The sequence below is a fragment of the Triticum aestivum genome, chromosome 6A (assembly GCF_018294505.1).
Source record: "Triticum aestivum cultivar Chinese Spring chromosome 6A, IWGSC CS RefSeq v2.1, whole genome shotgun sequence".
Classification (NCBI taxonomy): domain Eukaryota; kingdom Viridiplantae; phylum Streptophyta; class Magnoliopsida; order Poales; family Poaceae; genus Triticum; species Triticum aestivum.
This window is the reverse complement of record NC_057809.1, coordinates 449,591,204-449,663,292: the sequence shown is the minus strand read 5'-3', so window position 1 is coordinate 449,663,292 and position 72,089 is coordinate 449,591,204. Positions and strand designations below refer to the sequence as shown.

Below are 72,089 nucleotides of genomic sequence, written 5' to 3'. Positions count from 1 at the left end.
ACGGTAAGCATATTGAACAAAATCAACGCCCACAACTACTTTGTGTTCTACTCGTGCAAAGAATCTACGCAATAGACCTAGCTCTGATACCACTGTTGGGGAACGTAGCAGAAATTCAAAATTTTCCTACGTGTCACCAAGATCTATCTATGGAGAAACTAGCAACGAGGGGAAAAGAGTGCATCTACATACCCTTGTAGATCGCTAAGCGGAAGCGTTCAAGAGAACGGGGTTGAAGGAGTCGTACTCGTCGTGATCCAAATCACCGATGACCAAGTGCTGAACGGATAGCACCTCCGCGTTCAACACACGTACAGCCCGGTGACGTCTCCCATGCCTTGATCCAGCAAGGAGAGAGGGAGAGGTTGAGGAAGACTCCATCCAGCAGTAGCACAACGGCGTGGTGGTGATGGAGGAGCGTGGCAATCCTGCAGGGCTTCGCCAAGCACCGCGGGAGAGGAGGAGTAGGGAGAGAGGTAGGGCTGCACCAAGAGGGAGAGGTTCTCATGTGTATGACAGCCCAAAACCTCAAGTATATATAGGGGGAAAGGGGGGGCTGCGCCCCCTTTAGGGTTTCCCACCCCAAGGGGTGCGGCCAGCCCTAGATGGGACTTGGGGGGCGGCCAAGAGGGGGAGAGAGGGGAGGCGCGCCTGGGGTGGGCCTTAGGGCCCATCTGCCCTAGGGGTTGCCCTCTCCCCTCCTAGTTGCGCCTTGGGCAAGGGTGGGAGGCGCACCAGCCCACTCTGGGGCTGGTCCCTTTCCAATCTAGGCCCATGCAAGCCTCCGGGGCCGGTGGCCCCACTTGGTGGACCCCCGGGACCCTCCCGGTGGTCCCGGTACGTTACCGATAAAACCCGAAACTTTTTCCGGTGACCAAAACAGGACTTCCCATATATAAATCTTTACCTCCGGACCATTCCGGAACTCCTCGTGACGTCCGGGATCTCATTCGGGACTCCGAACAACATTCGGTAACCACATACAAGCTTCCTTTATAACCCTAGCGTCATCGAACCTTAAGTGTGTAGACCCTACGGGTTCGGGAACCATGCAGACATGACCGAGACGTTCTCCGGTCAATAACCAACAGCGGGATCTGGATACCCATGTTGGCTCCCACATGTTCCACGATGATCTCATCGGATGAACCACGATGTCAAGGACTCAATCGATCTCGTATACAATTCCCTTTGTCTAACGGTATTGTACTTGCCCGAGATTCGATCGTCGATATACCGATACCTTGTTCAATCTCGTTACCGGCAAGTCTCTTTACTCGTTCCGTAACACATCATCCCGTGATCAACTCCTTGATCACATTGTGCACATTATGATGATGTCCTACCGAGTGGGCCCAGAGATACCTCTCCGTTTACACAGAGTGACAAATCCCAGTCTCGATTCGTGCCAACCCAACAGACACTTTCGGAGATACCTGTAATGCACCTTTATAGCCACCCAGTTACGTTGTGACATTTGGTACACCCAAAGCATTCCTACGGTATCCGGGAGTTGCACAATCTCATGGTCTAAGGAAAAGATACTTGACATTAGAAAAGCTTTAGCATACGAACTACACGATCTTTGTGCTAGGCTTAGGATTGGGTCTTGTCCATCACATCATTCTCCTAATGACGTGATCCCGTTATCAACGACATCCAATGTCCATGGTCAGGAAACCGTAACCATCTATTGATCAACGAGCTAGTCAACTAGAGGCTTACTAGGGACATGGTGTTGTCTATATATCCACACATGTATCTGAGTTTCCTATCAATACAATTATAGCATGGACAATAAACAATCATCATGAACAAAGAAATATAATAATAACCAATTTATTATTGCCTCTAGGGCATATTTCCAACACGTTGGAGACGTATCAAGCATCCCCAAGTTTAATTCCTACTCGTCCTCAAGTAGGTAAATGATAAAAAAGGTAATTTTGATGCGGAGTGCTACTTGGCATAATTTTAATGTATTTCTTCTTAATTGTGGTATGAATATTCAGATCCGAAAGATTCAAGATAAAAGTTCATATTGACATAAAAATAATAATACTTCAAGCATACTAACTAAGCAATTATGTCTTATCAAAATAACATGGTCAAAGAAAGTTCATCCCTACAAAATCATATAGTTTAGTCATGCTCCATTTTCGTCACACAAGAATGCTCTCATCATGCACAACCCCGATGACAAGCCAAGCAATTGTTTCATACTTTAGTAATCTCAAACCTATAAACTTTCACGCAATATATGAGCGCGAGCCATGGACATAGCACTATGGGTGAAATAGAATATGATGATGGGGTTTATGTGGAGAAGACAAAAAAGGAGAAAATCTCACATCAACGAGGCTAATCAATGGGCTATGGAGATGCCCATCGATTGATGTTAATGCAAGGAGTAGGTATTGCCATGCAACGGATGCACTAGAGCTATAAATGTATGAAAGCTCAAGAAAAAAAACTAAGTGGGTGTGCATCCAACTTGCTTGCTCACGAAGACCTAGGGCACTTGAGGGGGCCCATTGTTGGAATATACAAGCCAAGTTCTATAATGGAAAATTCCCACTAGTATATGAAAGTGACAAAACAAAAGACTCTCTATCATGAAGATTATGGTGCTACTTTGAAGCACAAGTGTGGCAAAGGATAGTAGCATTGTCCCTTCTCTCTTTTTCTCTCCCTTTTTGGGCCTCCTCTTCTTTTTTATGGCCTTTCTCTCCCCCTTTTTTAATTCCTCACTTGGGATAATGCTCTAGAAAATGATGATCATCACACTTCTATTTATTTACAACTCAATGATTACAACTCGATGCTAGAACAAAAGATGACTATATGAATGCCTCCGGCGGTGTATCGAGATATGCAATGAACCAAGAGTGACATGTATGAAAGAATTATGAACGGTGGCTTTGCCACAAATACTATGTAAACTACATGATCATGCTAAGCAATATGACAATGATGAATGTGTCATGATAAACGGAATGGTGGAAAGTTGCATGGCAATATATCTCGGAATGGCTATGGAAATGCCATAATAGGTAGGTATGGTGGCTGTTTTGAGGAAGATATAAGGAGGTTTATGTGTGAAAGAGCGTATCGTATCATGGGGTTTGGATGCACCGGCGAAGTTTGCACCAACTCTCAATGTGAGAAAGGGCAATGCACGGTACCGAAGAGGCTAGCAATGATGGAAGGGTGAGAGTGCGTATAATCCATGGACTCAACATTAGTCATAAAGAACTCACATACTTATTGCAAAAATCTACAAGTCATCAAAAACCAAGCACTATGTGCATGCTCCTAGGGGGATAGATTGGTAGGAAAAGACCGTCGCTTGTCCCCGACCGCCAGTCATAAGGAGGACAATCAAAGAACACCTCATGTTTCAAATTTGTTACATAACGTTTACCATACGTGCATGCTACGGGACTTGCAAACTTCAACACAAGCATTTCTCAAATTCACAACTACTCAACTAGCACGACTTTGATATTATTACTTCCATATCTCAAAACAATCATCAAGCATCAAACTTCTCTTAGTATTCAAAACACTTATAAGAAATTTTTTACTAATCTTGAATACCTAGAATATTAGGATTATTTAAGCAAATTACCATGGTATTTAAGACTCTCAAAATAATCTAAGTGAAGAATGAGAGATCAATAGTTTCTATAAAACAAATCCACCACCGTGCTCTAAAAGATATAAGTGAAGTACTAGAGCAAAACTATATAACTCAAAAGATATAAGTGAAGCACATAGAGTATTCTAACAAATTCCAAATCATGTATGGCTCTCTCAAAAGGTGTGTAGATCAAGGATGATTGTGGTAAACTAAAAAGCAAAGACTCAAATCATACAAGACGCTCCAAGCAAAACACATATCATGTGGTGAATAAAAATATAGCTCCAAGTAAAGTTACTGATGGAAGTAGACGAAAAAGGGGATGCCTTCCGCGGCATCCCCAAGCTTTGGCTTTTAGGTGTCCTTAGATTATATTGGGGGTGCCATGGGCATCCCCAAGCTTATTCTCCTGCCACTCCTTGTTCCATAACCCATCAAATCTTTACCCAAAACTTGAAAACTTCACAACACAAAACTTAAAGTAGAAAATCTCGTGAGCTCTGTTAGCGAAAGAAAACAAAAGACCACTTCAAGGTACTGTAATGAACTCATTCTTTATTTATATTGGTGTTGAACCTACTGTATTACAACTTCTCTATGGTTTATAAACTATTTTACTAGCCATAGATTCATCAAAATAAGCAAACAACTAACGAAAAACAGAATCTGTCAAAAACAGAACAGTCTGTAGTAATCTGTAGCTAGCGCAAGATCTGGAACCCCAAAAATTCTAAAATAAATTGCTGGACGTGAGGAATTTATCTATTAATCATCTGAAAAAATAATTAACTAAATAGTACTTTCCAAATAAAAATGGCAGCAGTTCTCGTGAGCGCTAAAGTTTCTGTTTTTTACAGCAAGATAACAAGACTTTCTCCAAGTCTTCCCAACGGTTCTACTTGGCACACACACTAATTAAACACAAAAAACACAACTAAAACAGAGGCTAGGTAAATTATTTATTACTAAACAGGAGCAAAAAGCAAGGAATAAAAATAAAATTGGGTTGCCTCCTAACAAGCGCTATCGTTTAACGCCCCTAGCTAGGCATAAAAAGCTTGGTAGGCAATCCATAAGTGGCTCTCATAATAGTTTCATAAGGTAATTTAATTTTATTTCTAGGAAAGTGTTCCATGCCTTTCCTTAACGGAAATTGGAATCTAATATTTCCTTCCTTCATATCAATAATTGCACCAATCGTTCTAAGGAAAGGTCTACCAAGGATAATAGGGCATGAAGGATTGCAATCTATGTCAAGAACAATAAAATCCATGGGCACATAATTCCTATTTTCTACAATAAGAACATCATTGATCCTTCCCATTGGTTTCTTAATAGTGGAATCCGCAAGGTGCAAGTTTAAAGAGCAATCATCAAAATCACGGAAACCTAACAAATCACACAAAGTATTTGGAATCGTGGAAACACTAGCACCCAAATCACATAAAGCATAGAACTCATGATATTTAATATTAATTTTAATAGTTGGTTCCCACTCATCATAAAGTTTTCTAGGGATAGAAACTTCCAACTCAAGTTTTTCTTCATAAGATTGCATCAAGGCATCAATGATATGTTTAGTAAATGCTTTATTTTGACTATAAGCATGAGGAGAATTTAGCACGGATTGCAACAAGGAAATACAATCATTCAAAGAGCAATTTTCATAATTAAATTCCTTGAAATCCAAAATAGTGGGTTTAGCAACATCTAGGGTTTTAATTTCTTCAATCCCACTTTCATCAAATTTAGCATCAAGATCTAAAAACTCCAAACTTTTGGAATGCCTTCTAGGTAAAGGTGGATCATATTCAGTCCCATCATTATCAACATTCATATTGCAAAACAAAGATTTAATAGGGGACACATCAATAACTTTTAGATATTCATCTTTATTTTCATAGGAACTAGAAGAACACGCTCTTATAAAGGCATCTTTTAAGTTTTCTCCTTGTCTTTGTTTGAAGTGAAAGACTTCAGACTTAGGGGACAACGGAGTGGATAAGGGACTAGCCATAGCGACAAGCAAGCAATCCAACACACAAGCAAACAAAAAGTAAGCGGGCAAAAAGAGGCAAATAGAGAAAGAGAGGGAGGATAGAGAGAGAGGGCGAATAAAATGGTAAGGGTGAAGTGGGGGAGAGGAAAACGAGAGGCAAATGGCAAATAATGTAATGCGAGAGATAAGGGTTGTGATGGGTACTTGGTATGTTGACTTTTGCGTAGACTCCCCAGCAACGGCGCTAGAAATCGCTCATTGTTGGGAGTCAAATCTTGACTTGCGCGAACCTCCCCGGCAACGGCGCCAGAAATCTTCTTGCTACCTCTTGAGCACTGCATTGGATTTCCTTGAAGAGGAAAGGATGATGCAGCAAAGTAGCGTAAGTATTTTCCTCAGTTTTTGAGAACCAAGTTATCAATCCAGTAGGAGGCTACGCGCGGGTCCCTCGTACCTGCACAAAACAAATTACTCCTCGCAACCAACGCGATAAGGGGTTGTCAATCCCTTCACGGTCACTTACGAGAGTGAGATCTGATAGATATGATAGGATAATATTTTTGGTATTTTTGTGATAAAGATGCAAAGTAAAATAAAAGCAAAGTAAAAAGCAAAGGAAATAACTAAGTATTGGAAGATTAATATGATGAAGATAGACCCGGGGGGCATAGGTTTCACTAGTGGCTTCTCTCAAGAGCATAAGTATTTTACGGTGTGTAAACGAATTACTGTTGAGCAATTGACATAATTGAGCATATATATGAGAATATCTAGGTATGATCATGTATATAGGCATCACGTCCGAGACAAGTACACCGGCTCCTGCCTGCATCTACTACTATTACTGCACTCATCGACCGCTATCCAGCATGCATCTAGAGTATTAAGTTCATGAAAACAGAGTAACGCCTTAAGCAAGATGACATGATGTAGAGGGATAAATTCATGCAATATGATAGAAACCCCATCTTGTTATCCTCGATGGCAACAATACAATATTTGCCTTGTTGCCCCTACTGTCACTAGAAAGGACACCGCAAGATTGAACCCAAAGCTAAGCACTTCTCCCCTTGCAAGAAAGATCAATCTAGTAGGCCAAACTAAACTGATAATTCGAAGAGACTTGCAAAGATAACCAATCATACATCAAAGAATTCAGAGAAGATTCAAATATTTTTCATAGATAATCTTGATCATAAACCCACAATTCATCGGTCTCAACAAACACACCGCAAAAAGAAGATTACATCGAATAGATCTCCACAAGAGAGGCGGAGATCATTGTATTGACATCCAAAAAGAGAGAAGAAGCCATCTAGCTAATAACTATGGACCCGAAGGTCTGAGGTAAACTACTCACACTTCATCGGAGAGGCTATGGTGTTGATGTAGAAGCCCTCCGTGATGGATGCCCCCTCCGGCAGAGCTTCGGAAAAGGCACCAAGATGGTATCTCATGGATACAGAAGGTTGCGGCGGTGGAATTAGGTTTTTGGCTCCGTATCTGATCGTTTGGGAGTATGTAGGTATATATAGGAGGAAGGAGTACGTCGATGGAGCAACAGGGGGCCCATGAGTGTGGAGGGCGCGCCTGGGGGTAGGCGCGCCCCCTACCTCGTGGCTTCCTCGTTTATTTCTTGACGTATGGTCCAAGTCTCCTGGATCATGTTCGTAATCACGTTCCCGAAGGTTTCATTCCGTTTGGACTCCGTTTGATATTCCTTTTCTGCGAAACTCTAAAATAGGCAAAAAAAATAGCAATTCTGGGCTGGGCCTCCGGTTAATAGGTTAGTCCCAAAAATACTATAAAAGGGGATAATAAAGCCCAATAATGTCCAAAACAGTGGATAATATAGCATGGAGCAATCAAAAATTATAGATACGTTGGAGACGTCTCACGCCCCCCTCCCCCTTGATCACCAGATACCGCCTATTCTTCTCTACTGCTTGCATTAGAGTAGTGTAGCATGTTACTGCTTTCTGGTAATCATATTCTGTTGCATAGCCTGTCATTGTTGCTACAGTTGTTGATACCTTACCTGCAATCCTAAATGCTTAGCATAGGATGCTAGTTTATCACCAGTGGCCCTACATTCTTGTTCGTCTGCCATGCTATACGATCGGGTCGTGATCACTTGGGAGGTGATCATGGGTATATACTAGACATATTACACATGATACATGTGGTGACTAAAGTCGGGTCGGCTCGTAGAGTACCCGCAAGTGATTCCGATGTGGGGGGCTGAAAGGACAGGTGGCTCCATCCAGGTAGTGGTGGGCCTGAGTTCCCGATGGCCCCCGACTGTTACTTGAGGCGGAGCGATAGGGCAGGCGGAGACCAGCTAGGTGAGAGGTGGGCCTGGCTCTGGTCGGCATTCGCGGTTACTTCAAAATAACACGCTTAACGAGATCTGGGTATTTGATCTGAGTCTGGCTATCGGCCTATACACACTAACCAACTACGCGGGAACAATTATGGGCACTCGACGTCATGGTATCATCTGAAGCCTTCGTGATGTTAGCGACTGAGCAACGCGCGCCGGGTTGGACAGCGTAACGCAACTTCCTTTGTAATGGAGGTTGCTAGGTCTACTCTCCGGCCGCCCTCGCAACGTGCAGGAGTGCAATGGGCGATGGGCCTAGACCCCTGCGCCATAGGATTTAAACTGGCGTGCTGACCTCTCTGTTGTGCCTAGGTAGGGCTGCGGTGTGTTGATCTTCCGAGGCCGGGCATGACCCAGACAAGTGTGTCCGGACAAAGGGGATCGAGCATGTTGGGAAATGTGGTGCACCCCTGCAGGGAAGTTTATCTATTCGAATAGCCGTGTCCCTCGGTAAAAGGACGACCCGGAGTTGTACCTTGACCTTATGACAACTAGAATTGGATACTTAATAAAACACACCCTTTCAAGTGCCAGATACACCCGGTGATCTCTCTCTCATAGGGCGACGAGGAGAGGATCGTCGGGTAGGATTATGTTATACGATGCTACTTGGTGACCTTACCATCTACCCTCTTCTACATGCTGCAAGATGGAGGCTACCAGAAGCGTAGTCTTCGACAGGACTAGCTATCCCCCTCTTATTCTGGCATTCTGCAGTTCAGTCCACAGATACTACCCATTTCATTGATACCAATGCATATGTAGTGTAGATCCTTGCTTGCGAGTACTTTGGATGAGTACTCACGGTTGCTTTCCTACTTCCTTTTCCCCTTTTCCCGGTTATTGCGATCATATGATGGAATCCAGGAGCCAGAGGATCCCGAGGATGATTCTACGTGGAGTTCGACTTCGAGGAGTAGTTAGGAGGTCCCAAGCAGGAGGCCTTGCCTTTTCGATCGTTGCTACTTTTGTGCTAGCCTTCTTAAGGCAAACTTGTTTAACTTATGTCTGTACTCAGATATTGTTGCTTCCGCTGACTCTTGTGTTTTCGAGCTTATGTATTCGAGCCCTCGAGGCCCCTGGCTTGTAATATAAAGCTTGTATTATTTTAATTTGTGTCTAGAGTTGTGTTGTGATATCTTCCCGTGAGTCCTTGATCTTGATCGTACACATTTGTGTGTATGATTAGTGTATGGTCGAATCAGGGGCATCACAAGTTGGTATCAGAGCCGACTGCCTATAGGAATCCCCCTTCCACACTCTTTGGCCGAAGTTGAGTCTAGTCGACGAAAACTATTTACTAACATGGTTGTGCGCCCATGGGCCCGCGTCGCCATTGGGTGGTATTTGGATCTTTTATTCCTCGTCTATACTCTGGGACTCTGATCTCTCTTCTATTCGGGTTAAATGATTTTGCTAACTCTAACTCTAGGTTCTCGTAAATACTTTCTCCCAGAGAGCCCCTTCATTCCAGATGATGTCCTGCTTCACCAGAAGATTCTGATGATACTCTCAGTTATTCTCTCGAGACCTGGTGCCCACCACTTTGGCTATTCCCGCCCACCGATAAACCCTTATGGATAATTGCTTACACTTGTCGTTCTTACCTTTGTTCCCAGTTGCCCCTGTTATTACTTCATACCCTAAAAATTTCTTCGATAATTCAAGAATCCTTTGTGCTCACCGCTTTGTAGATATTTGCCACAGAAATACCCCTACGGATAATCCCTCACACATATCAAGGATTCGTTCATCCCAAGCTGATCATGTGTTTCACAAAATTCTTTGAATGTTATTCGGTCTTTCGAAAATCCTCAGCAGACTTTTGCTCTTGAAATTCTTACCTGCTTGCATTATGTTTAATTCCATATGCCTAGTAGCCTTCGTTGACATCCCTTGTCCTTGACATTTTGAGCCTAATGAATTATTGTCTGTGAATGCACGAAATCATTAGTTGACCCTTATAAATTATCCTTCCGGCTCAGACATCATTTTAAACATGAGCTGGATCTCATCCAATCAAATTGCCATCGATTGTACCCCTAAGCCTATTCTACTTATCCTTCCCTAATCAGAGGTTTGCTTCTGAACCCTTGTCTTGGAATTCATAATTCCTTTGCATTTGAGCTTTGAGTTAGTCAATTGTTTCTATATTATGATCTCCTTGCATTCTTTCTTCCTTTGGTTGAGTACCGATGCTCACATCAGATCCTTTGTGGCCACCAGACCCTTTGTCGGAAATTTATCTGAAAATGTCCTTCATATTCAATAAGCTTGTGAGCCTTTCCTCGGATACATAATGCCTTTGGTAAATTGTATCCTCTGCTTTTGTCAACCATGCTCTACTTTCGAGCTTGTATAATTTACTATTGAAGCTTGTAGTATATGTTTCCACGATACCCTGACGGGTTGAACCTATGTCTTCTCTTATCTGTGTGAACCCGAAGGTTTTCACGAGTCATATTCTTCTGGTGCTTCGCCAGATAAAATTTCAACACTACAACTTCTTCATAAACAAGAAGTGGATGAAAGGTTATGCGTTGCAGAAGTGGGAGTCGACCTTGAACTTTGTGTTCATGCCCATGGACCCGATGTGGAACTTATCATGGAAGTTTCTTGTAATAATAATAATCCCCCTATTATAAGTTCATCTTGTATCTATGCTTGGTCCTTTGCAACCGTGGTTCCAACCATATTTTCTCCTTAATACCATTTCTCGGACAAATTGGAGTACTTGTCTTCTGCAGATCAATATACCTATCCAACCTCTATTATGTCCTACCTTCGAGTATACCCTCTGGTATCTCGAGAATATCATGGAACTACATAACTTATGAGTTCTTCATCAACTATTATTCTCGCCAAATCCAATGCCGCCCCCAGGGTTATGTGTTAATAGTCACTCGAGAACACCGATAAGTGAATCAATTACGCACTCCTATTCAATAACTCTAAGTAATCTTCGTTGCTTATGAGTTCAATAACCCTTCAAGTCATTCCTAGCCTGATTGGCTATATCATTATCGTGCTAAATCTTAACTTTGCCACCCGTTCCTTATTACCAGAGCACATCTTTCGACAATAAGCTAAGCTTACGTCGACTTTCCTCGTCATATCATTTCGCCTTGGACAACAAGCTTGATTCCGAGTTTGTGTCATACCCGTGGTTCCAATAAACTTGCGCTTCATCATTCCTTTGACTTGATGCCATCGCTGATCAATTACATCTTCATGAAATCTCTCGACAAATGTGTCGTGATCATCATCAATATTTTGACTCCTTCTAGGATATCAATTGAATTCATGATGAGAAGTACCATCCCGACCCTCGATGATTTGTGTTATCATCGACCACTTTATTACCTTCCATTAAACACAAACTTGTTCGTGTTTCGTGTTATACCTTGAGATCCTTGCTATCCAGCATTTGTTCTTTACCTTGGAGTATTACCATCTTTTATGACAAGAATGTCATGAGAATTTCACCACCTCTTAAGAATTCTTGATACAGGTGATACTCCTTGCCATATCCGTTCACTCCTTAGTCCCCTGTTGTTTCTAACCGGAAAACCGACAATTGAACTATGATGTGCGACTTCAAAACTTCTAGCAACCCTATTGCTTTCAAGTTAATGGTCGATATTTCATTCTTAGACCATTGGTTATCGAATCACCATTCTAACATTGATCATGCTACCTAAGCCCATATTTCGGGTGCACCTTTCAATCAATGTTTAATTGTGTATGTTTTCCTCAAGCATACATCATTGTATCATTGATCCGACAAAAGTTATCTCCTTGTTCACATAATTGTGGAAATCCATCTTGTCAGAAATCTTGATGAATTGTCCCTGAGTCCCTCAGTCACCTCCTCGTCCTCTCCTTGGTTTAATGATGAACTCTTGATTCGAAACTCGCTTCCATAGTTCATTTCCCGAGAATCTTACAATGTCATCTCGTCAATTTGTGTTGCACCTTTTCTTCTCAGGCATCCTGAGTCTGAGGTAATTTGACACCAATCGGATCTGAATCTCGGTCAGATATGATGGTTGGGACATATTTCCAAGAGTTATAACATTGGTCTTCATGTGACCCGGTAAGATGATGTCATGCCTAGCACACCTAGCCGGAGGACCTGCTGTTATAGTTTCCTTTTTAGCAAGGTTAACCATTCTTCCATGAGGAAATTGAATGACTTGTTTAATAAGTTTTTCCTGATGGATCCTTTGTGTATCAAGGTCTGACCTTTGCTTGAAGACCTTGTCAATGCGATCTCAAAGCATGTCGGTGGTACTATGATTTTCAATAAGAGCATTTGAAGAACAATGCTAAATCTTCTTTGTCCATTATCCAAACACCGTTGTTTGGGTTATGTCATGAAATTCCTCTCCCCTTACCTAAATGGTTTTATACTTTCTATCCTGTCATGGATATCATGCTCTGCTTGTCCTTGGGAAGGATATATCCCTGAAACATGTGTTTAAACATATTTTCCTTTCCATTTTGTTTAATCTGATGATCACCTTTTCCTTTCCATTGTTTTGTTTAACCTTACTGGTGATCAGTATGATCTAAGTAGTAATATTCTCCTGCTTAGGTAAGCACCTCGTTGAACCACTCTGTCAGTAAGACCATGTTAATATTGTTGATAACATTCCGGTAACCACCGATGGACGAGAACTTTACCTATTGGTCCGCCTCGTTCAACAAGCAGGAAGATGGTTCTCTTCGTCCCTCGCCCTTGGTACCGACGTTGCCGACATAATTGATAGACTATCCTCTGACATGCCTTGTTATCATGGTTGTGCAAAATATCACCGCCCTTTCTACTTTTACCGCATGGTGGGCCCATAACCCACAGTTCCAGAGGATCGAAACCTAACTCTCATGTACACCCCTGTTGCCAAATTGACTCCTCGCGTTTGAATCCGTATGTAATTCACGGGTCACCTTCCCAGAGATGGTCTAATCTGGTATCGAACACAACACTTATTCCCATTGGTCTGAACTACTCTCCCATTCTGTTTCAGGCAACTAACGATTGCCTATCTGCTTGAAACTTCCTATTGCACCTTCTTACTTTACTCTCGATGACTTTCTTGAATGTCAACTCGAGAGATGCCTCTATACCTCGTACACTGAGATAGCCCCTAGGTACCTAACATGTGTTAAACTCCGTCCTTCCTGAGTTTTTCCACTTAACTTTTCCGTAAGTACGATGGAGATCCTGAAGAAAGGATGCCGGCTTCATCATGATGACCTGAAGCAGACAAATAAAAAAATCAACGTAATAGATCTACCTCTTCGAGAAGGGCAACTAAGACCGAGAACACTCGCTAGAATTTCGTAACCAGAACCCTCCCCCTTTACTCCGCCTCTTAAATCTCGGGACGAGATTTCTTGTAGTGGAGGAGAATTGTGATGCCCGGATATTTAAGCTACAGTGACCTCACACTAATGGTGCCGTGTCATCACGTTTAACTAAGACAATTTCCACTTGATAAAAATCAAAGCCAATTTCAAATTTAAAATAAAGTTAAATACATTATTTCTTCAAACAGTAAAACTAAATTGTTCCCAATGTTGAAAATAAACCATAGTTAATTATGGTGGAGAAAAATTGTGTCACTTGTTTGCTTAATTAAAAGTTGTCACCCAAAAACAATACCTAAAGAGCCCTTTTAATCCAATTTCTTTTGAACAAAAATCAGATGAAATTATCTTGCCTCAAAACCTTTTTATGGCAGTGCTAAATATTGAAAAGTATTTATGTGGCACCATTAGATATTTTACAAAACTATTTTTGTGGCCTAACAATTTGCAAAACAGTCAAGAATATACGAAACATAAAAAGAAAGGAAAGGAATAAAAGGAAAACCCTCCCTGTGCACTTAGCCCATCCCTTCTACTGTACCAGGCCCAGCACACCACCAGGGCCTTTCCTCAACCCATGTACCGAGAGAGGCGGAGCCATGGCGTGGAGCTGGCGCGCCCGTCCACGTCGCCGATGGGCGCGTGTCAACCATCCGCCGTCACCCTTGACCTAGTTAAGCTGGAGCCCGACCCAGTGGACGAACCCTAGCCCTTGCTATCCCCTCGCTCCCTCTCTCTCCCTCAAAATTTATTCGTGCCCGAGCTGCTCGCCATGGTGGCCGTCGTCGTCATGGCCACTGGCCTCCCCGACGCTTGATAATACATCCAGGGTGTCCTCCATCGTCGTCTCCTTCGCCCTCGACTAAGGTCTCAAGCTAGGAGAGCCCCGTGCGCCGCCATCGACTATCTTCTCCGCGCACGGCCGCCCGTCATTCGCCGTCGATCTCCATCACCGGCGCCTCCCGGCCTCAGCGAGCTCATCCACGGCCTCCCCGGGGTGAGCCTCCGCCCGTTCCCCCTTTTTTCCCTCTCCCCAACGCCGTTTGCCGCCGCCCCGCGCCGCCCAAGCTCCGTCCGTTGGCCACGGTCCGCGCCCGCGCCTCGTGCCGCGGTGCCCTGTACGCGCCCTGCTGCGCCCCCTGGCCGCGTTCGGCCGCGCGTTGGACATCCCCTGGCCGGACCCCGTCGCTTCCGTCGTCGTGCGTTGCGCCCGCAGCCGCCCTTGCATGTGCGCTCCCGCTGCCTGCTACCTTTACTGCTGTTGCCGCTGAAACTCTGCTGCTGTTGCTTGCTTCCTACTGCTGCTTCTTGTTACTACTACGGATGCATGCTGCTTCTTGTTACTACTACGGGTGCATAGCTGCTGCCGCCGCTGCTATTCCTTAACTCCTGCCGCTGCGTTTCGCTGCTCTGCTGCCGCTGCTATAGTAACTGAACGTTACTGTAGCACTGGCTAGCTTTTGCTATTTCTACCTTCTTAGCTCTCTGGATGGCAACAAAACTATGGTCAAAAAAAATCTAACTCCGTTGAAATTAATTTGTGTTGGGAGTACACATGACAACCTCCAAATTATTTCATCGGACTAAATTCAAATATGGCATAAATTAAATCCTATAAAAATCGCAAAATGCTTTGTTCTGTTAACAGGGAACAGAAGTAACCCCTAGTTATGTGTTGCGTGTGTGTGCGTGTGTGTACACAGCCACGGCTGGCTATGCCACCGGCCGGCCCATGGTTTAATTAGGCTAGGATTAATTAGCGCTAGTTTAGGTAGGATGTAATGTAGTGCTAATTAATCTATATAAACAATGCCATGTGGCCCCCTAGTTTAAATTAATTTAGCCTAGGTAATCTACACCTATGACCATGACATGTGGGCCATGCTATCCCTTTTGACTAGTCAAAAGTTGACTGGGTTGACTGCACTTTAGAAATTAACTTTCAAATTTAAAACAATTTCAAAAATTCTAGAATATTATTAAAGCTTTAGAAATTCATATAAAATAATCTGTAAGTCAAATGAAAAAGTTTTATACATGAAAGTTGTTCAGAACGACGAGACGAATCAGGATACGCAGCCTGTTCGTCCGCCACACATCCCTAGCATAGCGAACACGCAACTTTCCCCTTCCGGTCCGGCTGTCCGAAAACGTGAAACACTGGGAGTACTTTCCCGGATGTTTCCCCCCTTCGCCGGTATCACCTCCTACCGCGTTAGGGCACGCCTAGCACCGCTCGTTGTCATGTCATACATCGTTATGCATTTGTTTGCATTATATTCATTGTTTCTTCCCCCTCTTCTCTCCGGTAGACTACGAGACTGACGCCGTTGCTGGTGCACCGATCGACTACTGTGTTGACGACCCCTCCTTCTTGCCAGAGCAACCAGGCAAGCCCCCCCTGATCACCAAATATCGCCTAATCTTTTCTACTGCTTGCATTAGAGTAGTGTAGCATGTTACTGCTTTCCATTAATCTTATTCTGTTGCATAGCCTGTCATTGTTGCTACAGTTGTTGATACCTTACCTGTAGTCCTAAATGCATAGTATAGGATGCTAGTTTATCATCAGTGGCCCTACATTCTTGTCCGTCTGCCATGCTATACTATCCGGCCGTGATCACTTGGGAGGTGATCACGGGTATATACTAGACATATTACACATGATACATGTGGTGACTAAAGTCGGGTCGGCTCGTAAAGTACCCGCAAGTGATTCCGATGTGGGGGGCTGAAAGGATAGGTGGCTCCATCCAGGTAGTGGTGGGCCTGAGTTCCCGACGGCCTTCGACTGTTACTTGAGGCGGAGCGACAGGGCAGGCGGAGACCACCTAGGTGAGAGGTGGGCCTGGCCCTGGTCAGCGTTCACGGTTACATCAAAATAACACGCTTAACGAGATCTGGGTATTTGATCTGAGTCTGGCTACCGGCCTATACGCACTAACCAACTACGTGGGAACAGTTATGGGCACTCGACGTCATGGTATCAGCCGAAGCCTTCGTTACGTCAGCGACTGAGCGGCGCGCGCCGGGTTGGACCGCGCAACGCAACTTCCTTTGTAATGGAGATTGCTAGGTCTGCTCTCCGGCCGCCCTCGCAACATGCAGGTGTGTAATGGGCAATGGGCCCAGACCCCTGCGCCATAGGATTTAGACCGGCGTGCTGACCTCTCTGTTGTGCCTAGGTAGGGCTGCGACGTGTTGATCTTCCAAGGCCGGACATGACCCAGACAACTGTGTCCGGACAAAGGGGATCGAGCGTGCTGGGAAATGTGGTGCACCCCTGCAGGGAAGTTTATCTATTCGAATAGCCGTGTCCCTCGGTAAAAGGACAACCCGGAGTTGTATCTTGACCTTATGACAACTAGAACTGAATACTTAATAAACACACCCTTTCAAGTGCCAAATACACCCGGTGATCTCTCTCTTACAGGGCGACGAGGAAAGGATCGTCGGGTGGGATTATGCTATACGATGCTACTTAGTGACCTTACCTCTACCCTCTTCTACATGCTGCAAGATGGAGACTACCAGAAGCGTAGTCTTCGACATGACTAGCTATCTCCCTCTTATTCTGGCATTCTGCAGTTCAGTCCACATATACTACCCATTTCATTGATTCCAATGCATATGTAGTGTAGATCCTTGCTTGCGAGTACTTTGGATGAGTACTCACGGTTACTTTCCTGCTTCCTTTTCCCCTTTTCCTAGTTATTGCAATCATATGATGGAATCCAGGAGCCAGACGATCCCGAGAATGATTCTACGTGGAGTTCGACTTCGAGGAGTAGTTAGGAGGTCCCAGGCAGGAGGCCTTGCCTTTTCGATCGTTGCTACTTTTGTGCTAGCCTTCTTAAGGCAAACTTGTTTAACTTATGTCTGTACTCAGATATTGTTGCTTCCGCTAACTCTTGTGATTTCGAGCTTATGTATTCGAGCCCTCGAGGCTCCTGACTTGTAATATAAAGCTTGTATTATTTTAATTTGTGTCTAGAGTTGTGTTGTGATATCTTCCCGTGAGTTCTTGATCTTGAATGTACACATTTGCGTGTATGATTAGTGTACGGTCGAATCGGGGGTGTCACACCCGCCTCCTGATAGATTGACCCATTTGCACCGAAACAAAGGGACCTTAAAATCATGTCCATAGTCAAGTTCCCATATGTCCACTATGTAACCATAATATGTGTCCTTTCCCATGTTGGTTACTGCATCAAAGCGGACACCACTGTTTTGGTTGCTGCTCTTTTGATCTTAGGCGATCGTCTAATATGTATTCCCATTTATCTCATACCCTTTGTAAGTCAATACAGTCGAAGATGGTCCCCTGGCCAATGAGTATAGCTCATCTGCAACAATGTTGTCACCCATGAGATGTGTTTGCAACCAACTGCGGAAAGTCCTGATGTGTTCACATGTAATCCCGTCATCACACTACTCCGGGTGTTTGGAGCGCAGAATATTCTTGTGTTCATTGACATACGGGGTCACCAAGGTAGAATTCTGTAAAACTGTGTAGTGTGCTTGAGACCAAGAATGTCCGTCCCTACATATTATTGAGTCCGCTCCTAGCATGCCTTTTCCAGTCAGTCTCCCCTCATACCGCAATTGAGGAAGACCAATCGGCTTAAGGTCAGGAATGAAGTCAACACAAAACCCAATGACCTCCTCTGTTTGCCGGCCCATGGAGATGCTTCCTTCTAACCTAGAACGGTTAGGAACATATTTTTTGAAGACTCTCATGAACTTCTCAAAGGGGAACATATTGTGTAGAAATGCAGGGCCCAAAATGGCAATCTCATCGACTAGATGAACTAGGACGTGTGTCATGATATTGAAGAAGGATGGAGGAACACCAGCTCGAAACTAACAATACATTGCACCAAGTCACTCCTTAACACTGGTAGGATTTCTGGATCTATTACCTTCTGAGAGATTGCATTGAGAAATGCACATAGCTTCACAATGGCTAATCGAACGTTTTCTAGTAGAACCCCCCTCAATGCAACCGGAAGAAGTTGTGTCATAATCATGTGACAGTCATGAGACTTTAGGTTCTGGAAATTTTTCTCTGACATATTTATTATTCTCTTTATATTCGACGAAAAGCCAGATGGGACCTTCATACTGAGCAGGCATTCAAAGAAGATTTTCTTCTCTTCTTTGGTAAGAGCATAGATGGCAGGACCTTCATACTGCTTTGGATGCATGCCGTCATTTTCGTGCACACGTTGCTGGTCCTCCTGTGCCTCCGGTGTATATTTTTTCCTCCCATACATGCCCAAGAAGCCTAGCAGGTTCATGCAAAGATTCTTCGTCACGTGCATCACATCGATTGCAGAGCGGATATCTAGGTCTTTCCAATAGGGTAGGTCCCAAAATATAGATTTATTCTTCCACGTGGGTGCGCGTCCCTTAGTGTCATTCGGAACAGATAGTCCGCCAGGACCCTTTCAAGAGATTACTTGTAAATCATTGACCATATCAAGTATGTGATCAGCAGTACGGAGGGCAGGCTTCTTCCAGTGGTCTGCCTCACCTTTGAAATGTTTGCCTTTCTTTCGACATTGATGGTTGGTTGGAAAAAATCGACGATGTCCCAGGTACACATTCTTTATGCATTTGTCCAAATATATACTTTTGTTGTCATATAAACATTGCGTGCATGCGTGGTATCCCTTGTTTGTCTGTCCTGAAAGGTTACTGAGAGTAGGCCAACCATTGATGGTTACAAACAGCAATACATGTAGGTCAAATTCCTCCTGGTTGTGCTTATCCCACATACGTACACCTTTTACATTCCACAACTGTAAAAGTTCTTCAACTAATGGCCTTAGGTACACATCAATGCCATTGCCGGGTTGCTTAGGGCCTTGGATGAGCACTCACATCATAATGAACTTTGCTTCATGCACAACCAAGGAGGAAGGTTATAGATACATAGAGTCACGGGCCAGGTGCTATGATTGCTGCTCTGCTCCCCAAAAGGATTAATGTCATCTGCGCTTAAATCAAACCATATGTTCCTTGCGTCACCTGCAAAGTCCCCCCAAATTCTCTCGATTTTTATCCACTACGACCCGCCAGCGGGTGATCTCAACTTCCCGTCTTTCTTATGGTCCTCTTTGTGCCATCGCATCAACTTGGCTTGCTCTTTGTTTCTGAACAGACGTTTCAACCGTGGTATTATAGGAGCATACAACATCACCTTGGCAGGAACCCTCTTCCTACGACGCTCGCCCTCAACATCACCAGGGTCATCTCGTCTGATCTTATGTCGCAATGCACCGCATACTGGGCATGTGTTTAAATCCTCGTATGCACCACGGTAGAGGATGCAGTCATTAGGGCATGCATGTATCTTCTGCACCTCCAATCCTAGAGGGCATAAAACATTCTTTGCTTCATACGTACTTTCGGGCAATTCGTTAACCTTTGGAAGCTTCTTCTTCAATATTTTCAGTAGCTTTTCAAATCCGTTGTCAGATACACCATTGTCTGCCTTCCATTGCAGCAATTTCAGTGTGGTACTGAGCTTTATGTTGTCACCTTCGCAATTTGGGTACAACCCTTTTTTGTGATCCTCTAACATGTGATCGAACTTCAACTTCTCCCTTTCACTTTGGCATTGTTTCTTTGCATCAACAATGACCCGATGAAGATCATCATCGGGCACATCGTCTGGTTCGTCTTGATCTTCAGCTTCACCCGTTGCAGCATCACCGTATTCAGGGGGGATAGTTGTCATCATCCTCTTCTTCTTTGTTGTCTTTCATCATAACCCCTCTTCCTCCGTGCTTGGTCCAAACATTATTGCGTGGCATGAAACCCTTCTCAAGCAGGTGGATGTGAAGGGTTTTCGAGTCAGAGTAAGCCTTCGTATTCCCACAGATAGGGCATGGACAACACATAAAATCATTCTGCTTGTTTGCCAGCCCACTTCGAGAAAATTATACAGGTCCTTAATGTACTCGGAGGTGCGTCTGTCACCATACATCCATTGCCGGTTCATCTGCGTGCATTATATATAATTAAGTGTGTGAAAAACCATAACAGAACATTATGAATAGAGAAGTGACCAAATTAATATAAGTTCATCATTACATTAAAACCAAAGTACGGTAGTGATCAAATGTTATTACTGAAAAAATAAATACATAAAGTTCATACATAGTTCTCATTGAAAAATATATAGCTCTCTAGAGCATGTAACCAAAACATACATTAAAACTATGTAAAACATTTAAATGCAACAATAAATGCGATCATAATCGTAACTAAGGTAACAATTGATCCAACGACATAATGATACCAAGCCTCGGTATGAATGGCATATTTTCTAATCTTTCTAATCTTCAAGCGCATTGCATCCATCTTGATCTTGTGATCATCGACGACATCCGCAACATGCAACTTCAATTCCATCTTCTCCTCCTCAATTTTTTTTCAATTTTTTCTTCAAGTAATTGTTTTCTTTTTCAACTAAATTTAACCTCTCGACAAGAGGGTTGGTTGGAATTTTCGGTTCAGATACCTCCTAGATAAAAACATATATGTTACGTTGGTCGGCATAATTGTCATAAATACTAAATGAAATAAATAGTTATAAAAGATAATATACCACATCCGAATCATAGACAGGACGAGGGCCGACGGGGGGCGGATACCAAAACCATGGCACTATATAATAACAAACAATAATAAAAGTAAAAAAAATATACAAGTACCTATCTAAATCGTATAAGATTTTTTTTTCAAAGAAGATAAGAACAAGAGGCTCACCATGGTGGTGCCGGCGACGAGATCGCCGCGGGCGATCGACGGCAGTGAGGACGGGGATGGGACAAGATGGACCGCCAAACCTAGACAAATCTTGAGAAAATGAAGCTTGAAGGTCGAGCTTGGAGAGGAGAAAGCTTAAGTGTGACTCGGGCATTTCATCAAACACCTCATGTGCATAGGAGGTGAGAACTAGAGCAACACACACCTCTCCCACACGAACGTCCAAAAAACAGAGCATTGAGCGGGCATGGGGCGGGGGTATATATAGGCTTCTCTTTAGTCTCGGTTTATGGCTAAAATTGAGACTAAAGGACAACCTTTGGTCCTGGTTCCAGCCACCAACCGGGACTAAAGGTGTTGGGCTAGGAGCGAGGCCCATTGGTCCCGGTTCGTGTCTGGAACTGGAACCAAAAGTGTCAGACGATCTAGGACCAATGGCCCCCGAGGCTCGGCGGGCGCCCTGGCCTCATGAACCGGGACTGATGCACCCTTTGGTTCAGATTCTAGTGAACCGGGATTAATGCCCTTATCCTGGCCTCAACCAAACCCCTGTTTTCTACTAGTGCCTTACAAAGACCTTTCGGTGGCCACTTGATGAAGCTTCGTCAAGGATGCAACCTGGCTGTTAGGGTGCCCAAAGCTGGGAAGCCCACACTCCTAAAGTGCACCACAACCATGTGCCGGACCAGCATCGCCTCCAGGCAAAACCACCCCTGCGGAAAGCCTCCATGCCATAATTGAGGGGAGCAGGGTTGTCAACCAACTAGGTGAGAAAGCACAAAGTGTTGCCACCAGCCCAAAAGACTCCAAATTTGGGTCGGCAATGGCAGCAAGACTTCGGACGAGGCAAGGAATCACACGTCCAGCCTGTCCAGTTGCCGCAGATAACCCTCGCGCCTATGGTGCATAATGGCCGCCGCTAAGGCCGCTCGGTGGGGGTAAGCCGTTGTCGCAACTCCTAGCGTCGATGTGTACTCCAACATGCGTCTCTAGATGATCTAGAGGAGCCGGCCCACCGCCACCACACTCGCCGGCGATGGCAACGAGGAGGAGGAGTGGCGGACGATGGGGGACCGGTAGCTGCGGCTGGGGACACTCCGGTGTCGCCCACGAGCAACACGAAAGTGAGGTCCTATTTTATTTGGAAGGAGCAGCCTAGATCCTATTTTTGACCCGACATATGTGAGCATCTACGTTTGTACTGTGTTCAAAACTAATACAGTTATGATCTTCCGATTGACATCAAAGGTAGTTGCAGCTGGCATCAACATTTCACCGTTAAATTTTAACAAGATTACCTTTACAATGAAGGCGACAACACCTCTCGCCGTCAGTTTATTTGTAACCGGGCCCGTTTGTATATCTCATTCTATATATCCTCTGCTTCCTGTACCTGTCAATATCTTTGGTTGGAGTTGACGACCTATCCAACTTTCTACGAGTCTTGACACAAAAACCTTTTGCACAAATATCAACTGCGCTCTCACAGCGGTTGAATCACTCATTAGCTATAGGCTTGCAATTGCCGCTCCTTCATCCCAGCACTCTCACGCTCCCATCCCCGTCACTACCGTGCCAAGTTAATATACTGGGTGTGACTAGGTCACAGTCGACTGAGACTTAACCAAGTCTCAGTCAAGTGATATACTTTCTCCGTTTCTAAATATTTGTCTTTCTAGATATTTCAAATGACTATCACATGTGGATGTATATAGACATATTTTAGAGTGTAGATTCATTCATTTTGTTTTGTATGTAGTCATTTGTTGAAATCTCCAAAAAGATAAATATTTAAGAACGAAGGGAGTAGTATGTAAAAAAAGAAAAATATTAAAAATATTTTTTTAGATGAATCTTCATGCAAAATCAAAGAAAGATAACATCAATTGAGATATAATGAAGTCTCAATAGACTGAAACTTAGCAAAACTGTAATATACTAGTACATGACCACGAATTATAAGTCCTGAAGCCCGCATGGCCATAAAATTGGCATTACAGCTAACCTAAAACAAATGGTCCCAATAGACATCAGTATACATACAGATCAAGCAAGTATTGCACAACACAGTAGTACCACACTACTACCTAGTACAAATGATGAAATGAGTACATAATTCTTCAGCTACATGCTCGTACCAAACCCCAGCCCTTTTTGTCCTCTTTTCTTTTCTTTTCTCTGATATAAGTTGGCTGCTCTTCCAAGTGACCAATAGCAGCCACACAAAAATACCTGCAGCTGGTAAAAATACCTAGCTGCCTCTGCATCGTATACCTAGCTATCTAGCCTAGCATGCTCAGAGCTGTCGCGTGGGACCACCGTATTCGCAGATCTGCGCTACCTGTACAAATACATGCCGAGCTCCAGAAACGTACACCAGGAATCAGAGCCCACATGAACGGTCAGTATCCCTACGCCCTCTTGTCTCCTACGAAGCCTTTTGGTGTTATCGGTCACCGACAAGTAGGCCCCAACGGACATGGAGCCCGTAAAGTCACCACGCGGTGGGGCCCGAGAGAGATCTGTAAATATCTGCGCACACGCGCTTACACAGCCTTTGCCACTTCTCTTCTCGCCTTTCACTCTCCCCTTTTTCGCAGTTGTGCATGGCACAGGGTATTCATACCGTATACTGCTGCTGCATGTGTATATGTACCGTATTGGGAGTGGCACTGGCATGCAGCAGTAGTAGTTGGTGGCGTAGAGGCAGCCAGCCTGAGCCTGCCACTGCCATGATGGGGTAACACCGAGCAGGTGGGTGCAGGTGGGGCCCCACGAGGATTGGCGCGGCCGCAACGTCCCCTTCCCATTGGCCGCATGGGCCCCACCACGACCAACCGGGCGTCGCCACGTAGGACGGGGGAAAGGCTTCGAGGCCATGCCATGTAGGCTCTGGAGCCGCTAAGGGCATCTCCAATAGTTGTAAGATAGGTATTGGTAAATTTGCCACCTAGGACAAAGTGATGATGTGGCATGTAATAAATATGAAGAGAGAGCAAAGTTGTATGTAAAATAACCAACAACCTTTGCACAAGCTTCAAGGTGAAATAGAGAGCAATCATATTTATTTTCTCATCATTTATTGGATACTTTAGATACAACCCATTGAAGTAGTTGTATGATAGCTTGTTGGTTGATGACATGGACATTTTATCAACAATCTATTGAAGATGCCTTAATGATTTGTGTGGCGGCCCGGCCATGCGTAATTAGCTCCGGATAATTACCTCGGATCCGTAGCTTAGCTTACCATGGCTTTCAAGTAGCATCATCGAGCTTAACCATCACCTCCACATCATTGGAGACAGTGGCGTAGCTAGGATTTTATGCCAGGATGGTCCAATTACCAAGAAAAATAATTGCACCACAAATTCAACAAACCAAGATATGCATACAGAAATACAGAATATATCAACTAGGTCTTTCAAATAATATAAAATTCATGGTTATGTCTTAAATTTGCATAAAAGAATATAACACGTCTTATTTGTCGGGATAACGCCTTCTCAAGACCATGAAAGTTCTACTCTAGTATTTATCAATTATTAATTGTAAAAAATAAAACTAAATCTTGCACTCTCATGTCTCAGCTTAGCTTGTTCAAATCTTCGTAGCAAGAAATTTATACTTTGAATTTATGAATTAACAGAGAACAAAAATCTTACTTTAGATCGGAGTAGTAGGATGGAAAACTGATCAACTGGTTCTCAACCAAACTAGATTGTGCGTGCTTCGCCGGCTGCCTGTTTGCCGCCGCCGGCAAGTGTCCTTCGCCCGGCCGCCAGTCCGTCACCGTCGACGAGTGCCATGTAGGCCGGCGGATGCCCGCTGGGGGCCGCTAGGCGATGGCTGATGGCGATGGCCGCTCGCTCCTAGGGTTCCCGAACTGAAAGAGGCGGCGGGAATCAGGAACGTCTTCTCGTGTCGATCAATCAGCGCACAGACGCAGAGACTAACGAGCCAATCCTTCACGTGTACATGGGCTGAGTTGGGCTTGCTTTTTTCTTTTACAGACTAAGTAGTATACTAATGGGCTGAATTCCAGGGTGGTCCATGGACCACCCTGGCCACCCTACAGCTACGCCACTGATTGGAGATCAGCAGAGCACCGAATAACGTAGCGATTGAGACCTCCCTTTTTTTTACCGTGACACCGACACCGCTAATGATCTACGCCCAGCTCCTATAGGCTATAGCTAGCTCGTACTACTTCAGTAAATTATTATGAGCGGCGGTTGTTGCGTCGCGGCGTGGGCGTCCTTGCGGCGGTGCCTGCCACTGCCCACTGCCCACTGCCACCACCTCCCTTTCCTTCTCACCTGGCCAAAGTTACCGCTGCAGCACTCGATGAGAGGGAGAAAGATGGAAAAAAAAGTTACAGCCCGCTCAATGGCCTTCCCATAATTCTGCATGCAAGTGGATAAATGTCGGGCCCCACGTTTCCAGGACGAGAAAGAAATCTTTGCATGCCATGGTGGAAAGATGGATCGGTCGTGTCCAGGCATGCATGCATCGAGAGCGAGCTACCGATGTGCAGTGCATGCGCAGAATCGATCTGATTTGATTGATGGCGCAAGCTAGTGTTTGGATCGGCCATGATGCCAACCGATCACTACTCTAGTGGCGGAGCTGGGCAAGATTGACAGCTTAATTGCGACTGCACATATGAGAACTCGGAGTTGCCCACTTTTGGCCGGCTGCCCGCCGCACGCTTTGCATGCTCTCTCCGCCGCACCCAGATTTTGCACCCGCGCGCGGTAAGTCGACGGTGGATCGGCGCCGGCGCACGCGAGGGGAGCCGCAAATGCTACGTGGTACATATGCATATGTCAAAGGCCAAGCTCCAAATCACAGGTCAAAAGGATCAGAGGGCATGATTATATTTAGGCACCCATGCATATGCATCCTTGTGCTTGGATTTGGCCACTACTTGCACACACTTGCCCGTCGATAAACGTGCACCCATGCCATGCATGCCCGTGTCAGGCCGGCCGGCCGGCGCGCGCGCGCCGCCGTGCACGATGACTGTGTGGTGCGCGCGTGCTTGTCAATGTGTGATGGAGAAACCGATCCTTCACTTTGCTTCAATTCCCCACCACACCAGAGATCAGAGTGTTAGAATGAGTGAATGAATATACAAAGACCGACGCAACCGAGCTGGCTAGCGTCCAACCAAATGCATCCGGAAGAGATCGACACGAGATCGGCCGGCCGGTCGCCGTCCAAGCAAGGCGTTTGGAGGTTGATGTTATCCGCGCGCTGGACCGGTCGATGCCTTTGTTGGTTGATTTATTATCATATGCGTGCGCACTGAATGAGAAAAGTTCTTCGCAACGGCGCTCATCCGGGGGGCACATCGACATCGTACGGTTCATCCAGCAGGCCTACGTGTCGACGGCTCTAAACATGCGACGCTAGGTCTCCCGGATAGTCGCCATACAAACCTTTGTTTGTGTACAATGCGACTATGCGAGTACAGTACATTCTTATTGAGTAAATCGTTTTTATTGATGCATTCTCACAGGCGAGCGAGCTTGCTGCTTATCTAAGCATTAGGGTTGATCTGGTGGCCTGCGCTAGAGAGCTAAACAACAGTACCTGCATGCGCACGTGAGACATATGAGAGGCCGCCGGCTTACGTCAATGTTCTCAAGAGATCGGAACGCGCGCGCATGTGCAAAAATCGATCTTTACAACCATCCACATATGTTGTTCGATCCTAGCTTTCCCATTTGCGTGCGAACAAAGCGCGTGCATTCTGCATTGTCGCCCTGTGGACCACACAACTAAGCACGCACGCGCGCCAACAAATATAAATATTCATCAAGTAGCTAGGGTTTTACCATATATCGAACTGGCCACATAAGTAGCACTTGATTTTGGATGTTAGCATGCTAGCTCGGGACCATTGCCGACGATTCATGTATACGAATTTACGTTAAAAAAATTCTTCCAGAAAATAAGGGTATGTATGCATGCATGATGCAAATCTCGCAAGCAAGGTTGTTAAAATCGTGATTCTGTTATACAATTCTATGACTTTACGATCCGAACTAACCCACCTGATTCTACGATTTAAGTTCATAGAATCTAAGTTTTTACGATTTTGATAGTGAAGATTCTACGATTTGCGATCCTATCATCAGAGCTCCGATCCGATTTAAAATCACGATTCTGACAACCTTACTCGCAAGGGTCCAATCACCGCCGGTTGATCATGAATCACGGTGTATACAGTTGTGTTAGAATTTATGCGATTAGATCATTGCAGAAAATAGACAGAAGAGACCATATATGTTAAGAGGTTCATCAAACATCGATTATGTCTTCAAGGCATAACTACGGGCGCTCCGTTATAAAGAAACAAAAACAAAAAAAATACGGCCGCTCCTCCCATATACTAACTCAACATAGTACAGATCGCCACGACTTGTCTAGAGACCCCCTGCAACGCCGAAACGTCCCTTTTGTGATCTTATGTTTAGCTTACCTGCTTCGGCTAGTCTACTTTCGCTACCCGTGACCTTATTATGTAATAGATCTGGGTTCGACTCATACACTGAGTCTAACGGTAGCCCTATATACAATTCGACACTAATTTCAACTACCGTATTTATAATTAATCGAAAGTGTATAGCTATATATATATATATATATATATACTCTCTTCGACCTAAAATGTAAGACGTTTTTTTGATATTATGATAGTGTCAAAAAAATGTCTTATATTTTAAGACCGAGGGAGTAGTTTCAAAAGAAAGAGTGTATCGTCATACTTTGTAAAGCACCCCAATTTTGGCAAACTTAAGCACATGACTACATGAGTAGCAGCTTCTGGTGTATGCATAGAAATATATACACTATCGATCAGATTGGTAGGATTGGAATCTTCCGAAACTTGTTCGCCCTTCCGAAAAAGGAATGCACACTTACAGTGGCATGTGGAGTCCAGGGTTCAGCCAGCCAGCACCAGTAGACACTAGTTCAGTGCTGGGGAAGCTCCAGGTAAAGGTAGCTAATGATCAGGTCTAGCCCACGCCGGACCACCGGCCGCTACGGCCTGACTGTTCCTGCCGGCATCGGCATCAGACGCAATCTTCTTGTTGCTTGTTGAGTTTGTTATACTAGTACCAAGTTCAGTGTCGTACCTTAGGAATACGGTCTGTATAACTAGGTGTATATACAGCTACTAATGAAGCTTGCTAAACTATGGAGAGAGATTGATCAGTACATGCATGCAGCTTTCACATGCACTAGTTACTCCTAACTTGATTTGACTGTGGACAGGGGATATGATATTTGGCTTTGATAACACTGGATTTCCATTTGGAGGAGGGTCGCCGTCAAATTATACTACCTAGGTCGGTTCCGAAGTGGGTCATCCAGAGAGCGACCATCGACATGGAAACGACTGTGGGACCAACCAAAGTAATTAATTAATTCTTCTGCATGATCATAGGGCATATCCCCACTTGGATCCGTAGGTTAATCTGAGTGATTTGAAATAAGGCTGGTTGTAGTGGGGAGTATCATATACTAGTATCATGCATATGATACTAGTCTACGATACTACACCCCTAATGCATAGTATCATATGTTAGTATCATAGAGGACTATATTTTTTACCATGCATGACACAAAGTAGCACATCATTTAATATGATACGGTATCATGATATGATACTCGAGCTTCTCTTTCTTCATTTAATTCTATGCCATCTCATCAAAATTGCTTAGTTGGCATGCATGATACTACCTATGATACTCCCATTATGGACAGCCTAAGCTCCACGCCTCCACCCTGGGACTGCTGCTATGCTACGTGCTCTACTATTTGGTGCATGTGGCATTTCGCAGAGAGAGAGGGAGAGATTAGTTGTAGCTAGTTAGAGAGAGAGTTGTAGCGTTCCTGACTCCAGCTCCCATGAGTGGCTGGCAGTGGGCCGGCCCTCTAGAACGCCACCATATATGTGGGAGGCAACCCCGTAGCCCCCGTTACATTTCACTCCACTCCACCTCCTCCCTCCCCCTCTCCTCCATCCTCTCCGGCCGGCCACATCTGAGAGAGACGCATACACGCCAGCACGAGCAGGGCCGGGAGAGGGAGCAAGCCTCGGACGGCTCGGACGGCGCCGTAGCGGGCGGTCGCTGTTGGTGGCGGGTGGAGGTGGTGGCGGTTACGGTGGAGAAAGGCGCGGAGCGGGGTGGCCAATTGGGAAAGGGCACCAGGAGATCCAGGGCTCCCCGGATTTCAGCCAGACTTTGCCCGCAATCCATCCGCCCTTTCCGCCGGTCGGTGTCCCATCCGTGCGTGTCCCTCTCCCCCTCCGCCCCGGCGAAAGCGAGACGACACAGCGTGCGTGCCTATATAGCTTCAACTGCGTGATCAAGCCCAAGCTGCCTATAGCTAGCAAGCTACGAGTTGGTGTGGTAAGAGGAGATATAGACCGGCCCTCTATCTTCTGTATATATTCTTCTTATCTAGCTAGCTGCCTTCTCTTGCGGTGCGGCCTGTGTATAAATTCGGGCGGCGCTCGTCACACTCGTTGGGTAAGGAGCGCCTGCTCTTTCTCTCTCTTTGGATCGATCGAAGGTACTTGAGAGAGGTTGCCAACTGATCAAGTTGGTTCTCTGATAGGCGCAAGGAGAAGTACTTACTACACGAAGAATCTGCAAAGACCGTGCTCTGATAGGCTGGGGCGTGCGCTGCCGCTGATCAGGCTTCTGTTCTTCCTCTAGTGCGATATGTAAGACTCTCTCTCTCTCTCTCTCTCTCTCTCTCTCTCTCTCTCTCTCTCCCCCCCCCCCCCCCCCCCCCCCCCCCCCCCCCCCCCCCCCCCCCCCCCCCCCCCCCCCCCCCCCCCCCCCCCCCCCCCCCCCCCCCCCCCTCTCTCTCAATGAACCCACTTGTATGGTTTCTAATTAACATGCATTCATGCACTAACCTCCTTGCACTGATTATCTCCTCTACATGTTTTCATCGGTTGAAGATTTCCAAATTTGTTTTTCTGCATTGCTGGTGTTTTTTATTGTGGACCTGTGGTAGTGCCCCATACGAAGTCTTCACTCCAATAGATCAAATTCGGTTGATCCTAATGAGTCCCTCCACATGGACTCAGCTAGCAGAATGCACTCATTCCGAACCTGCAGTTAACTGTATATCCACCTGTAGAGTACAATTTTTCTTTTCTTTTTTGCTTCTCTATGGATGAATTGGGTTTGGGGTCACCCTTTTCCTACATGCCGCTCTTGTTCTATGAAGGTGGTTTCATTGTCCGCTGAAAGTATTTGTTATTTTATGCAGTACCTGCCTTAGTTTCATAAAAGGAAGTCCTGGGAAGGAGGCTTAAGAGCATGCATAAATTTGGATACATTTTCAGTGCCAAAACGGATATTCTATATCTTGTTTAGCCTTTTATCTGTGTTCCCATATTAATCCCATGTCATACTACCCAAATTTTGTTTGAAGCATCGTATTTTGCTCATACGCTAGCTCGATCATGTAATATATCTTTCGGCTGAAAGGTCCATCTACATGTGTGTTCACAAACCTTAGCTTCCTTGACACAAAAGTAACCTGGCAAGAACATTGAATTAATCGGGTTATCGTATATGTGATGAGAGTCTGACACTTTTTATCTACTGTCATGATTGCTTGCTTTTTCTTGAAATATCATCAATCCCATTGAAATGGAACAAAAGCTTCTCATCCAGTTGTAAACGAAATATACAGCTAGTGTGCCCATCTACCAAACTTGGGTACAAAGCAACATGTTCACAAGAAAATATACATAAGAAGCTAACTAAAAAGAACATTTGTTTTGTTTTGTTTTGTGAGGAACTACAACTGAAACACCTCATTTTTTAAATTTTATTTTGCTATATATACCATGTGCCCTAATTGAGCTTCCTGCTTGAAAACTTGTGAGAAAGCAGTGTATGTAATTGGGAAAAGCTTGTATGTGCTATTCAATCTTATTACTGTTTTATTTTCTTTGTGATGTAGTCACGCTGATAGTGGAATAAAATGGACACTTTCTCCCATGTTCCGCCGGGTTTCCGGTTTCATCCTACCGACGAGGAGCTCGTTGATTATTACTTGAGGAAGAAGGTGGCATCCAAGAAGATTGACCTGGACGTCATAAAGGACGTCGATTTGTACAAAATCGAGCCATGGGATCTCCAAGGTAACTAACTAATTAATCGGCACATTTTTGTCAGCCCATGCAAACATGAATCACAAACACTGAACTCATTGATCGATCTGCCGTGCCCCGATTAATGGTAATTTTGGCTAAGCAGACAAGTGCAAGATTGGCATGGAGGAGCAGAACGACTGGTACTTCTTCAGCCACAAGGACAAGAAGTACCCGACGGGCACCCGCACCAACAGGGCGACGAGCGCCGGGTTCTGGAAGGCGACGGGGAGGGACAAGCCCATCTACACAAACCACTGCCTTGTCGGAATGAGGAAGACCCTCGTCTTCTACAAGGGCCGTGCGCCCAACGGTCAGAAGTCGAACTGGATCATGCACGAGTACCGCCTCGAGACGAACGAGAATGGAGCCACGCCCGTATGTATTATTCGTCGTTCCATCCTTACCTTTATGCATTTCACTTGCTAACCATGGCTGGTTTGATCGTTCAGGAGGAAGGATGGGTGGTCTGCCGGGTGTTCAAGAAGCGAGTCGCGACGGTGCGGAGGATGGCAGATATGAACTCGCCTTGCTGGTTCGACGACCATGGCGCTGGAGGTGGGTTCATGCCGGACCTCGACTCGCCGAGGCAGCTCGGGTACCAGCACCACCACCCCCAGAACTTGGCACCGTACCACAGCCAGCAGCAGCAGCAGTACCACTGCAAGCCGGAGCTGGAGTACCATCACCTCCTGCCGCAGGAGGCCTTCATGCAACAGCTTCCTCACCTGGAGAGCCCCAAGCCTACTACGGCCTACATTGGCCACGGCAGCAGCGGCGGCATCCTGTCGTCGACCAGCAATCACCCCCTCGCGCATGACGGGCCCTCCAGGTTCGCAGCGCAGCAACCGCCGATGGACCATGCGCTTTACACTGGTGAATCGTCGGCCACCGACTGGAGGTACCTCGACAAGTTCGTCGCGTCTCAGCTGTTCAGCCATGACGGTACCAATCCCAAGGAGCAGGCCACTCACTCCAATGCAGCAGTCCAGGTGTTTCAGGCAGAGAACAAGCATGAAGAGGCCCTGGACTATGCTTCGACATCTGCCGGCCTAGGCTCGGCTCATCTGTGGAAATAGCATGCACAAGCAAGCACAACTCCATTGGACATCCTACACAATTTATACAATCCAGACCTGATCTAGTGTACAAATATAGCTGGCCATGTATGCCATGATTAATCATGGTATATATATGCACACACACATATATATACATAATAAATATGTAACCGAAGTGGTTATGTAGTATCTATAGTAGTACTATTTGGTATCAGGTCTCTGGACCTGATGCTAATAAGGTAGCCGAAAGTTGAGGCTAAGGGGCTTCAGTGACTGACTTGACCATTTTGTGAAAATAGTCAAGCTGTTGATGGACGTCTATTTTGTGCAGTCCATCACACAAACGGCAGCTAAGGACACTGCCGATGCACCAACAATGTTTTACCAACTCTATATATGTACCATGTATCTCTCAATTCATTGAAACGGAATGGAAAGTATATTTATTGACAAAACTGCTTTTACTCCTCTGGTCAGATAGCTAGGATACACTAGAGAATGAAGCAATTGGCACTTTTTTTACAGCGACAGGTGCGTATAATATGTTATGATACATGTACATAGTTTACAGAAGGCATCAAAATATTTATTCAGTGTCAATACTTTACCTACATTCCTCAGTTTACCTTTTTCCCGAAGATTCCCTAGTTTAACTGATTCCCTTGCATTGTCACAACATTCGGAGAAAAGAAGATGAAAAGGCTGGATTCTATGAATTTCTGATCCATTCTGCTTTGTCTTTCACCCAATCTTCAAATTTTCCATACATATACAGCATTAAGTGCTCAACTTTTACCGTATACTGGATCAATCCCCGTTACTTCGCATCACACAAACCACTAGCTTCATCACAGAAACCATCACGGTCCAGAAGTTTAGGTGGCGGCGCACTTAAAAGAGGGGAGGAAGGGCTCCCATATGCGTTGCGGCGACTGTTGCCACATCCAAGGCTTTTCCGGGTGCTGACTCCAGTTATAGGATTTGTCCCACTTGCATATTTGCACAAAGCCTACAGTTAAGAATTATCAGAATCGGCATCTTCTATATGTGTGCCTAAGCTCTAGAAAGAGAACTCACGAAAACATTGAAGATCGACCCTGATGATCACCAGAGTAGGGCGATCCTTTGGTATATCATGGTTTCATGGAGATTCTAAATACGGAACAATATATTCGAATAGTGCAGTCAGAATTGACTTTATTACTCAGTGGACATATGAACAATTTCCTTTTTCTTCCTTCTACAAAGTGCAGCTTCTGTTCAGAGTTTATGGGCGAGCTCTTACAAACTAGACACATTAATCCAATAGGAAGAATTCACAAAGCATAAATGATTGTAACACTTGAAAACAGGAACGAAAGGAAAGATGCCTCTGAAAGAATTGAAGTGCTAAACTGTTTATCATGGAATCATGAAATTTACAAATGCTTTTTAAGGTCATAAACCTACATGGCAGAATTATGCGATAATACTGGGATAAAAGCAAATATGTACCAGTTTCTGTGGTAGGTCAATAACAGCATCGCTGAAGTCAGCACCTTCAATGGTTGCTCCACCGAGATCACTACGTGTAAGGACAGTCCGTGAAAGCACAGCATTTGTGAGATTAGCTTCATTGAGAACCTGTCCATAATAATTCAATGTTCAAAACTTGCTTAAAGGTAAATCTGCCATGGAATTATTTATTTGGACAACTATCCCTATTGCAATTAAAACAGGAGAAATGGCTCCAGTAGCCATCATAAGTGAATGGATCACTGAACTTGACTTCACATTTGCAAATCTGACGAAGCATATGCATGCATATAGCACTAGAAGCATATAAGAATGTCTGACTGCTCTGGCCAAGATGTATGCTTCACTACATTTTTTTCACACCCCAATGACAAATTCTAAACATGCACAAATGAATACAAAGGCACGCTTACTCCTTATTTTGTAAAAGCCTCTGGATCAATATGAAACCACTGGGTAATGTTCAACAGGAGATAAAGTGTCCACTAGTGTGTGAAATTATTCTTTGTTCTTGAAAATATTGGCAGGATAAATGCATGATAGTTAACATTGGAAATGGCATTTTTATGTACAAAGGAAGAGACAAAATTAAAATATGCTGATGCAGGCAGCAGCACAAGAGAGCAATCACTGTAGCCCACCCGACAAGAGGCTAACGCCTTAACAGCAAATTTGGACTGTCGAATGCTCTGTGCTAGTGGTTGGCATCCTGCTTTATGAGAAGGGCAAAGGAGTTTTAAGTCACTTTCTTGGTGATCAAGGTTTGACGGTTTCTCGCCTTCAGTATATTCAATCAAGAGTAAGATAATGCAATTGGAATATATTTTATTGCTTGTCTGCATTTTCCTAGAGCATCTTTCCAAGCATTTAGTAATGGTGGATGAGAACTCGATGTTTAAATTGTTATTACAGAGAATGCCCATCTTAGACCTTTATTCCATACTTGTGTCAATGTTAAACCTTGGAAGTTTACGGCTGGACTTGTCTGACTATTCATTACTAGATTCTCAAGACACTCATATACACTTGAACATCATAACCAAGAAATGCAGACAGAGATTAAAAAAACACATGAGAACAGAAGAGATGGTGAAGCAGCATGTTCCAGAACACCCCATACATATATAGAAGCAGAAAAGACATATGATCACATTGAATTTCTTAGTTAGCAATCACATCATCAACCAATTGTAGTTTTCGATACAAAAGTTTCCATTTCACGAGCCTTCTATATTTCTTTATTTTGAACAGGAAATGGTGGGGAAACCCCACTTGAAGATAACATTTATTTCAGTCTTCTGTTCTATTTGATCGTTCAGATAATTAGATATTTCGGTGCTGTTAAAATTTCATGCATGAATGACACAAACAGAAGACAATAGTATAGAGCTGGCACCAACAAATTGGGTTTTACTCCGACATCTTGTCTTGCCGTAAATTATTAAGCAGTGTTATCATCATAATAATTCATTGCTAAAGAAAAATAAAATACATTTCATCGAAATATTAAGGTTGGCATAGCAATTTATTTCTGTAGGACACATCAACACATACAGTCTACAGGACCATGACAGTATGCACTACATGTATGGTTACATGCATTTGCACAGATTAGCTGCTAATTAAAACAGCCATGATCAAGCTAAAGAAACCATTCTGGTTTTACCATGCGATCCATTAAAGTGTCACTCAAATCTGCACCTGCATGAAACCAAAACAGCAGTATCGTGAAAATCATTTCATGAATATCCACATGAGAAGATTTAAGTACCGCGTGACAATATTGATTGTAGTCAAAACCACTAGGGTAAAAGTCACAGAGAATCCTACTATAACTTTCCTGTGCCGGTAGCTAAAGCATTATTAGTACCATAGTGATTCAACTTGGAACCAAAAAAAGGCAATGAACTTCATAGTTAGCTTCCTTCGCTGAGTTTATACTTAGAAGAAATAGTGGAGTTGCTTGTAAGTGTAGTAGCTAGAGTGATCTAAAATATCTCTACTGTAGACCTGTAGTGGTCTCCCTGATAAGGCACATCAAAGGACCGCTGATTACTAAAGGAAGGTGATTAATTATGTGGACTGAGGACATTGCACACATCAATTATAATAACATTTGGGAGGACGGCTAACATCTCCAAGAGATGAAAAGGTGTTACTACACTTACCTGTGAAATTCGCTCTGAAAGCAACAGCCTTTTCCATATAGGCACCATTGAATGTGGAACCACTAAAATCTGATTCCCTCATATCAGCAGATGTGAAGTTCGCCCGCCTACATTAATAACTGAGGTCTTAGTTAAAGGCGAAACAATGAATAGGAAAATCTACTCTTATTTCAGTTATCCATGCTGACAAAAAAATGTTGGAGATAAGCATCACAATAACTGCTACATTGTTCCCCTAAATACAGCTTATTGTTGCAGATTATATTATTTTTCTTGAACATGCATCTAAATGCACACCAATTGTATTTTGATGCAGACTTATGGTAATTTTGGTTGAACATTTGGACTGCCTTTCCTCCATTATAAGCAAACTTTATACAGAGAGATCTTGACATATACTAGAAGGACAAACCAATTGGCAAGACAAACCAATCACCAGTATTTCAGAATGCATCGTCCACCTAGGATCTAAGGTCTAAAGAATGTGACTTTCCACCGACAATACAAGCACGACCATATAAGATTGAGCTAGATAACTTCAAATACCTTTTTTTGTATAGAATGCAGTATCTTAAAAACAAGGATATAATATTTGAGGTGCACAAGTATCTACTTTGAAGTTTTCTGGGGTGCATAAATATGTATACTTCTGTTTTGAAAAGAAAAATAGTACACTTCCATAAAAACAACATTGATTTAAGGCCCAAGAAGTCACAAAGCAAGCAATTCTTCTGCTGCATGGATAATTTTTTTAGAACTTCTATTTGCTTCATTTGGAAGGGGAGCCTTGGCGCAGTGGTAAAGCTGCTGCCTTGTGACCATGAGGTCATGGGTTCAAGTCCTGGAAACAGCCTCTTACAGAAATGTAGGGAAAGGCTGCGTACTATAGACCCAAAGTGGTCGGACCCTTCCCTGGACCCTGCGCAAGCGGGAGCTACATGCACCAGGTTGCCCTTTTTTTTTCTATTTGCTTCATTTAGTCCCTAAAAGTTACTCCCTCCGTCTCATAATGTAAGACATTTTTTGGCACTACACTAGTGCCAAAAAACGTCTTACATTGTGGTACGGAGGGAGTACATGTCAGTAGCAGAATTTGACATAGAGGCATGCACGAATTTTAATTTGTCTATATACCCCTATATAGTGTGAGAATAACTTTGAAAGATGGTCGTTGGATGAAGCCAATCCGACGGTGTAAAGATGGCAAATCCGAGCACTACTGGCCGTTGGATATCATCTACATTCCACCAGATTCTGCCACATGTACAATCTAGAAGACTCCATGGTTGAACTTAAGCATAATGCACAAACCTCAAAACACAAGCACTTCTCCTTTGTTCTAGAATCTTCCGTATAATAATTGCCTAAATTTTTTTCTAAATGAATTGCCATTATTTCTTTTTACTTTATGCTTTACAATGCACAATTCCATGAATCTTAAAATAGATTAACTTTTTTATAGAACTAATTGATTTTGAATGAGATGAATTATAATAATTAAACGAACATCTACATCATGCATATATGACTCAAAGCTTACATGCTATAGTGTGATATTTATTCATAATTTGGTTGTCAAATCTCATTCGTGCAATGCACATGTACCTTACTGGTATAGTCGTATAGATAAATTTAAGAATGGAACTGAAAATAAATTAGAAACCAACCTGAAGTTTTCGTTAACATGCACAGTGTTTCTGCAAAAACCACAGAAGAGGACAGCATCAGCAACCCAGTGCAGAAAAACGAGCAGGAACAAGAGACGGAAAGATGCAGGCGGCGAGTGGTACTTGAGGTCCGCATTGCCGAACTGCGCGGCTGAGCCGATGCCAAACTCCCCCCTCTGGTCCGCCTCGTACTTGTTCAGATCCGCGTGGGCAGGCATCGCTACGACTACGGCAGCCGCGAGGGCTGCAGAGACCGCTACGCGCCACCTCGGCGGCGCCGGCGACGTGTTCGACGCATTGCCGCCGCGGGGGCGGTCGGTGGTCGCCTGGCAGGAGATGCGCTGTAGGCGGCCTGAACGACACAGCGTGAGGGGAGCGGAAGTCTTAGGACGAGCGGCGGTGGCGGCAAGAGGGGAGGTGGAAGCGAGAGCCATGGCGGATTAGGAAGGAGGGTGAGGTGGGGAGTGGACGGGTGGTGGCTCGCGCGCGAACACGTAACGGGCAGCACAGCCATCGGACGGGGAGCACGGGGAACGGGGAGTAAATCCAGTGGTCGCAGATATTTGGGCCCTCGTATTGTTTTTGGGCCATTTCTCTATATAAATAAAAGCCCATCTTTCATCTAAAATATAAAAGGGCATTGCCATTGGCCCATAATTTCTACATTATGCGCGTGAGCTATATCTCGCTTAATCAGTCAATTGATCTTGTCCCTTCATGTAGACCTGACACAAGATGTGATGTCCAGGAGCAGCGTGTCGCCAAATGGGCTAGAGCATCCTATATTTTTATAAGACCGTTTAGACATTTAAGACAACACTCAAAACAGTTTAATTTCAGCTGTCTAAAACATTTTATAAAAGTGAACGGAGAGAGTATATGTTTTGATGCATATTTTCTTTTTCATACACATTATACATTTTTGGTACACATCTAAAACATTTTTCAAACACATGATTAATATTTTTCTTCAAACATTTATTTTGATGTCAACTATTTTTCATACACGTTGTAGATGTCTTGTATACATTAGAAGCATTTTTATACAGACAATTATTTTAAAAAAATAGCTTTTTTATGTCTACTTTTTTACATAATTTGTATACATCAGGAACATTGTTTAATAAATGTGTAGCTTGCTTCAAATACATTATTAACATTTTCACATATTTATGTTTTGATGTCTATTTTTTCATACACGATGTACGATTTTCATAAACATTACACACATTTTTTAATACATGAATACAAAAATCATTTTATGTTAAGATGTCTGCTTTTTCATACATGTTATACACTTTACATACACCTTGTATATTTTCTTTATACATCAGGATTTCTTATACATGTTTAATTGTTTCTAATTAACATTCTTCCATATAATGTTTTGAAGACAACTTTTTTCATACACGTTGTACCTTTTTTTGTATACATAGGAAAAAAAAATCTGCACACGTTTAACATTTTTCAAATGTAAGATTAGCATTTTTTTTCAAAATTTATGGGAAATGATCTTTGTAATTTATATTAATAATATTTCAAAATATGAACAATACTGAAAACACAAACAACTAAACGAAATAAAAATGTGAAAATAACGAAAGAAACAAACGATTCTCGCAAAAAAACGAAAGAAACAAACGAGCGCCTAGTGATGAGGACATGGCTACCACACTTACACCCACAACCCCTACTACTATACCTATTGGACCAATTACTAGAGCTCATGCACATCGGTTAAATTATCAGGTACTTTCGTTTCTTGATAATGTTTTTAATGTTCATGAGAATATGATGTTGCCTAATTTAGATACATTTGTGTTGCTTACAATTGAAGGGTCAGGCCTGGACAAGAAGAATTGAACATTGAAGCATGATCAATCATGGAGATGAAGGTGTGTGCGAAGAGAACAAGAACGGAGGTGCCAGTGAAAGATTTACGCACTTTGAAGCTACCATGATGATATCTGGAAGATGGACGAAATATACAAAATGGATATTCATAAATTTCATCCATAGCTTATTATTGGTGTTGCGTCACCTTATTTTTGAGTCAGACCCATGTATTTTTGAAGTACACTTAATAGGCAGTTTTAAGAATCCATATTAATAGGGAAAACGACTTAGGATAGAATTTAGTCCCACCTTGCCAAGGATGGACGATATTCCTCTCTGTCTCTCTATAAAGGCAACCCTTAGGGCGTCGTCTTACAATTGGATTTTAATTAGTTAAAAGTGAGCTGTTGCTGTAATTTCGTGTACTTTATTTGTGTCCAATGACCAGGCCAAGACCATTTTTAGAACCTCACTTTTATCAATATTTGGATTACTTTATCATATTCTTGTTTGTTTTTCAATTGCTTGCGGAATAGACCTTCGTGGTCAGGTTGATCGTGCTTGTGATCAATAATCTTTCGAAGTTGGTTTAGCGATTGCTAAGGCGCAACATCGTTCCGCGTTTGTAGTCGGATCATCAAAGTCATCTCCACCAAATTGATAGTTATCATTTCACCGAAAGATCGGCACTCTCGCCTCTATCACTAAGCCCCGGGCCGTGGGGCCGGCGCATTGGCACATGCGATTCAGGCAAACCCTCAAAGCATAGTCCCGAGACCTCCACTTCAGCTTCTTTAGCTCCAGTTAGGCAACCTGGCGCTCACGTGTTGCTCGCCTGCGCTTGGCCCAACAAGCGCCAATGGTTCCTCGCATCGCTCAGGTCGCTTGTCTCTTCCATCGCGCTCATATATTTGATCACTTGGGTCGATGGTTGATCGGTCATCCATGGACCAGTGAGCTCTTGACCAGTCAACATTTGACTTTTATAAAAATAACTTTGAAAAATTAGGAAAAAAATACTTGGAATTAAAAAAAACACTCATTGATGTGCAATAGAAAGTTCACGGGTATCAAAAGAACTTCAATTTTTTGAAAAAAATCATGAAATTTGATTTTTTTAATAGATTTTCAGAAAAAAAACTTCAAAGATTAAAAGTTCATAAATTTTTGAAAGAGTTCAAGAACTTGAGAACAAATCATTGACTTTGCAAAAGAGTTCAATGATTTTGGTCCATCAATTTCTGAAAAAGAATCATCAAATTTTAAATAAAGTCCACAAATTTTAAAAATTCATGGACTTAAAAAACGTTGCTGGATTTGAGAAAAGTTCATCGCTTTAAAAAATCCAACAAATATAATAAATGTTTATGAATTTGGAAAAAGTTCATGAGTTTTTAAAAGAATGTGATTTCAAACGTACAAAAAATAACAAGAGAAACAAAAAAAGGGAAAGGAAATAAGAACCATCCAGAAAACCGACCAAAGAACCGGTTTGAGAAGCTTCCCAAAAACGAGAGCTTCAGTGAACAAAAGAAAGAAGAAAAAAGAAAAAAGAATTAAGTACTCAAAAAAAGGTGAGTTGTCTTAGTTGGTTACTGGAATTTATACTGAACGAGGGTGTCCCGAGTTGGAATCACGTCGCACGTACCTTTTTTTGGAAGTCAACAGAAAAAGGAATAAAAAGAAAAAATGGGCCGCCACATAGGGGCAGGGGGGTGCCGTTTTGCGGATAACACATTTACGGGCGCAGAAGGCATCAAATAGAAGTTGTGGCAGTCGCGCCTATAGCAATCCCAATGGAGTGATCACTCAAAGCGATCAGTAAATGGGCCAGGTCCAGTATGCAGTAACCAACTCGCTCACATACCTTTCTTTCACGGTACGCTCACGTATGGTCTTTATTTATTTTGAGAAACGCTCACGTATGGGGTTAGCTTGTTTTTTCTCACCTTTTGCTTTGCCTAAATGAACGTACGAGATTGCCTCATGTAAGGGTTTGCTTGTTTTATTTCTTACCTTTTGCTTGTTGCTTTTTACATGGATTTTGTACATTTCTAAAATCAACACATATTTAAAAAAATGTGAATTTAGAAATGTTCACTAAGTTCAGAATTGGTTCAGTAATTTGTAAAAATATTCATGAGTTCAAAGAATGTTAAAAAGTTTGTTAAAATCACCAAATAAAGAAGTCTACAATTTCCGAAGAATGTGTGTGTATTCGAAAAATGTTCTTGAATTTAAAAATGTATATATTGTTTTTTCATGAATTCACATTTAAAAAAACGTTCATAGATAACAACTGTTCACAAATTTAATAAAAGGTCACGGATCCAAAAAAATGTTCACGGATTCGTAAAATGTTTTGGAATTCAATTTTTTTTGCCAATGTTCACGTGATTTCAAATTTTGTTAATGATTTGAAAAATCTAAATGGATTCGAATAAATGTTCATGAACTAAAAAATTGCTCACAAATTAATTATTTGCCAGTTCAAAAAAGCTTATGGATCAAAATAATGTCCACGGATTCGATAAATGTTCACGAATTTTAAAACTGGTCATGGACTCAAAACTTATCGTAAATTCAGAAAATAATTCTCATTGATTTGAAAAATGGTTCATGACTTCAAAATTGTTCACAAATTCAAAAAATGTTCAGGATCCAAATTTTGCAAATTTAGAAAATGGCCACAAATTCAAAATTCATGAATTTGAAGCACGTTCAAGAATTTGAAATTCATTCATGAATTCCGAAAATATTCATGAATTTGAAAAAAATATTCATGCATTTTAAAAAATGTTAGAAATTCGAAAAATTTCCATGAAAACCCAAACAAAGTTTATGAAAATGAAGAAAATACGAAAACAAAAGAAAATAAAAAACTGTAGAAATAAACCGATAAATGAACAGTGCAAAACACAAAAGAAGAAGAAAAATAGGATAAAAGCAAAAAAAACAGTGTAAAACAAAAAAGGAAAAATAAGAGCCGAAACGAAAACTACTGAAAGAAAAATCAGAAAAGAACACACAAAGAAAGTCGAAAACCCAATAAAGCAAAAAATAAGCGAAAAAATCATGAATTTGAAAAGAAAAATCTTGAAAATTGAAATGGAAAACATAAAAATGGGCCAAAAACCCGGAGAAAACAAAGAATTAAAAAGTCGGTCAGAAGCTTCTGGAAGTGTAGAAAACCTGTTTAAGAAAACACATACGAAAAAACGAAAAAGGCAGTTGCACGTTACGTAAACACACAGAAAGAAAACCATCCGTCCTAAATGGATCACATGTACTCAAAGATCTAGCTATGTCCATTTTAGAATAAAGTGCCAGTAGGCTTTTCCTTTAAAAAGAACGCACAAAGAAAACCGTTCGTGCTAACTAGGCCGCAACTCACGTCACGTCGCCATAGGCGAGCACTAGTAGAAGGCGGTATAACATTTTTGGTATTTTAGCATGGTTTATATGTAAAATTTTGATGTGGATCCCTATTTAATGACAAAAGGAGAGCAACAAAATTATAATCTAGATATAGATGTTAGCATGAATCCAAGACATCTAATGGCTTTCTCTCACAAAAGGCATTAATCGAGGATTGTTTATATACTCCATCCCTTCCCGTTTAAAGTGCCTAATTAAAAATCTCCCCAAACAAGGGGAATGATGAGTGGTGGAATAATTTTCGTAGTTTGCAAAAGTAGTCTATTAGCGTGCTTGTTTCCCTTTTTTTTTGAACATAGAAAGGCGCACAAAGCGCCAACCAATACATTCAGCTCAGTAACATCTTACAGCGTGAATTACATAGCCCTGGAAATTGAAATTAGACAGGAGAGAAACAACATGGCATATCATGTTTGTATGAGCTGAAGCAAAACAACTAGTGTCAGGTTCTGGTAAACTTCTAAGAACCTGATGAGCCACATTATGAGAAATACCATTGATCTCTCTTGATATGTGATACACCTGTGCTTGGAGATCATTTGTAAAGGAGAAAAATTCAGCTAGAGAAGTTCTGATGGTCCAAGGGGTGGAATCTGCCAATACACTTCTTGCCGCCGCTGCTTTTGCCAAAGAGAGGCAATCAGTAAGAAAAGTAGGCCTAGAGATCTGAAGTCTACGGGCGACTTGAGCTGCAAAAAGCAAAGCAAGAGCTTCTGCTTGAAGTGGCGAGCTGGTGTTCTGGGTAGAAGCTTGAATTTGCACATTCACTTCCTCTTGGTCCTGAGAAAAACTGAGAAACACTCCTACTCCTGTAGCTGTTGTGCCATGTGGTAATCTTGGAACCTTTGCACATTTAAAAGCAGCATCAGAATAAATTTTTGCTCCAGATATAAGAAGATCAGATTTGAGAGTGTGCCCTTGAGCAGGAATAACACAACTATTTCCTTGCTGATGAACTTGATCAATAGCTTGTCCCTGATTAGAAGAAATTGACACAGTCATATATTGGTCAGACAAAGCTTTTGCAGCAGTGTGAACATGATGAGGTTGAGAATTGCGTCTGTCAAAAAGCTTATCATTTCTGGCTTTCCATATGCACCACATAAAATTTAGTATGTTAGATATAGATGCATGAGGATGATTCATATTTAGTAAACTGAGAATAATACTGAGCATAGAGAAATGATTTTGAACCAAGCCATCAGATCTAATATACCAAGGGTGGCCAAACCAGGCTGCTCTAGCAAAATCGCAAAGAAAAAAGAGATGCATTTCATTTTCATCCTCACCACACCTGCAACATGATTTAGAAATGTGAATTGAAAAGCGGCCCGCTCGCAAACTTGTAGGAAGAGCTTTTCGAAGAAGTCTCCATGCGAAAGTTTGGACACGGGGTGCAATCAACTTTTGCTTCCAAACCTGAGTGAGAAGATTTTTAACCTGCAAAGATAGTTGAGAGGGAGTATTCCTGGGAATGCTTTGAATATCCTGCAAGCACAATTTATAAGTGGATTTAGAAGTGCATTTGCCACTCAGAGCGAGGTCCCAACAGAGAATATCTGGGCAGTCATCCTGAATGATGGAGGTTTGAGTAATAGAAGTAGCCATAGGCTCTTGGAAAAGAGAATGAATAAGATTGTTGTTCCAAGTTTTTTGCCCAGGAATCCATAGATCCTTAACCTGAGCAGGATAAATAAAGCCAGGTGGCTGAATGATGAGATGATTATGAATAGTGGACCAGGAAGAACACCATGGGGAACTCCAGAGGGCAATATTCCCCTGAGTAATTTGGTAGAAAGAGTGGGCTTTTAACTTGGGAAGCATTTTGAGAATGGAAGACCAATAAGCAGATTTTGGAACAGTGGAAGTAGCAGTCCAAATGGAAGAGTTCGGAAAGTATTTGGATTTGAGCACAAGGTACAAATAAGAGTTAGGAGCATCTGCAAGTCTCCAAGCTGAAGCAAGAATAAGGCCTTCATTAATGGCTTGGAGGTTTCTAATACCTAGCCCTCCTTCATTCTTAGCTGTACAAATGTCCTTCCAAGCTCTGAGACAAAGACTTCTGTTTGAATTATTATCCCTGATTCCTGTCCACCAAAAGTTTCTAATAATAGCGGTGAGTTTAGCAATAAACTTTTTTGTGAACAAAATGTTTGACATGTAGTAAACAGGAATGGCTGAAAAGACAGATCTAATGAGTTCCAGTCTAGCTGCATGAGAGAGCATGTTAGCCTTATAAGCAGGAAGCTTGGCCATAAATTTGTCAAGAACAAAGTTATAAGCAACAACTCTATTTTTAGCAGGAAGAATGAGAGGGTGCCCCAAATGAGTAAAGTTGTTATCCATGGAAGGAACAGGAAAAATGTTTTTAATATCAGCAATGACAGTTTGACTAACATGGGCACTGAAAAGAATAGCGGATTTTGACCAGTTAGGAGTTTGACCTGAAATAACACAAAAATGATGAATAATTTGAGCCATAGTGTTAACTTCAGATGTATTAGCTTGTCCACAAACCAGAAGATCATCTGCAAAAAGAAGAGAGTGAACAGGAGGGCAATTTGGTCCAAGAGAAATACCCTGAAGATGGTTAGCAGCCATGGCATCATTCAGTGCAAGAGACAATTCATTTATAGCTAGAACAAAGAGATAAGGAGACAGAGGGCAACCCTGACGAATCCCTCTATGACTTTTAAATTTATGAGAAGGCTGGCCATTAATGATGACAGAGAAAGTAGGTGTGGAAATGCAGGCGTAGATCAAGTTTATAAAATGATCATGTAGCCCTTTACGAGCCAGAGCAGAGACAATGAAGTTCCATTCAAGGCGATCAAAAGCTTTAGCCAAGTCAATTTTAAGCATGAAAGCATGATGTTCCCAAGATTTGAGAGCAAAAGAATGGGTGATCTCTTGGGCAATAATAATGTTGTCACTAATTCTACGACCTTCAATAAAAGCTTGCTGAGCAGGGTCGATATAATCAGGCAAATGAGGTTTTAGCCTATTAGCTAAGGATTTAGCAATGATCTTATAAACAACGTTGCAAAGACTAATAGGTCTAAAATCCATGGGAACTTGAGGAGCTAGCTTCTTAGGAATGAGAGCAATATTAGTATCACTAATATGAGGAGGTAATATACCTGATTTGTAGAAGCTGATTACCAAATCAATGACTTCATCGCCAATCCAGTCCCAAGAAGCAAGGTAAAACTCCACATTGAAGCCATCTGGGCCCGGCGATGCATTTAGCTTCATATCCTTCAGAATCTGCAAGATTTCCTGTTTATCTGGAATGGAGTAGGTGAAATCATCTGATTGTATCAGAGGCTGAGTTGGAAGAAAAGGCCTGCCCAAATTGATGTTAGGGGAAGAAAAGATGTATCTGAAATAATTCACAAAAGTGTTAGCAACTTGAGTTGGCTTAAAATGGATAACATCATTTTCATCCTTAATGGAAACAATAGTGTTCCTCTTTCTTCTCTTTAAAACAGCTTGATGGAAAAATCTAGTATTTCTGTCTCCATCCTTAGCCCAAGGCTTCTTTGCCCTTTGTTTGTAAAATTGATTTAATTTGGAGAGATTCTGCTCATACCTGAGTGTAAGCTCGTTCTCTAGTGCATGGTCTTGTTGGTATAGAGGCTTTAGTTGAATCTGATTGATTTGTCCCTCAATGTCTTTTAACTCCTGCTGGATAGGTTTTTTCTTCCTGCACCATCTCTTTAATGAACCTGCAAGAGAAGAGGTCCTGGCAGAAAAAGAGGCTGACCTGGTACTATTCCAGGCTGCCTTAGCATGATCATGGAAATCTTTTTCTAGCAACCACCAATTTTCAAATTTGAAAGATTGCTTAGGTTTACAAAACTGACCCTCTGTGGAAATCAGAATAGGCGCATGATCGCTTAAAATGATAGGTAAATTTAGCACTTTCGTATTAGGGTAAATAGTACACCAATCCGGATTGACTAAACAACGATCCAAACGTTGATAGATAGGATTAACCGTGTGCTGCTTATTGCGCCAAGTGTAAGCCGGCCCACTATAACCAATGTCAAAGAACCCACAATTTTTTATCAAAGCACGAAAAGCAGACATACGACAAAAATTAACATTAGCATTGCACTTATCAATATCATACAGGATATCATTCAAGTCACCCATACATAACATAGGCTTGCCTAAGTTATCATACACAAAATTAGCAACCTGGTCCCAAATAGCCTTAGTTTGACGGTGGTATGGATCACCATAGATGCAAACTAAACCAAACTCAATACCCGAGGCCCTATGAATAACATTAGCTAAAATAGCATGAAAGGAAGCACTATATATAGAAACCTGCAGCTCATCGTTCCACATCAGCCATAAGCCTCCCGACGATCCTCTTGAAGGAACAACAATACTATCAAAGATGTCAAAACGATTCAAAAGATCACGAGAAGTAACCTTGGAGGATTTAATTTCTGAAATGAAAACTATCTGAGCTTTTGTGGAGTGGATAAGATTTGCCAAGAACAACATACGATCATTGCCGAGGCCCCGGCCCATGCCTCGGCAATTCCAAGCAATAGCTTTCATGGCATAAAAGCTTGGCTTAACTGCCCAGACCAGATCCAAACTAATAACTATGAAAACCAAGTGACAGAGAGAAGATGGAGCAAGGCCGCTAAGATTGAGCAGCAAGAGACACAGAAATAGGAACCAGCAACAGCAAATCCCGAATTCATCTATCTCCAAAGAGGGAATCTACAAGGAAAGAAGAAGGGAAAAAACTAATTGGATGACGGCTCGCTACAGGATAAGATAAAGGAACCAAAGCCTGAGAAAAGAGCAGAGAACAGAGCACCAAAACAGAGAATCCAAAGGCCTTAGATCTGATCAGAGTAGACAAGAAGGAGGTGAAGAGGGCCAAAACGGCTCTGGATCCAGGCGGGCAAGAGACCAGAGGGAAGGGCTAGATCGAGTTGAGGGGATGGGGAAGGGATTGCAGCGTCGGGAGCAAGAAGAGGGGGAAGGAACGGAGGCGGCGGATCTGAGCTGGGAAGCACAGGGGCCACCGGTGAGAGAAGCTGAACGAGGGGTGGCAAGAACAGAGGAACAAGGGGACACAGGACGAATTCGAGCTGTGAGAAGAGATCGACAGGGGGGAAGAAGAGAAAAGGAAAAGAAGAAGGGGGCGGCATCACGCCAGTCGCCGGCAATCGCCGGAAGTCGTCATCCCTTTAAAAATCTCTTTTAACGATACATTGATTTGCACAGATCTTTTGAATCGTTGGTCTTAGGCTAGATTCTACCTAGCCCATCAATGTACTGAGTCTAGTTTGGTACTGGTACCAAATGGCCAGAAATTATGCCCCATGGGCTGAGGTGGGCGCCGGTGCTTGTAGGTCTAGTTGAAACAAATTTTACATAAGTTCAAAGGATCCACTACAATGCAGATGTTCCACGTGGCTCTCTATGAGAATCTAGTGCTGGACCTCGGATCGTCCGGCGAGGAGAGGATTGCTCCACTATGATAGCTATCCATTTTGTGATCAACAAGAGGAGTCTATCAATCACATCTTGATCGAATGCGCTTTCATGAGGTTGGTGTGGCACACGGCTTAGTCGACGCTTGGGTACTCGGATATGTCTTCTCTATCGGAGACACCCTTGTTCCTTGGTGCAGTAGCAGGAGATGCATCGGTCGACAGAAGAAGGAAACACAGACTATCACCACGCTAGTCTTATGGGAAATGTGGAAGCACCAGAACTCCATAGTTTTCGATGGCGCCTTGCCATCCCCATGAACGGTCATAGACAAAATGACAGCGAAGGCCGAGCATGGTAGCAAGTTGGGATCCTAAAGGGAGACAATGGCTCCTTCTTTGCGACACTGGCTAGGTGATTGAATCAAGAGTAGAGGGTGGGCTACCATGTAACATTTACCCCACCCAAGTGGTTGGGTTTCTGTACCTTTCTCTTCTATAATATATGATACACCTCTCGTGCATATTTGAGAAAAACTTGACTTATAGATATTTCCAGCAAATATAAAAATGCCTTTTGTAGTAAATTTAGTTTTGTGTTCAATGACTGCAAAATATTCAATTTGAAAATGGGCAATCTTTTGAAGGATCGGTCACTTTTGGTGATCTAAAACAAAACCTTGCTACTATTGCAGTGTATGGTCTTAGTTTTGAGGTGAAAACCGATTGATTCTCTGGAAATTAAGTCTACCAGTGTGACATTGTTGTCCACATGGGTTTTATGAGAAAGAAATACAAAGCTCATTGCCAACCGCCAACGATCCGATAGTCGGATGTGTATTTAATAATTTAATTTAATTATCCTAACTAAGTCTAGAGATATGTGTATATTTATGACGTTCTTTCAATACAGATTAGTAGTTTCTCAAAAAAAATACTCCCTCCGTAAACTAATATAAGAGCGTTTAGATCACTACTTTAGTGATCTAAACACTCTTATATTAGTTTACAGAGGGAGTAGAATAGTAGGTCACTAAAAACGTACGAACAAAAAAAGGACAAAGAAACATTTACAAGATTGTCTTATTGTTGCTTCGAAACATATAAAGGAAACATGGTAATTTGGCTAGGATCCTCATTTTAACATGAAACATGATTGGCTGCAATATAATAAATGCTTCTGGCTCTGGTCATCAACTGATCGACCGCTGATGAGCCGTTACAGAGGCGGAGGCCTAGCTAGATGCTTTGGTTCAGCTGCTTCCGGTAGCTGTTCTTTGGGCCACCAGTTACCTCGATCGGACTCGCTGCACGCACACAGAGCTATAACTACCAAAGCCATCCGCATTCCTCCTTCCTCAAAAAGGCTCTCTGTCTGTATACGTTTGTACACAGGCAGTTATCTCTAATACTACGCGCAGTCTACGGGTCTGTAGCTCCGTACGTATAGCTTGATTCGAATGTATATAACCTGTCCCGATCTGTTCCGACCATCGCTATCATAATTTCTGAATTCCGCTCAGACTGCTATGGCCTGGAAGATCATGGCGAGGCTCAGCTGCTGTTATTTCTCCAGCAAAATATTAGTTTACCTGTATCTTCTATAGCGGTAGTACGTACTCCTATGTCTGCATGCATGCCTAAGCTAGCTAAGTTGACTTTGTGATTTCTCTCACGGTGGCTACTGCAAAAGCTTGCGAGTAGTTGATTTCATTACTCCGTTAGCCTTCCTGCAAATACATCTTCTGAATTCTGATGAGTTCTGAGCTGCAGCAGTATGGCGTACGGGTTCCGGCTAGCTGCATGCATGCAAATGTGATCGCTCCGGACGAGAGCTTCGAGATCAACGCGTCATTAATTAATTTACCGCGCCCGCTCTTCGCACAACATATGCGTGCATCGGTGCATGGAAACATCACGGCGGCCTGGTGGGTTCCTGTACGTTTGCATGCGAAGCATTAGCTAGCTGCATGTAGCCGCAGCAGCAGCAGCCCATGTACGCTGTGCAAACATTAGCTACAACAGTTGGTCCCCGGCTCTAGCTCTCTCTTCTCTTGTCCGTTTCGATTTTTCAACAACGAATTAAAAGGAAGAGAAGAGTGACACAGTATGCAGTGTACGAGCGCTAGTATGTAGCCAAGGGGACCAGCTGTTCAAAGGACTCGAGAGGCAACCAGGACAGGGAATCTAGCTCTATGGAGCACTACATCCGGGTTTTATTGATTTCCCCCCGCGTTGCCGCCGAAATTAAAGATTAATTTCAGCTGAATTGTATGTAAAGAAAATGATCTAAATCAGCGGATAGGGGGACCAGTCCACGACATGGATGCGGGAGGTGGCCATCCAATACTATCCACATACATTTCAAACACTCTTCAAACAAACCAGACAAATTATATGCAAACCGGATGATTTTCATTCAACCCAAGCAAAAACATTCACATTTCGGGCATATTCTAACTAAACTATACCACACTCTGTAAAACTAGTGTACGGCCAACCGTGTCGGATCGCCACTCCCGCGACATGTCTTTCCTATGCCCGGCAGCCCGCTCATCGGACTGTCGGATGCCCTGGAGGGATATGCTTCAACGAGAGGGGAAGGATAGTCTCCCTCCGCTTCCTTGAAGCACGGGTCAAGGTTGTTTTTTGGGCGGGAAAAGACGGTCGTCGTGGTCTACGTTCCCGCACACCGGGCAAGACACTAGGTGTGTAACCCAACGACGTGGTGGCAGTGGCCTTCGTGGGACCCAAGCGGCGGCGACCTCCTATGATCTACTTTTCCTCGCCGTCCATGATGGTCGCAGACATGCGTCCTTCCCGACATGGCTTCTTTCCCCACCTGCTCAACGCGTTGCCGCCTTTGCTTGCGGCGGATTTGCCACGAGATGGCTTGTCCAACCTGGATCTGGATGGGCGAGGAGGGGGCGACGATGGTGATGGTGGTGGTGCCGAATCTGGAGGGTTTGCCGGCAAACCAACCTGAATCGGGCTGACTCGCCGGGCAACCCAGGAAGTTGCAATGCCGGAGAACTCCTTCTGGTTGCCAGAGGCCATGGCGGGTGTTGTACAAGGAGGAGATGGAGAGAGCGGAGGTGAGGCGTGGTTCTTGCCCAACACCTGGACACGTTTATATAGCGGGCAAATGGGAGGAGCCAGCCGAAAGAGGTATTTAATGTTGGTCAACACCGGAACGGATGTGTGGCGCTCGGGACGCTGATGTAGGTTCTTCTGCACACTCGCCGGTTTAATGGAGGTAGGCGGGCAACTAGATACCGTTTTAATTCGAAGAGGAGGCATGCGCAGTGGGCGACACTCTCGGCTGGCGAGCCGCTTCAACGTCGGCTCCAGTGAGCGGTCGCGTCTGCTCTGGGCCGGCATGTATGCGGACAACTGGCTTCAGACGGGAAAGCGCGCGGGCGTAGGAAAGGAGATTTTGATGGGTCAGGTTCGACAGACGCGGGTGTGGCAACCATCCGGACACCCACAACCCCCGAGTTTTTCTCCGACTTCTGGGAAAAAGTGTCTTCGGATCGTAGAACGGACCGATGCAGGACCACATTGGATGACAAAACACGTCCGGATGGTGCGGTCCCAGACGGTTGCGAGTGGTTTGAGGGTCGGCGTTGGAGATGTCCTTAGTAGATGCTTAGTGAAAGTGCGTTATATCGACTAGAGGGGGGTGAATAGGCGATTTTTATGAAAGTCTTCAAAACATGGGAGTTTTGAAGACAAACGATAGAAATGAACCTATAACCATGCAGCGGAAGGTAGACTACCCTAGACAAGCCACAGTCAAGTATTCAATGAAGTGAAAGCACAAAGACTAACAACAGCTAGGCAGTACGGGTCAGGATGGAAGATAATATGAAACCAATCTGAACAAACAGTCACACAGTGAAGACAAATGGACAATGCAAATAGGCACTGACTTCACAAGGGCCAACTGTAAATAAAGAGATGGGAAGGATAGAACCAGTGAGCTTGGTGAAGACAAAGGTTTGGTAGACCAGTTCCAACTGCGGTGACAGCTGTAAGTCTGGTTAGGGCGGATAGGTATTTAAACCTGAGGACACACAGTCCCGGACACCCAGTCCTGAACACGCAGCTCAGGACACTCAGTCCTCACCGTATTCCCCTTGAGCTAAGGTCACACAGACCTTGCCCAATCACTCTGGTAAGTCTTCAAGGTAGACTTCCAAACCTTCATAGACTTCTTTCACCGGCGATCCACAATGACTCTTGGATGCTCAGACGCGACGCCTAACCGACTGGAGGATTCACAGTCCTCAAGTGTAATAAGTCTTCAGATCACACAGATAGGAAGACTTAAGTGATGCCTAACACTCTTTGGCTCTGGGTGTTTAGGGCTTTATCCTCGCAAGGAATTCTCTCTCAAAGGCTTCAAGGTGGGTTGCTCTCAAACGACAAAAGCCGTACTCTAACTCTGAGCAGCCAACCGTTTATGGTTGTAGGGGGTGGGCTATTTATAGCCATTGGGTAACCCGACCTGGTTTGTCCGAAATGACCCTTGGTCACTAAGGAACTGACACGTGTTCTAACGGTCAGATTTCAAACACACACGGCAACTTTACTTGGACTACAAGCAAAGCTGACTTATCCAACTCTGGACAAGATTTGCTCTCATAGTCTTCACTCGAAGACATAGGATTTTGGTTAAGCATCACTTCAGTCATTCTGACTGGTTCTCTTGGACCCCACTTAACAGTACGGTGGTTTCTATGACTCAACAAAGAAAAACACAGAACGACGAAACTGCTGAGTCTTCGCGCTCTATAGTCTTCACGTGATGTCTTCTCTTATCATAGTCTTCAATGTGAATGTCTTCACATACCACCTCTGACTTCAATGTCTTCATACATTTTTATGGGTCATCTCTGGTAGGAAAACCGAATCAATGAGGGACTTCTACCTGTGTTATCCTGCAATTCTCACAAACACATTAGTCCCTCAACTAGGTTCGTCGTCAATACTCCAAAACCAACTAGGGGTGGCACTAGATGCACTTACAATCTCCCCCTTTTTGGTGATTGATGACAAACTAGTTGAAGTTTTCAACGGGGAATAAAATATGTGAAATTGTAAAGGATAGGTTATTGCCTTCATAAGTGGCAAAGGCTCCCCCTGAAGATGTGCATATAAGTAATTTGCTTTTGGTATGCAAATGCACATGGCAGGTTGTACTTGTGGAGATCCTCTTCATCTTATGATGACAATTTATCATGCATGAAAAGTATGTGAAGATAATGACATGCATAATGAAAAATGGACGTCTGCAAAATGATCTAAGTGCGGAATTTATCGTCACACATGCGGAATTTATCATCGCATCACAGAATAGCAAATAAGTAGCAGACGACCATCAAGTTTGAGTGTTACAACTCAAAGAACCAAATGTATCAAGACGCGAGAGTTGTAAACACTAGGCAAAATATAAAACTACCGCCCATATGAACCCGCTTGAAGACTATCAAACTCATATGCTCTCCCCCTTTTGTCAGTAAGGACCAAAAAGGTTTGAAGACATAGAGCACCTACTCGTCCCCGTGAGGAGTTGGTGAAGCAGCAGGGTCTTCGGTGTTGGTTGGTGGTGCAGACGAACTCAGTGCAGTGTTGATTTGCGCTAAAGGTGGTGAAGTAGCATCGTCTTCATCATCGATGACACGTGCATTCACTGTTGCAGCAGAGGAGGAGAACTCAGAGTCTTCAAGAGACGGAGTACGCCGCAGCACATTCCTTCTTGGAGGTGTTGAGTCAAACTTGAAGCGTTCAGAGAAGCCATCCTCTTAAAGATCATCTTCAAAACACATAAGCGTCAGCCCTTTCCATGTACGCCGACAAGTTTCATGGGCAACAAAGGCATTCTTGGTGGCAAGGTTGCGAATCCCGTTTACGTCCACCAAGAGGCTTTGCATTTGGCGCTTTGGCCAGTCATGATGCTTATCCTGTTTCTGATGAAGGGCAACCAGAAGTTCTCGGTCGTTGAGAACACGAGATCACTTCTTGGGCCGTTGGGCAATGGTGCTTTTAGTTGCTTCAGTGAGGGCACGATGAGGTGCACGGGTAGTACCAGCCAGAGGATAAACACGAGCGACTGCTGGATCTCCGTCAATGTGTTGTGAGAAACTTTGCTTATCAACATTCTGAAGACTAAGGGCTCCTTGGCAGGCTCTGGATAGATGGCTTCAACTGACATATCGACGTCAGGCATAAAGATCCGATGATTGTGAGCAGAGGGCTGATAGTTGACAGCTGAGTGTAGTTTGATCAGCCGCATAATCCATGGAGCGTAAAACTTCAAGCCAAGGAGATCAGATCCTGATGCAGCAAGTTGGCGGATGAAGAAGTCTTGTGCATTGAAGCATTTGCCGTGAAAAATATGGAAGACCAAAGTCTTCATTGCACCTTCCAGCTTTGCATGTGGAGAATGTCCTTTGATGGGCCAGAGAGTTCGCCTTATAATGTGATAGATAGTGCGTGGCGGATACTCAAGGTCTTCAACAAGGAACTCCTTAGAATATGCAGCATCTGGAGGCAAAGGCTTCATCATGCTAAGCATCTGACTCATGTTTGGTTCAGGCTTGTGAAAAATACTCTCCATAGCTGCACTGTGAAGCTGACAACCAGGTTCATAAAGATCTCCTGGAGTGGGCAGACCAGTGAGCTCAATGATATCAAAGGCTTTGGCTTCATGATGAACATTGCCTGTCATCCACTCAAGGACCCAAGTCTTCGGATCTCTGTTGTAGCCACGAATATGAAGTGGCATAGAATTGGAGCAGCAATTCTTCGTTCCAGTGCTCCTTGTCAGTGACGAACGGCAACAATCCAGACTCTCTGAAGCAATCCAGAGCTTCTTCCAAACAAGGCAGACCAGTTATGGCTTCAGTGTCAAGACGCATATGTGGGAAAATGCGACCTTGATTGTACAGAATGCATGAGTAATAACTGCGCTGCTGATAGCTCCAGAACCGATCAGAAGATATTCTTGCCTTGGTGTAGGGGTTCTTGGCGCTATCAAAGAAGGTGTTGTGTGCCTTGAAGTCATTGATATTAAAAGATCCGGGTGCAGATGCAGTACCTGAAAACCTGGGCAACCTTGGCATTGGCTTCTGAACCTGAGGCCTGTGCTCAACGTGATAGTCAAACTGAGGACCAGCAGCAGGAGGAGGAGTCAGAAAAGGCCATTTGACAGTGATAAGTTGGCCATAGTTGAATGCTTGCTCGATAGTGTGTGGTCTTAGTGGCGGAACAGGAGCAGTGGCATCAACATAGGCATCAGGCTGCACATCTGTTGCAGGTGCATCATTGGCTTCATTGGCCTCTGGCACAGTGTTAGGTGCAAGCTCCATAGTGTCTTCAGCCATGACCACATCATTGGCTTCAGTGGTGTTAGTGGTGGCAGCCTCAGGATTCTCAACCTCCACTTCAGAAGCTGGAGGGTCGGTCACGTTCTCCTCATAACAATATCTTGGTGAGACGGGGGTGTAGCAACTCTTGGGGCTTCTTCTTCATCGGCTGATGCAGCCGGAACATCTTCAGCCATTTTGGCTTCGGATTCAGAGACAATCACAGTAGGAGTGGCATCTGGAAACACTTGACGTGTAACAGATTGGTGGTGCATTTCTCCTTCTGGAATGCTCGAAAGAGGGACTTGAGGCCTTGGTCCTTTGCGAAGCCTGCGTAGCGCTGGCGACGTCTGTGGAGATGGAGTTGGCTGGGCCTCAAAGTCGTCTTCTTCGTCTTGCACAGGTGGTGTGACTTGTTGTTGGGGAGTACTCGGGGTGTCTTGTTGTTGTGGGTGATCAGCCCATGATGCATCCTGAGCAGTTGGCGTCAGAGGACGACCAATGCTGATGAGTTCGCTGTGCGTGAGCACAGGCGATGATATCAGTTGGTGCTCGATCTGAGGAAGGACTTCATCATCTTCAACATTGTCATGGTGACCAATGTCTTCAGCAGCGGTGGGGTCAACTGCTGGAATGTCTTCAGCTTCAGGAGCCTCTGTGGAAGCAGGCTCATGAACTACTATCCGTCGTTCTTGATGCGAGAAATCAGGGCAAGCAATAGAGATGGGTTCTACAACAAGGGGCTCTGTGGGAGCAACCCGTCTCTCTTGGTTTTGCGCTTCTTCTTGGAGGGAGCGACATTAGAAGCGTCAGGATTTTTCCTCTTTCTGGCTTCAGCCTCGGCAGCCCTTGTCTTCTTCAGGTCTGAAGCGGTGGAAGTGACCTTTGGCTTCGAGCCGGACATGCTGCTTGGGAAGACAATGCGGGGTTCTTCCTTCCTTGAAGGTGCAGATGTGTCACTCGATGGCTTCTTCTTCTTTGCAGCCATGCCAGGACGACCAAGAGACTTGCGCTTCTCAGCCTCATTGTAGGCTTGCACACACTTGTCAGCCAGGCTCTTCATGCGCTCACGAGAACCTTTAGCTTCTTCACGCTTCTTGAGAAAGGCTTCCTTGAGCTCGTGCAACATAATCTTGAATTTTTTCACATCTTGCACGCTGAGCTTGGCCATGTGCTTCTTGAACTGAGCTTTCTCATAGTCGATCTTTTGCTTCAGTTCAACGATGTGCTAAGCTAGAGCTAGCTCAGAAGCAATGGCGCCAGTGAAGGCGACACTGAGGCCAATTGGAAGTTACAGATCTTCAAAGCTGAGGTTGGGCGTGTTAAACCACTCATCAATGAAGTTATGGATGATTGCCACATCAAAGAGAGGCAAATCATTGAAGATCTCTGCTTTTTTCCTTACTCTTAATCAGTTGCTCAAGAGCGTCATCTACAAGATCTTCATCGCTGGACAGATCAATGGCGTCATTGCGTAGAATAGCAGCAGCAGTCAGTTCTTGGCTGGTGGGCTGCAAGCGCATCTTTACTCTCGAGGGCTTGGAGATGCGTGACAAATCTTCAGACTGCACACTGTGTTCAGGAGGTGCAGTGGCCAGAGGCTTCGCCTGTAAGACCTTTGGTGCAGGAGCAGGCTTTGAAGCTTTAGACTTCTTCAGTTTCTTTGGCTTCGGTGGTGCAGGCGCTTCATTAGATTCAGCGTCATCTGCAGGCTCATCCACGGCTGTCCCTTGAACCATGATATGAGTGATGAGACCTTCCAGGTTGTAGAAGGGCCCAACAAGATTGGGTTCAGCTTCGCGTGTGCCATCAACACGAGGAGCAGAGGGGCCTGGATTGAAGTCTAAGCCTCGTGACTTCTTGTTCACTTTGGCCGAGTTCCTGGCAAACTGAAGGTTGCGCTTGAACAGATTATCATCGCGGCACCACAGTAATGAAGATGGGTCTGCATCCGCAGGCTGCGGTCCACGGACCATGCAAGGATAGAAGCCTTGTTCAATGGCTTCAGCTCTGGACTTGGGTTGAAGATTTCTGTATAGAATGTCTCACCATGGTAGTTTGATGGCATTCTTCTCAGCATACTCCTGGGTCACGAACCTGTACTTGAACCACTGTTCTGCCCAATATCTTCGAATCCATTGGATTCATGTCTTGTGCTGATTGTAATCCTCTTCTGGATCTGTCTTGTACAGCTCTGAGAGGTTATCAGGCAGATCTCTTGATGTTCCCCCTCGACGCTGTCTGCCACCCTTCCTTGCTAATTTCTCTATAGCCATGAACTTTAAACTGAAAGGCTTCAAACACGTTCAAAGGTTTCAAAGGCTTCCGCCTGCGGGTCAAGCAGGAACTGGCTTCGGGAGAATTTATATGATGCTGTAAGAATTCTGCAAATGAATGCAGACTATGAGAACCAAGGGATTCTCCCACGGACATGTACCTGTGACAGCATTAAGGTGCGAGGGAAGGGAAATAGGTCATATGCATTCTTAGAAGATTTTGAAGATAAATCAGTTTAGAAGACATTGACCTCATCGTGGGAAGACATTCACTCATAAATAAAGAGTTGGTTCCAGATTTGTACGAATCCATGAATAAGTACAAGTGAGGAATCTAACTACTTTGTGAAGCATAAGTGAACATACTAGGCATATTATGATATGCAGTATGAAATAGATCCAACTTGTGTGAACAGAAACTGCTTGTGGTAGAAAGTAATGAATCTATAGGATCAAAGGGGCCGTAAAAAGGAAGTTTTATTTACCACACAAAGAACTGCTAGACGGAGTGGGAGAGGAGGCCGAGCAGTTCGATCGTCCGTGCCCTAACTTGGCGATGGAGGACACCTACGGCGACGGCGGAGAAGACGATGTCTGCGGCCAACGTGAAGACGGCGTCGGTGAGGTCGCGGCAGCTAAGCGCTTCGTCGCCGGCGTCGTCGAGGGCTAGCGGTGGCGCTAGGGTTTGTGCGAGAGTGGAAGAAAGGATAATGACTGTGGTGAGGTGTGTATTTATAGGGACAGGGACGGCACAGTGTTATTACACAGGTGCCCCTGGCGATTCACATCTGAAGGGCACGTGGCTATCATGCAACATATCGGAGGTTCTTCCACGTTCCCACGCACGTCTGAATTGTCGGGTGGTCGTTCCCACTTCTCCGGATTTCAGGTGAAAGGATTTAGCATTGAAAACAGACTTAATGTTTGCCTCTGTATCTTCTGCTGACAAGGACGCAGAGAAGATATTCGATAGTTTCAATAGAATGCATATGATTTGGAGAGATAGAGTTTGAGATAGAAAGCATAGAGAGGTTAGGGTCTGATCACATTCACTTAGTTCAAAAGATTCAACAAGAAGACATAGCTATAAGTGAATGCTGTAGAGGACAGAACACTAGTATATATATATGAGAAAGACAATCAAATCAACATAGTGAAGATAATCATGAAGACAAGTTGAGATTGAAGCCAAACCAAATGTGAAGACATACCAAACGTAACGCCATGAGTGAAACACTTCAAACAGAAAAATTTGGTGGTGGCGTTACCCACCATATAAGAAGTATTAGACCCAGACACGGCGCACAATTATCGTGGCGCTCCAAAGTCAAATTCCACATTAATGTATTCACACTTAGAATATAAGTCTTCATTCATTGAAGATATACTTTACTTCATGTGTTGCACATCTAAGTCATCAATATGCATAAATGTTAGGATGTGTGCCTGATCACAGGACATTTGAGGATTCCAAGATATTTAGCTCACACCGTAACTTGCAAAACCTCTTCTCATCCGAGGGCTTGGTGAAGATATCTGCCAATTGCTCTTCAGTGTTTACATGTATGATATCAATATCTTCCTTCACAACATGATCTCTGAGAAAGTGATGACGAATTTCAACGTGCTTTGTCTTCGAGTGCTGAACTGGGTTGTTGGCAATCTTGATGGCGCTTTCGCTGTCGCAGTAGAGTGGCACTTGCTTCAGATGAATGCCATAGTATTTGAGTGTTTGCTTCATCCATAGAAGTTGAGCGCAGCAAGATCCAGCAGCAATGTATTCAGATTCAACAGTGGAGAGAGATACATAGTTCTGCTTCTTTGAAGACCAACATACAAGTGATCGCCCCAGAAAATGACATGTGCATGATGTAGACTTGCGATCCACCTTGTCACCAGCATAATCAGCATCCGAGAATCCAACCAGATCAAACTCTGAGCCCTTCGGATACCATAATCCTAATGTTGGGGTGTAAGCCAAATATCGAAGAATTCGCTTCACAGCCAAGTGATGCGATTCCTTTGGTGCCACTTGGAATCGAGCACACATGCAAACACTAAGCATAATATCTGGCCTAGATGCACATAGATAAAGTAAAGAACCAATCATGGAGCGGTATACCTTTTGATCGAACTCTTTACCATTGTCGTTGGGACCCAGATGATGTTTGGCTGGCATTGGCGTCGTGAAGCCTTTGCAGTCTTGCATCCCAAATTTCCTCAGGCAATCTTTGAGGTACTTCTCTTGAGATATGAAGATGTCGTTGCATTGCGGACGTATTTGAAGACCAAGGAAGAACTTCAGCTCACCCATCATGGACATCTGATATTGCTCTTGCAGCATATATCCAAACTCTTCACTGTATTTCTGATTGGTGCAGCCGAAGATAATGTCATCCACATATATTTGGCACACAAACAGTTCACCATCATATGTCTTCATGAAGAGAGTGGGGTCGAGGGAACCAGGTTTGAAGCCTTTGCTCTTCAGGAAGTCTTTGAGTGTGTCATACCAAGCCCGAGGGGCTTGTTTGAGGCCATACAGTGCCTTGTTGAGCTTGTACACCATGTCAGGATGTTTTGGATCTTCAAAGCCAGGCGGTTGTGCAACATACACTTCTTCTTCAATTTTGCCATTGAGAAAAGCGCTCTTCACATCCATTTGATACAAAAGAATGTTATGATGATTTGCATAGGCCAGCAGTATGCGTATGGCTTTAAGTCTAGCCATAGGAGCAAATGTTTCATCGACGTCAATCCCTTCAACTTGAGTGTACCCTTGAGCAACGAGACGAGATTTGTTTCTGACAACTTGACCATGCTCATCTTGCTTGTTGCGATATATCCATTTGGTGCCTATTATATTGTGCTTGCAAGGATCAGGGCGCTTAACCAGTTCCCATACATTATTCAGCTCAAACTGTTGAAGCTCTTCTTGCATAGCTTGAATCCATTCAGGTTCCATGAAGGCTTCTTCAACTTTCTTGGGTTCAGATATTGAGACGAATGCGAAGTGCCCATAGAAATTTGCTAGCTGTGTTGCCCTCGAACGAGTGAGTGGACCTGGTGCATTGATGCTATCAATTATTCTCTCAATCTGTACTTCATTTGCAACACGAGGATGTACAGGACGAAGATTTTGCTCTTGCTGATCATTGTCATCGTTAGAAGGATTGTCTTCAGGCTGAGCATTGTCTTCAGTTTGATCAGGTGCGGAGATGATAAAAAAGTTCCTCTTCAGGCTGAGATTCAGATGGTATGATTTCTCCAGTTCCCATAAGTTTGATTGATTCACTGGATGGAACTTCATCTAGCACGTTTGGCAGGTGCTCTCTTTGTGAGCCGTTAGTCTCATCGAACCGCACATCCACTGTTTCAACCACTTTATAGTGAAAAAGGTTGAAGACTCTGTAGGAGTGCGAATCCTTTCCATATCCAAGCATAAAACCTTCATGTTCTTTTGGTGCAAATTTTGAAGTGTGATGTGGATCCTTGATCTAGCACCTGGCACCAAATACTCTGAAGTAACTAACATTTGGCTTCTTGCCAGTAAGGAGCTCATAGGATGTCTTGTTGAGAAGCTTGTGAAGATAAACACGGTTGATGATATGGCATGCAGTATCAATGGCTTCAGGCTAGAACTTTCTTGGAGTCTTGTATTCATCAAGCATCATCCGGGCCATCTCAATAAGTGTTCTGTTGTTGCGTTCCACGACGCCATTCTGCTGCGGTGTGTACGGAGCTGAGAATTCATGTGTAATGCCCAAAGTATCAAGATAAGTGTCTAGACCAGTGTTCTTGAATTCAGTGCCATTGTCACTTCTGATGTGCTTGATCTTGATGCCATAGTTATTCATGGCTCGATTGGCGAAGCGTCTGAAGACATCCTGCACTTCAGTTTTGTAGAGGATTATATGCACCCAAGTATATCTTGAATAATCGTCAACAATGACAAAGCCATAGAGACAAGCAGTAGTAGTAAGAGTTGAGTAATGAGTGGGACCAAAAAGGTCCATGTGGAGCATTTTGAAGGGTTGAGTCGTTGTCATGATTGTCTTCGAGGGATTCTTGGCCCTCGTCATCTTTCCTGCTTCACAGGCACCGCATAAGTGATCCTTCTTGAACTTGACGCCCTCGATGCCTATGACACGCTTCTTCCTTGCAAGGGTGTGGAGGTTCCTCATGCCAGCATGCCCTAGCCTCCGATGCCAGAGCCAGCATTCAGAAGCTTTTGCTAGAAGACATACGACAAGTTGTGGTCCTGCTGAGAAATCTACCACGTACAAATCATCTTTCCGATACCCTTCAAACACTAGAGACTTGTCAGATTCCATTAGAACAAGGCAACGATATTTTCCAAACATCACAATCATGTTTAAATCGCAAAGCATTGAGACGGGCATTAAGTTGAAACCAAGGGATTCAACAAGCATGACTTTATCCATGTGTTGATCCTTTGAGATTTCAACTCTACCTAGACCCAATACCTTGCTTTTACCAGTGTCAGCAAATGTGATGTGACTTTTGTCAGATGGACGTAAGGTTGAGTCCATGAGAAGGCTTTGCTTGCCAGTCATGTGATTAGTACACCCACTATCAATAATCCATTTTGAAGCAGCTGGTGTCGTACCCTACAGTGCAGTTAGGGGGATAGGCTTCACGAAGAGAATTGTGAAGCATAAAAATTTGACGAGCAAGTGGATTATGAAAGCTTAGATCGAGGTTCGGACTGATAGGGCAAGTGGCAAGCGACTCAGGAACAAAATACATAATAAGACCATTTGGGCATTTGATCTTGCACCCTATAAGATGTCTAAGGTCCCCAGCAATGGCTTCAGATGATTTTGGTTTTCGATTAGAGACATTTCCCTGCAAAAGAGAGTTAAGCTTTCTTAGCCACCCACATCTTCAAGGGTGGCTTCGAAGCAATGAGTCTAAGTGCAGCATCTGAGAACTTTGGCTTTGGAGCCCTAGCAAAAAGTCTTGAAGGTGGACAATAGTACTCATAAGGATAAGCAGAGTAGTTTTTGGTCTTATGAACATGACGGTTTGATGAAACATGTTCATATTCATAGGCCTGAGTAAGGCTTCCCTGCAAAACATTTGCGTTAGTGCGACTCAGGTGAGTCCTCTGTCTGTATGAAGCCTTTGAACCATATGAAGCCTGTGGTCTAGGGTTTGTCTTCTTCACTTGTGGTGTCATGACGACATTCACAGGAAGATTCTTCAAACACCTTTTCGGCACCCAGACTTTCTTCATAGGCAGCCCATGTCGTGGTTCTAAGCCTGACAGTAGAGTGGGGGGTAGGTATGGAGAGGCAAGGTCCTAGCTATGGAGAGGTTGTAAGCACAAAGGATGTACGAGTTCAGGCCCTTCTCGGAAGAAGTAACAGCCCTACATCTCGGAGCCCGGAGGCGGTCGAGTGGATTATGAATGTATGAATTACAAGGTGCCGAACCCCTCTACCTGTGGAGGAGGGTGGCTTATATAGAGTGCGCCAGGACCCTAGCCAGCCCACGCAGGAGAGGGTTTAAGGTGAGTTAAGTCTGGGGCGTTACTGGTAACGCCCCACATAAAGTGCCTTTACTATCATAAAGTCTACTTGATTACAGGCCGTTGCAGTGCAGAGTGCCTCTTGACCTCCTGGTGGTCGAGTGAGTCTTCGTGGTCGAGTCCTTCAGGCCAGTCGAGTGAGTCCTCATTGGTCGACTGGAAGGCGACCTCCTCTAAGGATGTCTTGGGGTAAGTTACTTGGAACAGGTCCATGACCCTACCCTAGGTACATAACCCCATCATTAGCCCCCGAATGGATTGAGGCTTCGAGTGAAGAAGGAGTTGATGTCGTTTCCGATTGACCTTTGCGCTCTAGTTGTGCGCTGTTCTGGACCAAAGAATCTCTTCGTTGACAGGGAGCAATTTGCCTTCAGTCGACTCGATCCATTCTGTTTTTGCGTCGAGTGATCTTTCGGGCTTCGACGATCTCCGAGCGACGGATCGCCGGAAACACCGCGTCTGACAGACTGATTTGTTGCTCGCGGATTCCGCGGGATGCGAAATTTGGGGGCGCGCGCGAAGCGGGGCGGACCGCGGCGTTCGGATGGGACGGGGCATAGACGCCTCGATCTCCGCGCCGCCTTTTTCGCCACGTATCCAGCCTGCATAACTGCTCTCAGATATGATTAGATCGACCGGGCCCACATGTCAGCCACTCGGAAGGGACCTTATAAATGCGCCCGGCGAGGATTTCTGTGCTGCGCCCCAGCATTCTCCCTCTCTCTCTGCTTCCTTCTTCCCAGCTCAGCGTGCTCGCTCTCGCCCCCGCACCACTTCCCTTCGCGCATCTCTCCGGCGACCATGGCCAAGGAGAAGACGGCGGCGCTGGAGCGCGCCAAGAAGGCGTCGGCGTCGGAGAAGGCGAAGGGGAGATCCACCAGCCGCGGAGGGTCCTCGTCCAGATCCCGCCTGCCGAAGGGCTGGGTCCAAGGAGACTGGATCCAGTCGACCATCACAGAGAAGGACCTCCTCGACATGGCCAACGAGGGCTTGATCCCTCACGGAGCTGCGAGGTTGCCGGGGAAGGAGTGGCAGCCACAGCCAGAAGAGGGTGAGTGTGTGCTTTTGGCCACTCATGTTGATCGTGGGTTTTCCTTGCCGCCAAGTATTTTCTTCCGTGGCTTCTTGAATTTCTTTGGAGCGCAGCTTCACCACTTTACCCCAAACTCCATTGCCTATCTTGCTGCATTCGTGTCCATGTGTGAGGGTTTCTTGGGCTGTCGACCGCACTGGGGTTTGTTCAAACATATATTCACGTGTCGCTCTCAGACCGTGAAGAAGGCGAGCCCAGGTGATGAGAGAACCCGAGTCGTCCAAATGTGTGGGGGCCTGGGGATCCAGGTGAGGAATAAGAGCACCTTCCCGCCCATGACCTTTCCCGAGTCCGTCAGAGGCTGGCAGTCGACTTGGTTCTACTGCCAGGTCCAGTCGACGCCAGGGCAGTCGAGTGGACTCCCTTCGTTTACCATGGACCGAGTGAACAAGCCCTCCCCTCTGAAGCTGATTCCGGAGGAGAAAGCCGACGTGAAGATGTTGATGGAGCGCGTGGTGCAGTTGGTTCGGGAGGGGGTGACGGGCATGGATCTTCTGGAGGTCTTCCTCAGGCGTCGCATCCAACCCCTTCAATTCCGGAGCCACTGCATGTGGTTGTACTGTGGGACCGAAGACGAGACTAGAGTCCATCCAGAAGCAGTCGACGACGTCACTCTGGAAAGATGGATGGTAGCCGTTACCGGAAACAAGGACAACCCGCGCGGAGCCAGAAGGATTCCTCCACTCGACCACAACAGCGACCCAAACAAGGTACACTTGCTCTGCTCTCCACTGCGCCCTTGTCGTATTCATTTCTGTTAACCCTGCCGACTGGTCGACTGATCCTTGTTTGGGCATCTGCTAGGCCCTCACCGAGCTGTACTCGATGCCCAATGGGGCACAAGCTTCGACTGAGGAAGGCGAGGCGAGCGGGGGCGAGAGCCAGGAAGAGGAGGAATGGGACTCGGATGTTGCAGAGGATGATGACGACGATGATGATGATGACGGCGATGAAGACGACGTCGAGGACGAGGAAGAAGAGGAGGAGGAGGTCGTACCACCGCGCTCAGAAAGGCGGTCGAAGCTTGTCCACGACCCTTCGACCGAACGTGGTAAGGGGGTTGCGACCGCCACTCAGTCGACCAAGCGCCCTCGGACCACCTCTCCGGTGCCGACTGAAAAGGCGCCGAAGCAGCCCAGGGCGGCCCCGTCGAAGCCGATCAAGCTCTTGCCGAAGATGAAGGTGTCCATCCCTACCATATCAGGGTAACCGTGCTGCTCATATTTTCTTATTCTGTGTGAACTTTATCTCTGGTCGACGCTGAAGTTAGTCGACTGATCCTTTGGAGTTGCAGTGCTGCTACTTCTGAAACCTCGGCCCGGGCTGATGACCACGAGATGGAGGATGCAGCAACTTCGAACCCAGGTACTGTATTCTTAACATCGTTCTTAGTCGACTGACTCGCGATCTCTGATCCTGATTCTTCTCCGCAGCTCCACCCAATACTGTTATCAATCTCCCTGATGACGACGAGGATGAAGAACCACTGGCACGCAGGAGGAGTCGGAAAGCGTCCGCCAGTAAGGTGCCTCAGGATGTGACGGCGCCTGAGATTCTGACTGTGGAAGAAGAGAACACCACTCGACACACGGTGTCCTTCGCAAATCCACTGACGAGTGCTCAGCAGCCCTCCCTCTTCACGACGCACCACGTCCCAGAGGACCAAGCTGGCGCAGCGAAGGAGGCAATACGCCAGGCGGGACTCATGATGGAGCAGCTGAAGACCATCCGGGACGCGAGCCAGGCAGCTTATGACGCCAGCTCTGCCCTCCAAAGCAATGTCCAGGTCAGTCGACCGCTGTTTGTTCTGTTGGATATGCTACCAAAAACTTTTCTTTTCCGGAATTTATAGTAATCACCCACTGGGTGTGTCGAATAAACTCCGTGTTAGCGGGGGAACGCTGAGTGCACCCGCTGGGTGTAGTCCCCAAGGCTAAGGTCGACTGCTGGCAGTCGGCCTTAGGCTTTATGATGTCAATCTTTCTGTCAGTCGACTGGTCGACTGGATTTCACAAACCGGTGGGGGCACGCTGAGTGCACCCACTGGGTGTAGTCCCCAAGGCTAAGGTCGACTGCTGGCAGTCGGCCTTAGGCTTTATAATGTCAATCTTTCTGTCAGTCGACTGGTCGACTGGATTTCACAAACCGGTGGGGGCACGCTGAGTGCACCCACTGGGTGTAGTCCCCGAGACTGTGGTCGACTGCTTGCAGTTGATCACAGTCTTAGAGAATGCATCTCACACACTTTTTTTTTGAGGTCGACTGGTCGACTTTGTCTTCAACAGGATTAGTGGGGGCACGCTGAGTGCACCCACTGGGTGTAGTCCCCGAGACTACGGTCGAATGCTTGTATTCGGCTGTAGTCTTAGAAACGTGTGTTTTTCCCTTTTTCACTCGGAAGTGAATTATATTTGACATTTAGTCGATTGGTTCTTCGCAGAACTCTTGTGATCTTGTGGCTCGCTACTCAGAGCTGGAACACAAGCATACTCAAGTCGAGCTGAGCTTGAAGCTAGTTCAGGAGAAGCTGACAAAGGCAAAGGAGGAGACCGAAGGTATGTTTGGTGAGACCCTGACGACTGCTTTTCCCCTTGCTTGTTTCAAAATCTGATCTTGCTGTAACTTGTAGGTAAGGTAAGGGAGGCCCAGCAGAAGAAAGACCTTGAGCTAGCTGAGAAGATCAAGCTTGCCGACGAGAAGTTAGCTTCAGTCACCAAGCTTGAACAAGACAATACCAATCTGAAAGCTGCTCTTGGGATTGCCAACAAGGAGGTCAGTCGACTGAAAACTGATAAAGCTGCACTGACCGACCAAGTCAGCAAATTGACTGGGAAGAAAACTGATCTGGAGGCCTTCCTGAGTGGACTTGCCAAGAAGCTGTTTCTTATGCTTGAAGGTAAACCTCTATGCTTGGCAGACATTTCCAATTGTGATTTTTCCATTCGACCATCCTCTTGACTTAGTGACCACCCTTGCAGAATTTTGTCAAAACTTTGAAGAAGAAACTAGCCGGCTGGAGCCAAACCTCGACCCCGTCAATTCTCCGGTGAACGACGAAGTTGCCATGGAAGTTTTCCGACTGGAGTCCCGTGTTGCAGCTGTCGTGGACTATCTCGCAAAGCTGAAGGCCGCCACATCGCGCATCGACTCGATGCTCTGGCCTGAGGAGACACTTCAGAATGACCTTGAGTCGCTGATGGCCCGCTTGAACACGATCCCTGGTCGAGTGCAGGAGTGGAAGAAGTCCTCGGCTCGGTGTGGTGCAGATGTCGCTCTGTGTCTGGCCCGAGTCCACTGCAAAGATGCACGAGAGGAGAAGCTGGCGGCCCTTCGGGTGGCCAATACCAAGAAGCACGACTTCAGATCCTTTATGGAAACTTTCCTTGCAGCTGCCACTCGGATCGCCGACGGGATTGACCTTGATGAATTTGTTGCACCTTCCAGCCCTCCGCAGGAGGGGTAAAAAACTTCTTCTGGCTCGACGCTTTTTAAATTTGCCTCGGTATGCCGAGTGAAATTGTAACCGACAAACCTTAACAGGCTCGACGCCTGAGCACTTTCGGTTCCTTTAGATGTCGATTCAAACTTGGATTTGGTGCTTGAATACGATTGCCTTCGGCTCGGAATGTCTTTTGCAGGTTCAAAGCAAGGTGCTTGTGCTGCAATCGACTTATTCTTTAGTCCACTTAGACGAGCACTGGGCTGCAGCTAAGCCCCCGAGTGAGAGGGTTGCTCTCCACTCGGTAGGATTTTTGTAACTTAGGCGAGCACATGGCTGCAGCTAAGCCCCCGAGTGAGAGGGTTGCTCTTCACTCGGTAGGATTTTCACAACTTAGGCGAGTGCTTGGACTGCAGCTAAGCCCCCGAGTGAGAGGGTTGCTCTTCACTCGGTAGGATTTTTATAACTTAGGCGAGCACGAGGCTGCAGCTAAGCCTCCGAGTGGAAGGCTGGCTTACCACTCGGTAGGATTTTGATAACTTAGGCGAGCACGAGGCTGCAGCTAAGCCTCCGAGTGAGAGGATTGCTCTTCACTCGGTAGGATTTTGATAACTTAGGCGAGCACGAGGCTGCAGCTAAGCCTCCGAGTGAGAGGATTGCTCTTCACTCGGTAGGATTTTCACAACTTAGGCGAGTGCTTGGACTGCAGCTAAGCCCCCGAGTGAGAGGGTTGCTCTTCACTCGGTAGGATTTTTATAACTTAGGCGAGCACGAGGCTGCAGCTAAGCCTCCGAGTGAAAGGCTGGCTTACCACTCGGTAGGATTTTGATAACTTAGGCGAGCACGGGGCTGCAGCTAAGCCTCCGAGTGAGAGGATTGCTCTTCACTCGGTAGGATTTTGATAACTTAGGCGAGCATGAGGCTGCAGCTAAGCCTCCGAGTGAGAGGATTGCTCTTCACTCGGTAGGATTTTTATAACTTAGGCGAGCACGAGGCTGCAGCTAAGCCTCCGAGTGGAAGGCTGGCTTACCACTCGGTAGGATTTCGATAACTTAGGCGAGCACGAGGCTGCAGCTAAGCCTCCGAGTGAGAGGATTGCTCTTCACTCGGCAGGATTTTGATAACTTAGGCGAAACGGATTCGCAGCTAAGCCTCCGAGTGGAAGGCTGGCTTACCACTCGGTAGGATTTTGATAACTTAGGCGAAACGGATTCGCAGCTAAGCCTCCGAGTGGGAGCCTGGCTCACCACTCGGTAGGATTTTTACAACTTAGGCGAGTGCTTGGACTGCAGCTAAGCCCCCGAGTGAGAGGGTTGCTCTTCACTCGGTAGGTTTTTTATAACTTAGGCGAGCACGAGGCTGCAGCTAAGCCTCCGAGTGGAAGGCTGGCTTACCACTCGGTAGGATTTCGATAACTTAGGCGAGCACGAGGCTGCAGCTAAGCCTCCGAGTGAGAGGATTGCTCTTCACTCGGCAGGATTTTGATAACTTAGGCGAAACGGATTCGCAGCTAAGCCTCTGAGTGGAAGGCTGGCTTACCACTCGGTAGGATTTTGATAACTTAGGCGAAACGGATTCGCAGCTAAGCCTCCGAGTGGGAGCCTGGCTCACCACTCGGTAGGATTTTTACAACTTAGGCGAGTGCTTGGACTGCAGCTAAGCCCCCGAGTGAGAGGGTTGCTCTTCACTCGGTAGGATTTTTATAACTTAGGCGAAACGGATTCGCAGCTAAGCCTCTGAGTGGGAGTCTGGCTCACCACTCGGTAGGATTTTTACAAACTTAGGCGAAACGGATTCGCAACTAAGTCACCCACTGAGGGGAATTTTATTGGAAAATAAAAATAAAAAGTGACAGATATTGTGGAGGAACTATGACACTATTATTTTGAGGTCCATGAACTACAAAAGTACTTTATTGCAACTCATCCGAGTGATAAAGCTTAAGTGTAAAATGGGCGGAGTAGCTCCGCGTTCCAAGCTCGGGGCTCGTCGATATTATGCTCGACGTTGTAAAGACGATACGCCCCGTTGTGGAGGACCTTGGTGACGATGAAGGGGCCTTCCCAAGAAGGAGCAAGCTTGTGTGGTTTGTGCTGATCCACTCGGAGAACCAAATCCCCTTCCTGGAAGGCTCGACCTCTCACATTTCTGGCGTGGAAACGGCGCAAATCTTGTTGGTAGATGGTCGAACGGATCAGAGCCATCTCCCTTTCTTCCTCTAAAAGGTCGACTGCGTCCTGCCGCGCTTGTTCAGCTTCTGCTTCGTTGTAGATTTCAACTCGAGGAGCATTGTGGAGAAGATCACTCGGCAAGACTGCTTCAGCTCCGTAGACCAAGAAGAATGGAGTTCTTCCGGTCGACCGATTAGGTGTGGTCCGCAGTCCCCAGAGTACAGAGGGAAGTTCGTCGACCCAAGCTCCAGCCGCGTGTTTGAGATCACGCATCAGTCGAGGCTTCAGTCCCTTGAGAATCAGTCCATTAGCTCGCTCTGCTTGTCCATTCGACTGCGGATGGGCGACTGATGCGTAGTCGACCCGTGTGCCCTGGGAGTTGCAGAAGGTTCTGAATTCCTCTGAGTCAAAGTTCGACCCATTATCCGTAATGATGCTGTGCGGGACTCCATATCTGAATATTAGTTCCCTGATGAAGCTAACAGCAGTACCGGTGTCAAGGCTCTTGATTGGTTTAGCCTCGATCCACTTGGTGAACTTGTCGACTGCCACCAGTACATGCGTGAAGCCACTTCGTCCTGTTCTCAAAGGACCGATCATGTCCAGCCCCCAAACTGCAAAAGGCCAGACGAGTGGGATGGTCTTCAAAGCTGACGCAGGCTTGTGCGACATATTCGAGTAGAACTGACATCCCTCGCACTTATCCACTATCTCCTTTGCCATCTCATTCGCCTTGGGCCAGTAAAATCCGGCTCGGTATGCTTTGGCCACGATGGTCCGAGAGGACGCATGATGACCACAGGTCCCCGAGTGAATATCATTGAGGATGAGTCGACCTTCTTCTGGTGTTATGCACTTCTGACCGACTCCAGTCGCGCTTTCTCTGTATAATTGTCCTTTGATTACGGTAAAGGCCTTAGATCGACGGACGATCTGTCGAGCCTCTTCCTCATCCTCCGGAAGCTCTTTCCTCAAGATATATGCGACATACGGAATCGTCCAGTCGGGAATGACCACCAAAACCTCCATGATCAAGTCGACCACCGCTGGGACTTCAACTTCAGTCGGATCTGTGGCGCTCTTGGGCTGCGGAGTTTCTTCGGTGAAAGGATCTTCTTTGACTGACGGAGTGTGTATATGCTCCAAGAACACACCACTCGGAATGGCTTCTCTCTTGGAACCTATCTTTGCTAGATCATCAGCTGCTTGATTTTTCAGTCGGGGTATATGATGGAGCTCCAACCCCTCGAACTTCTTCTCCAGCTTCCTCACTGCACTGCAGTATCCAGTCATGGCTGGGCTTCTCACGTCCCACTCTTTCATCACCTGATTGACCACTAAATCCGAGTCGCCATAGACCATTAGGCGACGGACGCCGAGTGAAATGGCCATGCGCAACCCATATAGGAGGGCCTCATATTCTGCCTCATTGTTGGAGGAATCAAAGTGAATCTGGAGCACATATCTGAGCTTATCTCCTCTGGGGGAAACCAGGACAACCCCAGCACCGGAACCATTCAACATCTTAGAGCCATCGAAAAACATGGTCCAATGCTCCGAGTGAACTTCAGTCGGCTGCTGTTGTTCAATCCACTCGGCGAGGAAATCTGCTATCGCCTGGGACTTAATGGCTTTCTTTGCCTCAAACTTGATATCAAGGG

General features: G+C 44.8%; 2 protein-coding genes across 3 annotated transcripts; one reads left to right on the top strand and one right to left on the bottom strand.

Moving 5' to 3' along the window:
• The first annotated feature begins 29,203 nt into the window (after window positions 1-29,203).
• On the top strand, window positions 29,204-32,891 carry LOC123127849 (NAC domain-containing protein 7). 2 transcript variants are annotated; one of them, XM_044547706.1, is made up of 5 exons: window positions 29,204-29,729; window positions 29,818-29,926; window positions 31,186-31,366; window positions 31,482-31,753; window positions 31,828-32,891. In XM_044547706.1, exons 3-5 carry the CDS (start codon window positions 31,207-31,209, stop codon window positions 32,452-32,454), a joined length of 1,059 nt encoding a protein of 352 aa, XP_044403641.1. In that variant the 5' UTR covers window positions 29,204-29,729; window positions 29,818-29,926; window positions 31,186-31,206; the 3' UTR covers window positions 32,455-32,891. The 2 variants fall into 2 exon arrangements, with proteins under 2 accessions (XP_044403641.1, XP_044403642.1); XM_044547707.1 differs by having other exon boundaries at window positions 29,204-29,926.
• A 44-nt stretch (window positions 32,892-32,935) lies between these two features.
• LOC123127850 (thylakoid lumenal protein TL20.3, chloroplastic) lies at window positions 32,936-38,300 on the bottom strand. The gene is made up of 6 exons (XM_044547708.1): window positions 37,910-38,300; window positions 37,787-37,816; window positions 36,120-36,226; window positions 35,618-35,652; window positions 33,931-34,059; window positions 32,936-33,445 (listed from the first exon to the last, which is right to left on the bottom strand). Exons 1-6 carry the CDS (start codon window positions 38,218-38,220, stop codon window positions 33,254-33,256), a joined length of 804 nt encoding a protein of 267 aa, XP_044403643.1. The 5' UTR covers window positions 38,221-38,300; the 3' UTR covers window positions 32,936-33,253.
• Window positions 38,301-72,089: the final 33,789 nt, after the last annotated feature.

Excerpts from the sequence above, each read along its gene's own strand:
- LOC123127849 (XM_044547706.1), top strand. The coding sequence starts at position 31,207 with ATGGACACTTTCTCCCATGTTCCGCCGGGTTTCCGGTTTCATCCTACC. Across the intron at positions 31,367-31,481 it reads CGAGCCATGGGATCTCCAAG|ACAAGTGCAAGATTGGCATG; the intron begins GTAACTAACTAA and ends TTGGCTAAGCAG. Across the intron at positions 31,754-31,827 it reads ACGAGAATGGAGCCACGCCC|GAGGAAGGATGGGTGGTCTG; the intron begins GTATGTATTATT and ends TTGATCGTTCAG.
- LOC123127850 (XM_044547708.1), bottom strand. The coding sequence starts at position 38,220 with ATGGCTCTCGCTTCCACCTCCCCTCTTGCCGCCACCGCCGCTCGTCCT. Across the intron at positions 37,817-37,909 it reads TTCGGCAATGCGGACCTCAA|AAACACTGTGCATGTTAACG; the intron begins GTACCACTCGCC and ends TGGTTTTTGCAG. Across the intron at positions 34,060-35,617 it reads ACACTTTAATGGATCGCATG|GTTCTCAATGAAGCTAATCT; the intron begins GTAAAACCAGAA and ends TATTATGGACAG.